Raw genomic sequence first — 72089 nt, 5'->3', positions numbered from 1 at the left:
CTCTGAAACTTCTTGCCGACATCCAGCTGGTGATCACCCACAAGAATTTATCTGTCTTTCTCACGCCATACATCATATCTTGTTTTGTATTATGTCTCTATGGGCTTTCTCACCTCTCTTTCTGGTCATAGGCTCCTTATTGGGTCATTTACATCATCCAAACACCAACTATATTGCTCTGTACTCTATAGCTATTTAGAAATAAGATTAATGTAACAATTAACACATTTTAGTGAGCAGTTCAGTGGAGATATTTAAGATGTGGCTCTGGAGCTATACTGCCTGAATTTGAATCCCAGTTCTGCCCGTCATGGGTTGTGCGACCTTGAGCTATTTAATGCTCTGACCCAGGGTGTCCTCAACTGTAAAATTGGAATAATAAATGTCTTATAAATTTGTTGAAAATTAAAATAAGGTTAAACGTAAAAGTATATTCAGAATAGCACCTGGAACACAGAACACACTCAATAAATATATCATGCCTTGATTTTCAGGAAAATTCAATCATATTAGAAGCAAAGAAAAAATTAATCAAATCTAGTAGTTTGGGGTTTTAGAAAAAAAGTGATAATTTGGATTAACCAATTCTTTCATAGAAATATTATTTGTAAAGGTGTTTCTGGTAATATGGTGGATGATATGTTCAAGGAAACCAATAATGCTAGATACAATCTAAAACACTTTATTTCATGGCTAAGCCAGTACTTTATCAGTACCTTGATAAAATAAATTTATCAAGGTACAGAAAAGAAAAGAAAAGCACACACCTCACAGGGTGGTGGGCTGAGACCAGTATTTTCCCAGGAGGGATCTACTAATGGCTGGCATCCCCAGGCCTGAGTTTTAATGAGCAAAGTATGAAGGGTAGGAGAAAAAGACAATGTGTGAGAATGGCCCAGAGACCATTCCTCCCCCATAATGCCACTTAAAATAGGGACTCTCAAAGGGTGATATTCTCAAGGGCAAACTAGAAAAAAACTACACAAAATGAGAGTGATATGCTCACCTTTCTCAGCTTTAGTTTGAGAGAGAGAGAAAATGTAAAAAAGTCTTCCCTGGTTCTTTTTTTTTAAATTTATTTTTTGAGATAAAATTGACTTATAACATTGTGAAGGTTTAAATTGTTGAACAGATTGATTTCATACATTTGATATTGCAATATGCTTACCATCCTAGCATTAGCTAACACCTCTACCACATTACACAAGTATGTTTCTTCTTTTGAGGTGGGAACAATCAAAGTCTAGCTTATACAGATTTTGAGATGTAATGATGTACATTTGAAAATTATATGTTAGAAGCCAATGTTACCTCAATGAACAAAGATGTAGTCTCTTAGGAACTGTGAAGTTTATAACAGAGTATTGTTGTCTATAATCACTAGGCCGTGCATTGTATCTCTAGGATGTATTTGGTAGTTACAAGTTTGTACCCTTACAGAATGTATCTCCAATTCCCCCACCCCTAGTATCTGGTAACCACCATTCTATTTGCTGTTTTTACAAGTTCAGCTCTTTTAAAATCCGCACATAAGTGATATCATACAGTTTTCTCTTACTCTATCTGACTGATCTCACTTAGGATAATGCCTTTATGTTCCTTCCATGTTCCTGCAAATGGCAGGGTTGCCTTCTTTCTCATGAATCAGTAATATTACATTGTGTGTGTGTGTGTGTGTGTGTGTGTGTGTGTAACATCTTCTTTATCCATTCATGCATTGACGGACACTTAGGGTGTTTGCATATCTTGGCTTTTCTGAATAATGCTGCAATAAACATGAGATATCTGTTGTTTATTTCATTTATATATACCCAGCAGTGCAATTGCTGGATTATAAGGTAGTTCTATTGCTATTTTTTTGAGGAAACTCCATATTTTATTCCACAGTGGCTGAACCAGTTTACATTCCCACAACAATGTGTGATGGTTCCCTTATCTCCACATCCTTGCCTACACTTGTTCTCTCTTGTCTTCTTGATGATAGCCATTCTAACAGGTGTGAGTTGATATATCATCATGGTTTGGATTTGTATTTCCATGATGATTAATGATATTGAGCATCTTTATATGTTCCTTTTGGCTATTGAACGTCTTCTTTAGAAAAGATGTCAATTTAGTTCCACTGCTTATTTTTTAATCAGGTTGCTTGATATTTGTTACGGAGTTGAAAAATTTCTCTAAATGTATTAAATAATAACCTCATATCTGATATATGGATTGCAACTGTTTTCTCTCATTCTGTAGGTTGCCTTTCAGTTTTTCGGTTGTTTCTTTTGCTTTGTAGAAACTTTTTACTTTGACGTAGTCCCACTTGGTGATTTTTGCTTGTGTTGCTTGTCCTTTTGGTGTCAAATCCAAAAAATCATTGCAAGATAGATGTCAAGGAGCTTTTCCTATATTTCTTCTTCTAAGTGTTTTATGGTTTTAGGTCTGATGTTTAAATCTTTAATTCAGTTCAAGTTAAGTTTTCTGAGTAGTGTAAGTAAGGGGTCTCCAGTCTTCTCTGCCTTTGTATGGGGTCATCTGCTCCACTCTTCTTCCTCCCTCTTGTGGCCAAATTCTTAAGATACTGTGTTTTTAGTTGTTACCATTTACCAGGTGGTACTGGAAACTTTTTTTTTGTTTTCCAGAAGGTGGCACTCCGGCTCATGTTTGTGGTTTCTCCCTTGTCCACAAAACAGATCTGTTTTTTTGAGATGACTCAATTTACCAGATTTGCTCTCACAGGAATGTGCACAAAGAGCTAGTTGCAGAGTGTAGGGGGATATGGGTTTAACACTGGGTGGTTGGGGGTTCCAGTGGATCTGGAGGGGAGATCCTTTGCTGAGGTACCCCTTGAGGCTCATGGGTAGACTTCCTGCTGAAATTCTGAGCCCCTGTGCCCCTCTAATTCCCTTTGATATTAGTATCTTCCTCTTACCTGATGTCAGTTCTCCCTCCACTCGTGATCTATCCACCACTGTAGTCGACATACCTCTAGAGAGAACCGGGTTCTCCAGCTGTGTCCAGCCCTGCTGGAGTAGCCTGGGCACTAACTCACTGCTGTTTTTCTCTGGCAGGACAGTTTGCCACTGCTGAGTAGTTCATCTTCTGCAGTGTTGCCTTGAAGCTGGTGGTGCCAGGAAATCTCCTTTGCCTATCTTTACTGTGACCAAACTCACACGTTTTTTCTGCTCCAGTAATGTGCTGGAATCACATCTCCAGAAGACTTGCCTTACACAAATTCTCTCTCATTCACACTTGTCTGCCCAAGTGTGCACTCTCCAGGCTTACCTGACCACGGCCAAGATGGTTTGGGGCAGGTTTGTGGGCTCCTGCTGGCTCTCTAGCCCATACCAAAGTCTGTCTGTTTATTACTGGATGCACAGGTGGGTGAGATTCCTCCTGGATCCCTTTGCATTTGGTGCTGGTTACTACAACTTCCACACAGGCTCTTTTGTTCATGGTTGGACGTCCAATTCTTTATTACTAAAGCAGGACAATAATGGGAGACGTCTTTAGTCACTGTAATGCTGCTATCAGCCCTTGTCTTTATAATTTTTACTCTCATCCATCTAATTATGTAGATTGCAGCCTAAATATTATCACTATTCTGTTGTCAAAAAAACACCAAGTCAGGGGCTGGCCCTGTGGCCGAGTGGTTAAGTTCGCGCGCTCCGCTGCAGGCGGCCCAGTGTTTCGTTGGTTCGAATCCTGGGCGCAGACACGGCACTGCTCATCAAACCACGCTGAGGTGGTATCCCACATGCCACGGCTGGAAGGACCCACAACTAAGAATATACAACTATGTACTGGGGGGCTTTGGGGAGAAAAAAGGAAAAAAAAAATCTTTCAAAAAAAAAAAACAACACCAAGTCAAAATTTTTGTTTCAAGGGATTCTGGATTGATATTTTACCCCTGGAATCTGACAGAAGTGATATAAACCATTTCTGAAGAAACAAATTTTAAACACAAGCATCAATGATTCCTACAGATAAATTTTAAAGAAATATGAACTTAAGATAAAAAATTCACTAAGCCTACTAATAAACAGGGCGCCTTTGGTAAGAGTCAGAAATATCCTCAAACCATGGAATCAGATTTGCAAATATATGTATTTAAATTATTAGATAATAACTTCAATAAGTATGTTGAATACATTTAAATAAAGGATGCTATGGAAAGTATGAAGAAACAACAAGAGACTATCAAAACTGACCATTTGGGAAGAACAAAATGGAAAATCTCAAGAGAAAAAAAATGCGATTGAAATTTGAAATTAATGAGTGAGTTAAATAGCCAATCAGCACAACTTATGATAGAATGAATTTATTGGAAGAAAGATTTGTAAAAATCAAACAGCACAGAGTAGAGCAATACAAATAATGAATGTTTCAGTGATGTAGCGGGTAGAGCAAGTAGATCCAATGGTGTACATCTAATTGGGGTTCCAGAGACATATAATAGAAATGTAGAGGCAATTTTCAGAGGAGTATCTGTGTTTAGTAGACAGCATATGAGGGTTATGGTTACCATGTTGAACGAATGGACATTAGAGGAAGCTGTGAATACACCTGTGAGTACAAAGAGAAGAACAGTACATGCTGTAGCTGCTCAATAAATCATTTTGTTGTCATGATTATGGGTTAGGTTGATGACGAAGAATGCAATTTTCTGCTCTGTTCTCACAAAATTCTCCTTCCATTCAGTTTCCATGTGGACAGAATCACACCTAAGTCTGAGATGGTAAACGCATAGTTTGTCTGCTACCATTTCTCCTTCTGTACTGATGGCAGACTTCTTGACTTTCTTTTCTAATTAATGTCTTCATTCCTTCAGATTTCTTCTCGAAACAGTGCCCCCAGAAGCAATGATTGATCTGATTTTGGGAAATGAACACTTTTACATTGTTTCTCAGGCTATACCTCATGCTTCCATGGTGATTTTGTCTTTCCATTCACTTTTGCAACTAGGAGGCTGGTAAATGGCTGGGAGGGAGGAAGACATTCTGGACGGCTAATGCTATATTTATTTGTAGTTCATACACATAGCTTATTCCATTAATATCATAGCCTTTCTCCAGGGAAGTCTCCAAGACTTCTACTTTTACCTGTATATGGAAAATCCGGGCTACATTTAACATCTCTTTTCTACCTTTCATGGCCCCCATGATTTTATTTCTAGTGTAGTTCATCTGAATAAAAAATGTGTTTGCATTGGGACATGTCCTAACGACCATCTAGAGAGAAGACAGCTGTTTCATGTTGAAGAGGGCATACAGAGCCTAGTGCAAAAATATTGTTTTGCTTATTTACCATTTGGCCTGAAGACTTAGTTCTTGCCTTCCTTGAACTGGCTCCAAAGAGAAAAAGAGAAAGAACTTCCAGAAATCCTGCCTCTGTTTCCTAGTCCCCATGCCCATTGCCTAAGCGTTCTAACCCTTACATGAGTTCAAGTTACTCTACTTCATAGGAGAAGACTCGAACCTAGGAATCAATAATAAAATCCAGGATGATTGAGAATCCAACAAAACCATATGCAAGGTGTTAAGTGGTTGTAATTTGCTGTGTAAAGGTTCCAGAGTTTCCAACAGATTTTTAAAGTATCACTGACTCAAAGATGATCCAGAATCATTGCTCTAGACAGTTTAACTCATAAGTATCTCGGATCTGAGGTAATAAAAATCTGCACCGGCAAGGATGGGCATATAATGACTAGGCTTTTACAACCTGGTCTTGTCTAACTTCTCAGGAGACTTCATAGAGCCATTAAGTTTAAGTCACATCGAGCTCCAAGCTATTTCTTGGTGCATGACTCTTCCTACCATCCCATTGCATTATTCTTATTTCTCTCCAGGCTCTATGAAACCAGAAATGCAGTTATAGAATTGTCTACCCTCTCTGACTGCAGATTAATTGAATATTAGTTCCCAAAGGGATTTTAAAGAGTATCTATTTTACTATCCTCAATTGACCATGAGGTCCAGCATGATTCAGGGGTTTTTTCAAGCACTGAATTAATTTCACAGGCGTGGCTGATCAGAATCATTCTGTTTTACCATATAGAGGGAGGACAGTATTTTCCTAATTTAATCTATTTCCACTTCTCATATATTTGTAAAACCTGAAATGGTAAAACATGAAATTAAGACATTTTAGGAGATAATGTACCAATGATGTTCATTACTGTCTTTTGCCCCAAAGAGAATGACTGTACTTATGAAAGAAAATTTTTCAGTTAAGTTTGGTGATTATACATGGAACAAAAAGATTAACCCAACATTGATGATTTAAGACGTATATCTAGTCAGCTGCATGACTGGAAAGAAATGAAGAGTATTTCTTTGTGCTTTTTGAGAATAAAACCGTTTCCTTCTCTCATCGTTTTCTCAGCAGCTGTCACCGAGCAGGTCCATGGAAGGGGATAGAAATCGTACCTCTGTGGACATGTTTGCTCTCCTGGGACTCTCAGATGAAAAAGGTGTGCAGCCTATCCTCTTTCCAATCTTCCTAGGGATCTACCTTGTGACTCTCATCTGGAACATGGGTCTTATCATCCTAATCAGGATGGACTCCCACCTGTGCACACCTATGTACTTTTTTCTCAGTTTCCTGTCATTTATAGACATCTGCTATTCTTCTTCCACCAGCCCAAGGATGCTTTCAGACTTCTTAAAAGAAGAAAAAACGATTTCATTCATTGCTTGTGCCACCCAGTATTTTGTTGGGTGCTGGATGTGTCTGATGGAGTGCTGTCTCTTGGCTGCCATGGCCTTTGACAGATATGTTGCTATTGGTAGGCCTCTATAGTACTCAGCGGTCATGGCTCCTGGCCTCTGTCAGAAGATGATTGCTGGGGCCTATGGGAGTGGTTTCCTTAGTAGCTTAGCTGAAATAATCCCTTGCTTTCATCTCTACTACTGTGGGCCCAATATCATTCCAAATTTCTTCTGTGACATAACCCACATCATATCCTTGTCTTGTTCCAATCCCTTCATCAGTCAAATGATTCTTTTTCTCATCACTTTTTTTGTTGGATTTGGTTCTTTCCTTGTTATACTCTTATCCTATGGTTTCATTGCAGCTTCCATCCTGAAAATATCCTCTATCAAAGGTAGTGCCAAGGCCTTCAATACCTGTGCCTCTCACCTGTTAGTAGTAACAATCTTCTATGGCACAGGCCTCTCGGTGTACATGCATCCTAGTTCTACTCACTCCAAGAAGCAGAACAAGGTTCTGTCAGTGTTCTATGTTATCCTTATCCCCATGTTAAACCCTCTTATCTATAGTCTGAGGAACAAGGAGATCAAAGAGGCCTTCCAGAGGGTGATAAAGAGGACCACACATTTACTTCAGTAAGAACAATATTTGTGCAGGTGTTATTTTCCCTATAAGGAAAAGAGGGATAAGAATATGTAAATAACATTTTGTATGTCGCAAGAATAGCTAAGTAGAGAGAAGATGTGACAACCTGGCTTCTGGGTTCCTGGTGCCATTATGTTTAGCTGCCACCACCAAGTGATCTGTCTGAGGCAGTGTCATCAGCATTGAACTGCATTTAAAAGGCTTGTTTACATAACTAGGCTCAGGTAGATAAAATCTGATGTTTGGACAACAGAGGTTCTGATAGATATTATATGTAGATAAATGACAAGACCTAGGAAGTCATGCATGGTTCTTCCCTCTACAATTTTTAAAATGTCCTTTATTTATTTTTGGTTGTTAAGCACTTTTTATATTTAAATAGAAATAAAATTACTTATAAAATCACATATGTATAAGTTAACAATAATTTAAAAAAGAATACCTTATCATCTGAGTTCCAAACACAGAGCGAGAAAGTCAGTGTGAGAAAGAGGAACACAGAAAGAGATAGGTAGAAAGAGAAATAGAGAGAGACACAAACACACAGAGGGAAAAGAAAGAGAGAGTGAAAAAGTGAACAGAGAGAAGGGAAGGGGAAGGGAGGAGAGGAGACAAAAGAAGAGGAGAGGGGAAAAGATTGATCTGTCTTTATTCCAAAATAACTTTGTTCCCTCCATCTTACTCCTTGAAACTCCTTATGAAGTGAGTTGTGAAAAACAGATGGGAGAAAGGAATAGTAGAAAGGAGGGGCACTTTTCAGGTTAAGAGTTGGGGAGATTCTCAGAGGCTAGAAAGAAGTCAAAGTCATCAATTTCTGGGCACAGGTGGCCTGAAGCATGCTCCATGGTAGCTTCCCAGGGACAGCGAAAGACTCAGAAACAAAGGCTGTCATGTTATGTCTAGGGACTCACAGTCTGAGTCCCAGAGATGTGAGCCCCCTAGGAATTCCAAGTCCTTAAGTATGATCAGCAAGCAGTAGAAACAGTCTGTATGAGGGTACCATGGAGACTCAAAGTCTAACCAAGAGAATTTAAAGAAAATTTTAAAAAGAGATATTTTTCAGACAAGAGTTTATAGACTAAGCTTCATACATACTACAGTAGTGTATACACAACATACTACACTTCACTAGTTACATTGCATAGATGTGATTTTTGTTCTATTATTATGTGCACTTGGCAAGTGGGAAATTATCCCCATTTTACAGATAGAACTTTTGGGTATATTGTGGTCTGCCTTGTTCTTCCCAGGGTAGCAAGAATCCGTCTTGAAGCTCACTAAGTATCAGATGTGGAACATAAATGGTTTTTACTGATCAGAAACGTCATTTATTGCTTTGCCATGGTGCCCAATTTCTATACCTTAGGTGTTATATATTTAAACTATCTTACGAATCTGTTCGTTGAAAATATTCACAACACAGTTTTTATCAGAGTGAATACATAACTATTAACCAATTGGTAAGAGTTAAATCAAATAATTAACTCATTATCCCATCCATCCCTTTCTCCTTAGAAGTAAGATTAGCTGAAGTAGATCCAACATGAATGGGGACCTTTCTAAAACATCTCTGTATCCCTAGTAATGGCAGGGTAGATGAGCTCCATTAAAAAACCAAAAACCAAAACACTAAAACCAAAAGTTCGTGGGAATGATCTTAAGTAGATATTTTTTTCTTTTGTGAGGAAGATTAGCCCTGAGCTAACATCTGCTGCCAATCCTCCTCTTTTTTGCCAAGGAAGACTGGCCCTGAACTAAATTCATGCCCATCTTCCTCTACTTTATACGTGGGATGCCTGCCACAGCATGGCTTGCCAAGTGGTGCATATGTTCACACCCGGGATCTGAACTGGCGAACCCCAGGCTGCCGAAGTGGAATGTGAGAACTTAACCGCTGCAAAACAGGGCCAGCCCCAGTAGATATTTTTAATGAAGAATTAGTAATGCAGCATAATATATTGGAAAGAACTCCAATTCAGAACACATAAATTTCACCTACTTTTTTTTTTTTTGGTGAAGATTAGCCCTGAGCTAACATCCTCCTCTAATCTTCCTCTTTTTCCCTGAGGAGGATTGGCCCTGAGCTAACATCTGTGTCCATCTTCCTCTATTTTATATGTGGGATGCCTGCCACAGCATGGCTTGATAAACTGTGTGTGTGTCTGCACCCAGGTTCTGGGTCTGCAAACCCCAGGCTGCCAAAGAGGAGCACATGAACTTACCCACTGCAGCACCATGCCAGCCCCTAAATTGCACCTACTTAAAGTGAAGGCATGCTGTTTACTTCACACTCTGATAAGTGCTTCATAAGCATTGTATAATTTGATTTTATGAAGAGCTGCTCCATCAAGTAGCTCATACTATAAGCCCCATTTTTAAGGTGATAATAGTGAGGTTTGAAGAGGTTAATTTGCTCAGGAACACACAGCAAGGATGTGGAAAGCTGGAATTCAACCAATTAGCTGATACCAGTGCCCATGGTATTAACCTCAATGATCTGTGACTCTGTCATGAATTAGTTTCATTGTATTCCTTGTTGCTCCTATATCCTCACTTATGCATAGGAAATCATGCTGTGTCAGCCACCCAGGGCTGCTGTGATAACTGATTCAGGTCAGGGAGTTGAGAAAGTGTGCATATTTAAAATGGAATCAATTTGTGAACAGGGAAGTGTCCAAATATCTAATTTATTGTTTTTAAGCTGTATTGTCAGCCAGTTGTGTCATCTTTGGTAAATGTCTTAGCACCTCTGGCTTCAATCCTCACCTTGAAAATGATGGTATTAAACTAGGTGCTCTCTCGGTCCCTTCCAGCTCAAAGAAATCTAAGTTCATTAAAAGAAAAGCTATAATTACGAGGTCATAATAGGACCATGGGGAAGTGGGGAATTGAGTCAGAAGGGACATGGCAAAGTGGGATGTGAAATTAGCAGGGAAATCATCTTGATGACAACCATGACACCAGAAGGCAGGTACCTGGAGAGTTTTCTCCCTAGAATTGTCTTTTCTCCTTTCACTTCTGCCTTAATAATACATTTAAGAGGATCTCCAGTTGTGGGCATCTCTTTGGCTGTGAGTGGACAACCAATGTCATGGCCAAAAGCGCCCATCCTGGAGTGCAATAGGGCACACCTGAATAATTCTTTTGAAAAGAATAAGGAATTTCAACTTTGTCAAGAACTCTTGTTATCCTGAGGGATCTAGGTCAAGGTGAGAGGGCAAGATTTATAGAAAACAGTGGATTCTGTGTTATCCCAATATCCATGTGATTCTTCCAGTAAGACCAACATGGAGTAAGATTTATGGTCCTCATAAGTTTTATGAGGTTTATGTTATCTCTCATTCTTAACCTCTTCTCATATTTCTTTATCTAGCCTTTTTGTTCTGGTTAAGACTGTCAGTACTATGTTGAATGAGAGTGGTGAGAGTGAGCATCCTTGTCTTGTTCCTGATGTTAGAGGAAAAAGTTTGTTTTTCACATTGAGTATAACATTAGCTGTGGGTTTGTTTTTGATGGCATTTGTTATGTTAAGGTATTGTCTTTCTATTTCTAGTTTTTTTGGGTTTTAATCATGAAAGGATGTTGTATTTTATCCTATGCTTTTTCTGCATCTATGAGATGACCACGTGATTTCTAGCTTTCATTCTAGTAATGTGGTGTGTCACATTTATTGATTTGTGCATGTTGAACTATCCTTCCATCCCAGTTGGTCATAGTATATAATCCTTTTCCTGTGTGGTTGAATTTGATTTGCTAATATTTCCTGACTATTTTTGCATCTATATTTAGGATGGATATTGGCCTATAGTTTTTTTTTTTTTTTCCTGTGGTGTCCTTATCTGGCTTTGGTGTCAGGGTGATATTGACCTCCTAAAATTCCATTAGAAGTATTCCTTCCTGTTTTTGAAAGTGTTTGAGAAGGATTGGCACTAATTATTCTGTAAATGTTTGGTATAATTTGCCAGGGAAGATATCTGCTTCTGTGGGTTTCTGTGTTAGGAGGTTTTTGATTACTGATTCAATCTCCTTATTTGTCTTTGTTCTATTCAAATTTTCTGTGTCTTCCTGATTCATTCTTGGTAGCTTGTATATTTCTAGGAAGTTCTCCATTTCTTCTAGATTATTCAATTTGTTGGCATATGATTGTTCATAGTAGTTCCTTATAATCTTACGTATTTCTGCAGTATTGCTTGTAATGTCTCCTATTTCATTTCTGATTTTGAGACTTTTGACTTTATTTCTTAGTCTAAAGATTTGTCAATTCTTTTTGTCATATGGAAAACTAGCTCTTAACTTCATTGATTGATTCTATTGATTTTTTGGTATGTAACTTATTTACTTCCACTCTGACCTTTGTTATTTCCTTCCTTCTACTCACTTTGGGCTTAGTTTGTTCTTTTTTAGTCCCTGAGACATAATGTTAGGTTGTTGTTAGAGATTCTTCTATATGCTTAATATATGCATTTATCACTATAAAATTCCCTCTCAGAAATGCTTTTGTATCATCCCATTGGTTGTGGTGTATTATGTTTCCATTTCAATTAGTTTCAAGATGTTTTTTGATTTCCTGTTTGATTTCTCATTTGACTCAATGGTTGTTCAGGAGTGTGTTGTTTAGTTTACACATATGTATACATTTTGCAGCTTTCTTCTTCTTTATTTCTAGTTTCATATCAATGTTGTCAGAAGAGATACTTGGTATGATTTCAATCTTAAATTTTGTAAGACATGTTTAGTGTCCTATCATATGATGTATTCTGGAAATATTCTGTGTGAACTTGAGGAGTGAATGTATTCTGCTGCTATTGGATGCAACGTTCTATAAATGTCTTAGGTCCATTTCATCTAATGTGTGTTTTAAGTCCAACATTTCCTTTGTTGATTTTCTGTCTGGATGAACTACCCATTGCTAAAAGATGGGTATTAAAATCCCTATAATTATTGTATGGTGTCTAAATCTCTTTTCAGGTCTGTTCATATTTGATTAATATACTTTATTGCTCTGATTTTGAATGCATATATATTTACATTTATCATCTTGATGACTTGCCCTCTGTATTGTTATATAATGATCTTTTTTGTCTCTTGTTTCTGTGTTTGGCTTAAAGTGTTTTTGTCTGATATGAATGTAGCTATTTCTGCTTCATTTTGCTTTCTCCTTGCATAAAGTGTCTTTTCCATCCCTTCACTGTGAGCCTATGTGTGTCTTAAAGCTGTAGTGAGTCTCTTGTAGGCAGCATATAGTTGGGTCTTGCTTTTTAATCCATCCAGTACTCTGCCTGTTGATTGGTGAATTCAATCCATTACATTTGGAGTGATTATTGATATTTGAGGACTTACTAATGCAATCTTATTCATAGTTTTCTGGTTGGTTTTTATTTTAGTTGTTTCTTTTCCCCTCTGTTTCTGTGTACCATAGTACATTGGTGATTTTCTTGGGTCGTATGCTCTATTTTCTCTTTCTTTGTGTTTTGTGAATCTACTCCAAGTTTTTGCTTTGTGCTTATCATAAGTCTTATATAAACATCTCACAGGGAGGGCAGTCCATTTTTAGCTTATAGTAACTTAACTTAGTCTACAAAAGCCGTACCTGTCTATTCTCCCCTTTTATGTTGTGTATGCCATTATTTCTTTTCACATGTATTGTTTAACAAATCATAGTAGCTACAATTATTTTAACACTCTTCACTTTTAACATTTTAAAGTATAGTTAAGTGGTTTACACACCACCCAAGTACAGAATAAGAATCTTTTTAAGCCTGATAGTGTATTTCCCTTTATTACTGTGTTGTATACTTTCAGATGTTTTAATGTCACTGACTAATGTCTTTTTGTTTCAGCTGAAAAAACTTCTTACAGCATTTTTTCCAAGGCAGGTCTAGTGGTGATGAACAGCCTCAGCTTTTGTGTTTCTAGGAAAGTCTTTATTCATACTCGTATCTGAAGTGTAACTTTGTGGGATAGAGTATTCTTGGCTTTCAGTTTTTCTTTCAGTACTGACTGTGTCATTTTACTCTCTCCTGGCCTGTAGGATGTGTGCTTGAAAACTGCTGATAGCTTAGTGAAGATTCATTTTTAGGTTATAATCTCTCTCTCTTTTTTTTTAAGGATTCTCTCTTTATCTTTGATTTTTGATAGCATTATTATAATGTTTCTTGGAGAAGCTCTTTTTTCATGAGATAATGGAGTTATCTGTTAGCTTTCTGAACTTAGATGTTTAAATCTCTCCCAGGTTTTGGAAGTTCTCAGGATTATTTATTTAAATAAAATTTTTGCCACCTTCTCTGTCTTTTCTAATTTTTAACGTCTATTATTCTAATTTGGTTTTGATGGAATCCCATAGATTACGTAGGCTTTCTTTGTTATTTCTCATTCTTTTTTCTTTGCTCAGCACTGACTGGGTTATTTCAAACTCCCTGTCCTGTAGCTCACTTTTTCATTTTTCATCTGCTCTACTCTACTGCAGATGCTCTCTATTGCATTTTTCATTTCATTCATTGAACGCCTCAGATCCTGAATTCCTGTTTGGTTCCTTTTTATAATTTTTATCTCTTTGGTGAGTATCTCATTTTGTTCATTTTTCCTCCCTTATGTCATTCAATTGTTTTTCCGAGTTTTCTTGTGGTTGTTTTAAACAGCTGTTTTAAAAATCTTTATCAGCCAGGTTGCAAAATTCTGTGCCTTTCAGCTTTGTACTTTGAGAATTATTGTTCTCTTTAGGTGGTGACATATTTTCTTGATAATTCATGTTTCTTGTAGGTTTGTATTGCTGCTTTAGTATTTGAAGTAGCAGACATCTCCTTAAACCTTTACTAATTGCCTCAGATGGGGTATGCCATCTTTTGTGATTTTATAGGTGAGTTTTCCTCTGCCTTTGTATGGGTACACATGTTCCACTCTTCTCGTTCCCTCTTGTTGTAGAATTCTTAAGCTATTGCATTTTCTCTCGTTCTTACCACCTAACCAGTCTGGCTATTGGAAACCTCTATTTAGTTTTCAAGAATGTGGCTCTAGAGCTCCTGTTTGTGGTTTGTCCCTCGCCCAGAGACCCTGATCTCTCTTTCTGAGAGAACTCAGTTTACTAGAGTTGCTCTCACTGCTGCTCTCAAGAATATGCACAAGAAGCTAGTGGCAGGGTGGGGAGAGGCGTGGGTTTAAGACTGGGAGGCTGGGGTTTCTCGTGCATCTGGTCAGGAGATCTTCTGTTGTGGTACTCTTAGTGGCTCATTGGTGGACTTCCTGCTGAAATAGGGAACTATACTTCATTAATACCTTTGATATATGTTTTTTTGATCCCTTTCCTGATCTCCTCTCTCTCTCCAGTCATGGATTACTTGTTCAGTAGTCTAGGTACTTCTAGGGATAAAGAGGTTTCTGAATGCATCTAGCACAACTGTGGTATCCTGGGTACTCAGTGACTGTTCTTTTTCCCCTGCAGGAGAGTTTGCCACAACGAATTGTTTAACTTCTGCAGTGTTGCCTTGGGAAAGGTGGTGCTGAGAAATCTCCTTTCATTGTCTTCACTGTAAACAAATTCGTATTTTTCTTCAGCTCCAATTGTGTGCTGGAATCCTCTCTCAGGAAGTGCGAGCTACTGCAAAGTCTCTCTCATTCATGGGTGGCTGCTCAAATCATCTCTAGCCTTTGCTCAACCCTGACCAAGATGGGTTGGGGCAGGCTCACACTGATCCTGCTGGCTTTGTAGCCCATACTGAAGTCTGTTTGCCTGTTACTGGTTCACAGGTGGGCAGATTCCTCCTGGTCTCTTGGCATTTGGTGCTGGATACTACAACTCCCACAAAGGTACTTTTGTTTGTGGATGACTTCTAATTCATTGTTACTAAAGCAGGAGAAAAAGGAGGAATGTCTTTTCAGTGCTAAGATGCTGATATCACTCCTTTCCCTGATAATTTTTAATCTTATCTATCTACTTATGTAGATATGCAGCCTATTTGATGTGAATATTATAACATCAAAAAACATCAAGTCAAAATTTTTGTTTAAAGGAATTCTGGCTTGGTGTTGTCCCTAAGGTATCTGACAGAAGTAATGTAAATCATTTCTGAGGGAACACATTTTAAACTGAAGCATTAATGTTTCCCACAGATAAATTTTAAGGGAACATTGTTTAAGATAAAAAAATTACTCATCACGCAATTAAACAAGGCACTTGAGCAAGAGTAAGAAACAATATCAAACTATGGAGTGCAATTTGGAAAACTATGTATTTATATTATTAGCTAATAATTATTTCAATAAGTACGTTTTAAAAGTTTAAATAAAGGATATTATTGAAAGTAAGATAAAACAATATGAGACTTTCCAAGCTGACCAAGTGGATAAAGAACAATGTGAAACCTTTAGAGAGAAAACAAAATGTTATGATTGAAATTTGAAATTCAATGGAGGAGTTAAACAGCCCACAAGCACAATTTACGAGAGAACTAATTTACTGGAATAGAGATCTTTAAAAATTAAACAGAGCACAGTAGAGGAATCCAAACAATGGATGTTTCAGTGATGTGGAAAGTAGAGCAAGAAGATTCAAGATACAGCTAACTGGGGTTCCAGAGGCATATAATAGAAATATTAATAGAAATATAGAGACAATGTTAAGAGTATTAGCTTTGTTTAGTAGGAGCACACCAGACTTAGGCTACCATATTGATTGAATGAACATTAGAGGAAGCTGTGAATGTCTCCGTGATTGCAAGAAGAACAGTATATATTGCAGTTGCTCAATAAATCTTTTTGTTGTCATGATTATTGGTCATGATGATGATGGTAACGATAATGAAGAATGTGATTGTCTCCTCTGTTCTCGCAAAATTCTCTCCCCATTCAGTCTTACTGTGGACATAACGACATCTAAGTCTGGGATGAATTACACATATCTGTCTGTTACCATTTCTCCTTCCGTATTGACTACTAATCTTAAATTTCTTCTCTAATTAATAACTTCATTCCTTCAGAATTATTTTTAAAACAGTGCATAAATCAACTGTTTTCAAAACATGTTCAAGGGACTATGAAGCAATGATTAGTCTGATTTTGGGGAATGAAACTGTCCACCTTACTTCTCAGGCTATAGTCTTATGCTTCTATGGGTATTTTCTCTTTTCATTCATTTTTGGAATTAGGAGGCTGAGAAATAGTTGGGGAAAAGAAAGACACTCTGAGTAGCTAATACTGACAAATATTTGTTGTTCACAAACGCAGTTTATTCCATTAATGTCACAGCCTACTTCCAGGGAAATCTCCAAGACTTCTACTTTTAACCATATACAACTCTTAGGCTGTATTTGGCATCTATTTTCTACCTTTCACAGCTTTCTATTATTTTCTTTCTAGTTTGAGTTCATCTAAATAAAAATGGGTTTGTGTTGGTAGTTGTTGTATGACCATCTGGAGAGATGACAACTACAGCATCTTGAAGAGGGCATTCAGTACCTAAGGCAAAAACATTATTTTGGTTATTTACCATTTGGCCTGAGGACTTAGTGCTTACTTTCCCTGGACTGGCTCCAAAGACAAAAGGAGGAAGAACTTCCAGAAATCCTGCCTCAGTTTCCTAATCCCCATATCCACTGCCTAAGCATCCTAACCTTTACATGAGTTAAAGTCAGTTTATTTTGTAGAAGTCTTTAACCTAGGAACCATGAATAGAATGGAGGGTGACTGAGAATCTAACAAAACCATGTGCAAAGGCGGTAAGTAGCTGCAGTTTGCTTGGTAGATGGTCCAGAATTTCCAAAAGAGTTTCAAAAGTATCACTGACTCAAAGAAGATCAGAAATCACTGTCCTAGATAATTTAACTCATAAGTATTTCTATACTGAGGAAAGAAAAAATACGCCTCTGAGGAAAGGAGCATAATGGCTCTTTCAATCTTTCTTACCTAATTTCTCAGTATCTTTCTTAGCATCGTTAATAAGAGTAAGTCACATCCATTTCCAAGCTGCTTCTTGGTGTGTGACTCGTCCCACCATCCCATTGCATTATTCTTATATCTTTCAAGGCTGTATGAGTGCAGAAAGACAGCTATAGAAATGTCCACACTCCCTGATTACAGATTAATTGAACATTAGTTCTCAAGGAGATTTTAAAGAGCATGTATTTCATCATCCTTATTTGATGTATGAGGCTCACAGGATTCAGTGGCTTCTTCAATCACTGAATAAATGTCAGAGCCATGCCTTGGCAGAATCGTTCTGTTTCACCATATAGAGAGATGACAGTGTTTTTCTGGTTTACTATATGTCTAAGTCTCCTATTTTTTTTGAGGAAGATTAGCCCTGAGCTAACTACTGCCAATCCTCCTTTTTTTGCTGAGGAAGACTGGCCCTGAGCTAACATCCATGCCTATCTTCCTCCACTTTATACGTGGGACGCCTACCACAGCATGGCTTTTGCCAAACGCTGCCGTGTCCACACCTGGGATCTGAACCGGCGAACCCTGGGCCGCTGAAGCTGAATGTGCGAACTTAACCGCTGCACCACCGGGCTGACCCCTCCTATATTTTAAAAATCTGGAACAGAAAAACATGAAATCAAGACATTTTAGTAGATAATGTACTAATGGTGCCTGTTTACTGTCTTTTGTCCCCAAAGAGAATGACAATATTTAACTAAGAGAAGTTTTTAGTTAAGTTTCATGATTATACATGAAACACAGATTAACTTGACATTCATGATTGAAGATGTATACACAGTCAGTAGCATCACTGGAAAAAAATAGTGTCTTCTTTTGTTTTTTGAGGATGAAAACATTTCCTTCTCTCATCTTTTTCTCAGCAGATAGTACTGAGCAGGTCCATGAAAGAGGATAGAAATCATACTTCTGTGGCCATGTTTGTTCTCCTGGGACTGTCAGATGAAAAAGAGCTGCAACTTATCCTCTTTCCAATCTTCCTAGGGATCTACCTTCTGACCATAATCTGGAACCTTGGTCTCATCCTCCTTATCAGGATGGACTCCCACCTGCACACACCTATGTACTTTTTTCTCAGTTTCCTGTCATTTATAGACATCTGCTATTCTTCTTCCATCAGCCCAAGGATGCTTTCAGACTTCTTAAAAGATGAAAAAACAATTTCGTTCATTGCTTGTGCCACCCAGTATTTTGTTGGGTCCTGGATGGCTCAGGCTGAGTGCTGCCTGTTGGCCGTAATGGCCTATGACAGATATATTGCTATTGGTAGGCCTCTGCAGTACTCAGCCATCATGGATCCTGACCTCTGTCAGAAGATGGTTGCTGGAGCCTATGGGAGTGGTTTCCTTGGTAGCTTAATTCAAACAGTTTCTTGCTTTCATCTCTACTTTTGTGGGCACAATATCATTCCAAATTTCTTCTGTGACATAACCCAGATTATTTCCTTGTCTTGCTCCAATCCCTTTATGAGCCAAATGATTCTTTTTCTGGAATCTATTTTTGTTGGATTCACTTCCTTCCTTGTCATCCTCTTATCCTATGGTTTTATTGCAACTTCCATCCTGAAAATATCCTCCATAAAAGGTAGTGCCAAGGCCTTCAATACCTGTGCCTCCCACCTGGCTGTTGTGACAATCTTCTATGGCATGGGCTTCTCTGTGTACCTGCATCCTAGCTCTAGCCACTCCAAAAAGCAGAACAACGTTCTGTCAGTGTTCTATGTTATCCTCATCCCAATGTTAAACCCTTTTATCTATAGCCTGAGGAACAAGGAGATCAAAGAGGCCTTGATGAGGGTAGTAAAGAAGGCAACATATTTATCTCAGTAAGAATAATATTTGAGCAAATATTATTTCCTCCATAAGGAAGACAAGGGCAAAAATATGCAAGTGACCTGTTATAGGTTACAAGAAAGCTAGGTAGAGAGAAGAAGTGAAAACTTGGCTTCTCATGTCTTAATGCCATTATGTTTAGCTGCCACCACCAAGTGATCTGCCTAATGCAGTGTCAGCAACATTGAATTCAGTTTAAAAGGTCTTTTTCCATGATTAGACCTAGGCAGGTAAAACAGTGTTTCGAGATTAGAAGTTCCGATTGATATTATATGTAGATAAATGAGAAGACCTAGGAAGCCACTCAAATAGGTCTTTCCTCTACAATTCTTAAAATGTCTTTTATTTATTTTTAACTAGGTATTTATTTATGTTTTGATTACAATAAAACAAAATCATGTATAAAATTATAGATGTGAAAATTAAGAGTAATTTTTAAATGAATACTTTTATAATTTCATCCCAAAGGCAGAGGGTGTGAGAGGGAGGGACACAGAAAAAAGAGAAATGGAAAGAGAGAAAAAGTCAGAGAGAGAAAGAGAGAGAGGAGATGAGAGGAGAGAAGAAGGAGAAAGATAATCTAGCTTTATTCTCAAATAATCTTATTCCCTCTATCCTACTCCTTGAGTGTCCTTGTGAAGTGAATTATGAAAAAAAAATTGGAGAAAGGAATGGTAGATAGAAGGGGCACTTTTCAGGTCAAGAGTTGGGGAGATTCTCAGAGACTAGAAAGAAGTCAAAGTCATCAACTTCTGGGCATAGGTGGCCTGGAGCATACTCCAAGGTAGCTTCCCAGAGACCATATAAGACCTCAGAAATGAAGGCTTTCATCGTGAGTGTGGGCGACAGGGTCTAAGTCCCAGTGCCCTGAGCCTCTCAGAGATTCCCAGGCCTTAAGTTTGACCAGGGAGCAGCAGAGACACCAGACTTGAGGGGACCATGGAAACTCAGAGTCCAACCAAGAGAACTTAAAGAAAATTTAAGAAGAAATATTTTTTTCAGGAAAGAGTTTAAGTACTAATCTTCATACGTATTATATTAGTATTTATACAATACTTTCAACTTCATACGGTTACATTGCATAGAAGTGATTCTTTTCTATTAACACGTGCAGTTGGTTGATGAGGAATTATTCCCCTTTTACAGACAGAACCTTTGGGCATATTGTGGTCTGCCACATTCTTCTCAGTGTAGCAACAATCCATCTTGAATTTCATGAAGTGTCATGTGTGGAGCACAAATGGTTCTTAGTGACATAAAGATGTCCTCCATCGCTTATCCATGGCACCCAAATTCTACACTTTGAGGTTGTATTTTTAAAACCATCTTAAGGGCCTGTTCAATTTAAAAGATTAAATTATTACAGTTCTTACCCGGGGGATATATGACTACTAACCTATTAGCAAGAATTAAATAATTAACTCATTGCCCCACCCACTCCTCTCTCTAGAATTAATGATAGCTGAAGTAGATGAAACAAAGAATGAGACATTCCAAAAACATCTCTGTATCCCTAGTAATGGCAAGGTAGATGAGTTCCATCTAAACAAAAAAATACAAACAAGTTTGTGGGAATGATCTTAAATAGATATTCTTAATGAATGCTTAATAATGCAGCATAATATGTTGAAAGGAATTCCAATTCAGAACACATAAATTAAGCCTATTCTTAATAGAAGACATGCTGTGTACTTCACATTCTGATAAGTGATTTATAAGCATTATCTAATTTGATTCTATAAAAAGCTACTCTGTGAAGTAGCAACTATGATCAGCCCCATTTAATAGGTGATAATGCTGTGGCTTCGAGAGGTTAATTTGCTCAACCAGTAAGTGGAAACCTGGAATTCCACCCAGATTGGCTGATAACAGTGCCCAAGGCATTAATCACAATAAGTCATGACTCTGATACGAATTAGTTTTATCATATTCCTTATTGTCTTGATTTCCTCACCTATGCATAGGAAATCATGCCATATCTGCCTCATGGACCTGCTAAGATGATTGATTCAGGTCAAATATTTGAGAATATGTATGTATGTATCTATCTGAAATCAAAGAGTTTTGTAAACAAGGAAGTGTCCACATACCTAACTTATTATTAGGCTCTATTGCCAGCCAGTTGTGTCACCTTGGACAAATCCTTTAGATAAATTGGCTTCAAATCCTCACCTGGAAATTGATGATATTAGACTATGTTATCACTATGTCCTTTCCTACTCAAATGACTCCTGGGTTGTTAAAAAAAAAAAAAAAAAGCTACGTCAATCTTGAGACCATAAGAGGACCATGGTTAAGTGCTGAATTGAATCTGAAGGGACATGGCAAAGTGGGGCATGAAATTAGCACAGAAAAAACTCCGTGATAACCATAACTCCAGAGAGCAGGTATCTGGAGGGTTTTCTCCCTATAATTGTCTTCTCCTTTCATCTCTCACCTAACAACACATTGAGAGGAACCCCAGTGGTGGGCATCTCTTTGGCTCTGAGTGGACAGCCAATTTCATGGCCCAAATCACTCATCTTTGAATGCAATCTGGTCCGCCTGGAAAATTCCTATGGATAATAAATAAGTGACTTCACCCTTTGGCAAGAACTCTGTCTTCCTGGGAGATCTATGTCAAGATGAGAGGACAAGATTTACAGAAAACAGTGAATTCTGTGCTATTTCAATAGCCGTGTAATAATTCCAGTAGGACATTTGTGGAGCAAGGGTTATGGTCCTCAGTCTCTTTCATTCTCCAATTCTTCCCTCTCCCTCATTTATGCACCCTCCACTTCGGGCCCTTTCTCAGGTTCTCTTTTTCCTTACCCAATTTCCCTGACCCTCAATCAAAATAATAACTTCAAAACAAAAATATTAGGTATTACTCTGGTGAGGAGTGGATGTTCAGTTCTAGTTCTCAAATTCTTAAGTATATGATCTTGAAATCTGTTAATTTCTGTTTGCTACTTATAAATTGGGGACAATAGAATCATCTAGAATCCAATGAGATAATGTCTATAAAGCCTACACACTACAGAAGTTAATAATTGAGCACTCAATCAAAATATTAAATTGTGAATTACAGGGGACTTAACTAAGGTAAAACATATTTGTCTGTTTCCCAACTTTATCTATTCCATGAATCTTTTTAATTTAATTTTCCCTTGGGGATTGTGCTTTTGCATAATTATTAATTTGGTTTCTATTTCAGTATATAACTTTGATTCATAATTTCTGAGTAGCAGCAAAAGCCAAGCTGGTCATTTCATGATGATATGACAAAGTTTTCACGTACAATTCTATTCGTCTTTTGAAATACTCCAAATAACCATCCATTGTCATCTTTGAAGACCCTATGGGTCTGGAGAAACTAGCACTGGTGACCCAGATATTAGAGATGACCCACCAGATGAACAGGTAGTGTTGGTGGGACTGTTTCTTTTATCCTTCTTTACTATGTTGTTCGTCATTCAGCAACATTCCTGGCTTTCTTAACCTGATTTTATATACTGCACAAAATTGCAAATTGTCGTGTCCTTAGTAGATCATATTTAGAAGGAGTTTTGGTTAGCTGTATCCCCACAGTAATATCTCCAACCAAAATTTACATCAATCATCTTTTCTTCTACAAACTGCCTTGGCAGATGGTGAACACACGCAAAAAATTAACCAGAGAGAGTGAGTATATTCAGAATGTTTTTTTTCTTTTCCTCTAGCTTACCAAATTATAAAATCATACACTTTTAGGATCAATTTTCTCATGAACAAGTGAAACAATCCACAACTCCTCACAGTTTTCTGTGAATGATGAGCTACATGGAATACATTTAGTCATGGCTGCCTTTGTTACCAGAATGTTAGTAAGAAAGTGAAGAATTTTAGTACAATTATTTGATCAAAAGTTTGACTTATTTTCACCAAATTGATCAATTATGTTGTTGTTTCAGGGATGTTGTGCATGAGAGTTTATACTTTCAAAATGTTTTCATTGAATGTAATGCATCTGGGATAAATAGCTGATAAATTATATTAGCAACAGTCTATTTAAGAGTAAACAGAAAAATTTTGACACTCATAAAACCATAGCGCAAATGAAACAAAAATCTTTCTCGACATCAAAGCTCATCATAGCTTGATGGTAGTTGTCAACTGACTCAAGTGTACATGAATCAAAGCAAACTAAATAGAAATCATTTATGTGGTTTGTGTCTGCATGGCTCCAGGTGGTTTAGCTTGCCTGCGCACTAGGTCTGAATCTATACCTGACCAGAGGTAATGATGTCCGATTGTCTACAGAGCTGATGATGTCTCAGAAATTTCCCCAAATTAACCCGTACAACTCTATCGCACCTGGCATTCCTATTCACGGATATAGCCATCATTCATGGTTATCTGTAAGCAGTCAATGATAATAACAGCCAACATCTATTGAAAAATTAATGTGTACCAGATTATGTGCTGAACATTGGCACGAATTTCCTAATAAAAGCCTCCCATTAACCTTATAGTTTAGAGGCTCTTGTCGTCCTCACTTTGTTAAAAGTAAATCATACCTAGTGTGTTTAAGTGACTAGGACCAGTTCATAGAGTGAGAGAGTATCAGAACTAAATTTTTTTTCCAGTTTTAGTGAGATGTAATTGATATATAACGTTGCATAAGTTTAAGGTGTACAACACAATGATTTGATATATGTAAATATCGTAAAATGATTACCACAATAAGATTAGTTAACACCCGTCACCCCACATAGTCACAGTATTCTTCCCTGTGATGAGAACTTTTGTCATCTATTCTCTTAGCACTTTCAAATATACAATACAATATTGTTAACCAAGTCATCTTGCTGTATGTTATATTGTCAGAAATTATTTGTCTTATAACTGGAGATATGTACCTTTAGGCCACATTCACTCAATTCCCCCACTTTCTACCCTCTGCGTCTGGCAACCACAAATCTTATCTTTGCTTCTATGAGGTTATTTTTTTTAATACTCCACATTCAAATAGATCATATGGTACTTGTCTTTCTCTGTCTGATTAATCTCAGCACAATTCCTTCAATGTCTATCCAGATTGTTGCAAATGCCAGGATTTCCTTCTTTTTTATGCCTGAATAATATTCTCTTATTATACATATTATTTATGTTACTTATACATAATTATACATACACATGTTGTTTATATTATTTTTACATTTATTATATGATTTCTTTGTCCATTCATCTGTTGATGGACACTTAGAGTGTATCCACGTCCTGGCTATTATAGATAATACTGCATTGAACATGGGAGTTCAGGTATCTTTTTGGGACAGTGATTTCATTTCCGTTGGATATATACCCAGGATGGAATTGCTGGATCATATGATAGGTTTTTTTTTAATTTTTTGAGGAAAATCCACATTATTTTCCACAGTAACTATACTAGTTTACATTCTCACAGCAGTTCATACGGTTCCTTTTTCTCCACATTCTTACCTGTAGTTTTATCTCTTGTCTTTTTTGATGATAGCCACTCTAACAGATGTGAGTTGATATCTTATTGTGGTTTTGATTTCAATTCCTTGATGATTAGTGATGCTGAACACATTTTCACATATCTGTTGTTAGTTTGGATGTCTTCTTCATAAAAATATCTATTCAGGTCCTATACCAAAATTTTAATTGGATTATTTATTTGCTGTTGAATTGTATGAGTTCCTTATGCATTGTGGATATTAACCCCTTATGAGATACGTGATTACAAATATTTTCTCCCATTCTGTAGATTACCTTTTCATTAGCTTATCATTTCTTTTGCTGTGCAGATGTTTTTTTATTTTGATATAATCCTTCTTGATTATTTTTAATTTTTTTGCTTGTGCTTTAGGCGTAATATTGAAAAAAGTCTTTTCCAATACATGATCAGAAGAATTTTCTCTATGTTTTCTTCTAGGAGTTTTATGGTTACTGGTCTGACATTTAAGTCTTTAATTCTTTTTGAGTTTATTTTTGTGAGTGGTGTAAGATTGGTGTCTAGTTTCATTGTGTGCATGTGAATATCCAATTTTCCCAAACCCGTTTATTGAAGAGACTGTATTTTTTCCATTGAGTATTTCATGCTCTCTTTTCAAATGTTAGTTGATCATATACCCACAGTTTTATTTCCGGGCTCTTGATTCTGTTCCATTGGTCTAAGTGTCTGTTTCTATGCTAGTACCATACTGCTTTGATTACTATGGCTTTGTAATATAGTTTGAAATCAGGAAGCGTAATGCCTCTTTGACAGCTTTATTCTTCTTTCTCAGGATTGCTTTGTCTGTTCAGGGCCTTTTGTATTTCAACAAAAATTTTAGGATTGTATGTTCTATTTCTGTGAAAAATGTCACTGGAATCTTGGTAGAGACTGCATTGAATATATCGATGGCTTTGGGTAGTATGGATATTTTAATAATATTAATTCTTCAAATCCATGAACATGGGATACCTTTCCATTACTTGTGTCTTTTTCAATTTCTTTTGTCAATGTCTTATAGTGTTCAGTGAAGAGAACTTTAACCTTCTTGGTTAAATTTATTGCTAAGTATTTTGTTTTTTGATGCTGTCGTGAATGAGATTATCTTATTTATTTCTTTTTCAGACAATTTGTGTTAATATCTAGAATGCTTAGTTTGTATCCTGCAACTTTACTAAATTGATGGATTAGATCTAACAGGTTTTCGGTGAAGTTTTTATGATTTTCTGTAGGTAAAATCATGTCATCTGCTTATAGACACAATTTCAATTCTTTATTTCCAATTCTGATGACTTTTATTATTATTTTTTGACCCAGTTGCACTGGCTCTGACCAAGTACTATCTTGAATAGGAATCTTGAGAATGGCCAACTTTGTCTTCTTCCTGATCTTAGAAAAATGCTTTTGATCATTCACTATTTAGTATGATGTTAGATATTGGCTTGTTGATAGGGCCTTAATTATGTTGCATTTAGTTCCTTGTATACCTAATTTATTGAGAGTTTTTGTCATTTAGTATTTTTTGAGAATTTTGAAATCTGTATTCATCAGGAATATTGGCCTGTAGTTTTCTTTTCTTGCAGTGTCCTTATCTGGCTTTGGTGTCAGTGCTGGTCTTATAAGTGAATTTAGAAGTGGTTCTTCATCTTCAGTTTTTTGGAAGAGTTTGAGAAAGACTGGTCTTAATTCTTCTTTAAATATTTGACAGACTCACCATAAAACCATCTGGTCCTGGGTTTTTCTTTGTTGGGAGGCTGTTGATTAATAATTCAATCTCCTTAATTGTTATTTGTCTGTTCAGATTTTCTGTTTCTTCCTGATTCAGTTTTTCTGGGTTGTATGTTTCTTGTAATTTATCTATGTCTTCTAGGTTGTTTAGCTTGCTGAAGAAACCATAGGACAAGAGAGTATTCTTGGTGTGGCACTGTGCCAGCAGGGTGAGGGGCAATGGAGTCAGAGTACGGCTTCTCCTTTACCCTTTTAATGTGGTTCTTCTTGTTCTCTGTGGTTAGTGGAGGTGCTTCAGCCTCATCCTCATGTTTTAGGATTTTTGCAATGATGTCCTGTCTGTGAATAGTTGGTAATTGTTCTTATGAGGGTTACCAAAGTCAGGAATGACCTATTTTGCCATCTTGATGATGCCACTCAGAACAGAAACTCTAAAGTCTGAACCCTAACCACAGTACTATGCTATTTCCTAAGTTGAAAAATATCCTACATTTGAGACAATATTTGATTGTAATTGTGAGTTTTACTAGCCTCCTTTTAAGACTGGCTCCTATGAAGACTTCCCTAAGAAGACATTTCATAACTTTATTAGCATACATGCTGTACACCAAGAAAATATCAGGATTATAAATTATGATACAATTATCCAGGCCATTTTGAAGATATTATATTAAATATATTGGTAAAAAGGTTTGAGAAGTTATTATAAACAGGATAATTTTTCGTATAGGTGAAAGAAGAAATTTTTAAAAATCTATCTAGATGACTGTCTGGGAAAGAAGAGCTATTACAAGTTTATTCTGGAATGATGCCACTTATGCTTTACTATTATAAAGCCACAATTATATTTTTAATTATTAAAAGTCTTTTAAAAATTGATTTTAGTCAATGATGTCTATCATAGATAATTCACTGAATTTCTATTGCTTTTTAAAAAGTTCTCTATCAACTTTTTAAATATTATTTATTTATTTATTTATTTTTGAGAAAGATTGGCCTTGTGCTAACATCCGTGGCCATCTTCCTCTACTTTATCTGTGGAACACCTGCCACAGCATTGCTTAATAAGCAGTGCACAGGTCCTTGCCTGAGATCTGACCTAGGAAACTCCGAGCCGGTGAAGTGGAGAGTGAAAGCTTAACCACTATGCCACCAGGCCAGCCCCAGATCTCTTCTAATTTTCTTGAGACCTCATGAAGTAATTGAGAACCTGAAACACTGAGAAGGTATTTCTTGACAATTGGAGAAGAAAACTGGGGTCTTTCCACCAGGACAATAAAGTGTTTTCCCTTTTTCAGTGCTCAATGAACGAAAAGAAATGGCATCTATGAGCATTGTAATGCTATTGTTTCGCCTGCGTCTGCAATCCATTCTTTTGTCTCTTTTCTGATTTTAGGAGCACGAAGCCAATGGTTTGGGGAGGAAATATTACAGATATCACCCATTTCATCCTCTTGAGATTCTCGTATTTCTCCAGAATCATAGGAGTGCTCTTTGCTGTATTCCTGTTGATCTACATTATGACTCTGACTTGGAACCCGTGCCTCCTCATCTTAATAAGGATAGATTACCCACATCCACACATCCATGAACTTCTTCCTCAGTTATCTTTCTCTCATTGATATCTGCTATGTGACCTCCACAGTCCCCAAGATGCTCTCCAATTTCTTCCAGGAACAGAAAGGTATCACCTTTGTGGGTTGTATCATTTAGGACTTTGTCTCAACCATGGGACTGAGTGAGTCTTGTCTCATGACAGCCATGTTTTATGACTGATATGTTGCCATTTGTAACCTACTTCTCTAGTCATCCATCATATCACCAACCCTCTGTGTTCAGATAGTGCTTGTGTCCTATATGGTTGGACTCTCTGGTTCTATATCCAAATTATGTGTCATGCTTCAATCCTACTTCTGTGGGCCTGACGTCATCAACCACTTCTCCTGTGACATGCCCCAACTGTTAGTCCTGTTCTGCTCTGACACTTTCTCTGTAGAACTCATGATTGCTATATTTACAATGGTCTTTGGGATAATGTCTTAGTTATTATGATATCCTATGGCTATATTATCACTTTAGCTAAAGGCAAGTTCAAAGGTTTCAACCCCTGTGCTTCTCACTTGACAGCAGTGACCCTCTTGTGTACCTCAGGTAGATTTGTCTACTTGAGTTCCAGTTGTGGCGGTTCCTCCAGCTTTGACAGTTTCACATCAGTCTTCTACACTGTGGTGATTCCCATGTTGAATCCCTTGATTTACAGTCTGAGGAACAAGGAAATCAAAGGTGCCTTGAAGATGTTGCAAAATAAGTTAGAGTATTGCTGAGGTCACAGATTATGAGATTTCTGACCAATTTGTCTTGTCAGAATCACTTTCACCCACAGCAATATGCACACTAATACACTATAACAAAATTCATACTATCTTTGGACAAAGAAGGCTTGTTTGACCCAGATAATACGCCAAAATGAGCCAATAGCTTACTCAATGCCACACAGACACAATATCTTTAAGTCCTGGAGGTTCATTACTTTCACTCTACATGAGGAGTGGCCTTATCATTTATTAATCTATCTGCAAGTATTTGTGAAACATCAGGGTTTAGAAACGTTTTGCTTCTTCTTGCTTCTGAGATTAAGCTCTGTCCAATTGCAAGCTTCTGACCTTAAAGGAGAGATAATTGACAGAGGTCCCCAGGAGTGTACAAACCTTGTCTGCCAAATATTTTGATGTAGCATTATCCAGACATCATGGTGACAAATGCTTGTTCTGTGTTTCTGACCAGAGTGGGAATGAACACAGAGTGGTAATGTGCCTTTGGACAGAAACAAAGCTATGCTATTGGCCTGATTGTGTCTCCTGGGGAGACCAGTCTGAGACAGCTAATGTCTAATGTCTATCTAAGGTCTCTTCAATGCTAATCATCTAATAAATTTTTAGTCACATCCTAGTCTCCATAGTTGTAGCCTAAGGAGGGAAGAGGTGATTTGAATCATATAAAGAATGGAATGAAGTATTGGCTCCCTTCACTGCCATTTATTTATGAGTCTGATGAGTTAATTTCCTGCATCTATTGTCCAGTGGGGATTTCTGATTGGAGATGATATTCAAAATCCATGTCACAGCCAATAGCAGCTTCTGATATTGTGGGACTCAAACATCTCTTTCTCTCCCCCATCAAATCTGGAAAACTTTACCCTTGGTTCACATAGCCAATGGGATGGCACTGCCCAATCATTTCTGGTATTTCAAGCATCTGAACATCTTTTCTGTGAGAAGTCTTCTGTGAGAGTTCATTGTAATAATAGAGTTATTGAATATTCAATACTGCAGGAACAAAGAACAAATATGAAAAGCTGGTATACATTATTTCTTATTGTTCATGTTGAACACATTTTATGTCTTAGAGATTTATGGTTGTTTGGGGTGATATAATAGATGGAATAGAATGGTTTAAATTACTTTAATGCTCATATTTTCCAGGAAACCTCAAGGGCCAGGAAAGGAAATAGATAGTGGAAGAGGCAGGGTTCTCAAGTCTGGCCAGTTTCTCCTGTCTGAAGTAGGACATAAAGTGCAGTCCTTGTGTGCTGGTTAAAAAAAAGAACAAAATGTATAGCAACACTGACTATTGATTTGTGAGATTACTCAGACCAAACTAACTAGTATCAAACAGATGTCTTTACATTTACATATTACCCTTGGAGATTCATTGGATCCCTTTTTTCTTTTTGCTTCTTTATTTTTTATTGAGGTAACATTGATTAATAACATTATAACAGTTTCAGAGGTACATGACTATATTTCGGTTTCTGTGTAAATTACATAATGTTCACCATCCAAAGATTAATTACAATCTGTCCCCATATACACACCCTTTAACTCTTTTCACTATTTCCCTCCATCATAACCCCTCTGATACCCACAAATCTAATCTCTATCTCTCTGTATTTTTTGTTGCTGTTATTGTTTTTATCTTCTACCTATGAATGAAATCATATGATATTTGGCTTTCTCTGTTGGACATACTTAACTTACGTTATACCCTTAAGGTCCACCCATGTTGTCACAAATAACAGGATTTCATTTTTTTTTATGAGTGAGTAGGATTCCATTGTGTGTATATACCACATCTTTTTTATCCATTCATCCATTGATGGGCAGTTGGGTTCTTCTACGTCTTGGCTACTGTGAATAATGCTGTGGTGCACAAAGGGATGCATAAATCTCTTTGAATTGCTGATTTCGAATTCTCTGGATAAATACCCAGTAGTGGAATAGCTGGATCATATGGTATTTCTATTTTTAATTTTTTTGAGAAATCTCAATACTGTTTTCCATAGTTGCTGTAGCAGTTTGCATTCCCATTGACAGTGTATGAGGGTTCCCTTTTCTCCACATCCTCTCCAACACTTGTTATTTATTATCCTGTTAATTGTGGCCATTGTGACAGGTGTGAGGTGATATCTCAGTGAAGTTTTGACTTGCATTTCTCTAAAAATTATTGATGTTGAATATCTTCTCAAGTGCCTGTTGGCCGTATGTATATCTTCTTTGGAAAATTTTTTCCTATCTTCTGCCTATTATTTGATTGGGTTGTTCATTTTTTGTTGTTGAATTGTATGAGTTCTTTTTATATTTTGGAAATTAACCTCTTGGTGGATATATGATCTATAAATCTTTTCGCCAGCTGGTAGGTGGATTTTTTTCCTTTTGTTGGTGGTTTCCTTGGCTTTGCATGAGTTTTTTGGTTTGAAGTAGTCCCATTTGTTTATGTTTTCTTTTGTTTCCCTTGACTGAGAAGACATGATATTCAAGAAGATACTGCTAAGACCAGTGTCAAAAGGTGTACTGCCTATGTTTTAGCCAAAGAGCTTTATGGTTTCAGGTCTTATATTCAAGGCTTTAACCCATTTTGTGTTAATTTTTCTGTAGGGTGTAAGAAGATCTACTTTCATTCTTTTGCACATGGCTATCCAGTTTTCTCTACAGTATTTATTGAAGAGACTTTCTTTTCTCCATTGTATGTTCTTGGCTCCATTTTCAAAGATTAGCTATACATAGATATGTGGTTTAATTTCTAGGCTCTCAATTCAGTTTCATTGATCTGAGTGTCTATTTTTGTGCCATAACCATGCTGTTTTGATTACTATAGCTTTACAGTATATTTTGAATTCAGGGAGTGTGATTTTTCAGCTTTTTTCATTTTTCTCAGGATTGCTTTAGTTATTCAGGGTCTTTTGTTGTTTCATATAAATGTTAAGATTCTTTCTTCTGTTTTTGTGAATAATGTCATTGGGTTCAGATTGAGATTCCATTGAATCTGTAGGTTGGTTTAGGTAATATGGACATTTTAACTACGTCTATTCTTCCACTCCAAGAGCATGGAATATCTTTCCATTTTTTTATATTTTCTTTGATTTCTTTTAATAATGTCTTAGAATGTTTGGCGTATAGCTCTTTCACCTCCTTGGTTAAATTTATTCCAAGATATTTTATTCTTTTTGTTGTGGTCGTAAAAGGTATTGTATTTTTGAGTTCTTATTCTACTAGTTCATTAATGTAGATAAATGAAACTGGTTTTTATAAGTTGATTTTGTACCCTGCAACTGTGCTGTAGTTGTTCCTTATTTCTAATAGTTTTCAGGTGGATTCGTTAGGTTTTCTATAATGGGATCATGCCATCTGCAAACAGAGAGAGTTTCTCTTCTTCTTTTCCTATTTGGATACCTTTTATTTCTTTTTCTTGCCTAATTGCTCTGGCCCAAACCTCCAGTTCTATGTTGAAAAGGAGTGGTGAGAGTGGGCACCCTTGTCTTGTTCCTCTTCTCAAGGGATGGCTTTCAGTTTTTAACCATTAAGTTTGATGTTGGCTGTGGGTTTGTCACATAAGACCTTTATTGTGTTGAGGTACTTTCCTTCTATACCCATTTTATTGAGAATTTGTATTGTAAATGGATGTTGGATTTTGTCAAACGCTTTCTCTGCATTTATTGAGATTATCATGTGACTTTTATTCCTCTTTTTGTTAATATGGTGTGATTGATTTGCAGATGTTGCATCATCCCTGCGTCCCTGGTATAAATCCCACTTGATCCTGGTGTATGACTCTTTTCACGTATTGCTGTATTTGGTCTGGCAATATTTTGTGGAGGATTTTAGAATCTACGTTCATCAGTGATATTGGCCCGTAATTTTCCTTCTTTGTGTTGTCCTTGTCTGATTTTGGTATCAGGGTAATGTTGGCCTCATAGAATGAGTTGGGAAGTGCTCCATCATCTTCAAATATTTGGAATTGTTTGAGAATGGTAGGTATTAAATCTTTGAATATTTGGTAGAATTCTCCAGAGAAGCCATCTGATCCTGGACTTTTGTTTTTTGAGAGGTTTTTGATTACTGTTTCAATCTCTTTACTTGTGATTACTCTATTCAGATTCTCTATTTCTTATTGATCCAGTTTTGGGAGGTTGTATGAGTCTAAGAATTTATTCATTTCTTCTAGATTATCCAATTTGTTGACATATAGTTTTTCATAGTATTCTCCTATAATCCTTTCCATTTCTGTAATATCCATTGTAATTTCTTCTCTTTCATTTCTAATTTTATTTATTTGAGACTTCTCTTTTTTCCTTAATGAGTCTGGCTGAGGGCTTGTCAATTTTGTTTATCTTCTCAAAGAACCAGTTCTTAGTTTTATTGATTCTTTCTACTTTTTTTTTTTTTTTTTGGTCTCTATTTCATCTATTTCTGCTGTAATTTTTGTTTCTTCCCTCCTTCTGTTGACTTTGTACTTTGTTACTGGGATTGTAATCTCCTGTAACTTCAAGTTTGATTTCTAGAGGGTTGTTATTCTCTTTCTCTTCTTCCGTGTTACTTAGTTCTTCATGGTGACTGATTCTTTGCTGGCACATTTGTGGTAGTAACCACATTTCCTATTGGGTATGGGTTTGGTTACTTTGGTTCTGAGTTGCTTTTGTTTGTATTTGATACCCTGCACTTTCCACCCTCTACTACCTCTGCTGGTGGTGTAGTCAGTGCGCTCCTTGTGCTACTTTAGCCTCTGAGGTTGCTAGTGACTTGCTGCTTATGATGTCAGTGCAGTCTCAGGTGTCACCAGTGGGGTCACCAGGCTTCATACACTTCTGCTGCTTCTGGGGTCTCCTGGGTGTCATGCTTCTCCACTGCTTCTCCTTGGGCTCTCCATGGGAGAGGATACTGCTGCATTATATACCATCTACACTGCTGCTCCAAGGTTGTCTAGGGTTACTGTTTGCACCAATGCCTGGGTGCTGGGTTCATGAGTGTCACTGTCACTTCTGGGGCCTCTGGTACTTGAAGATTGTATGCAGCCCCTGCTGCTGGTGGACCTGATATTGGGGGTTCTGCCACTGGGGGCTGGGTAACTAGTTCCATTGTATTTCCTGAAGCCTCTGGTTACAGGTTCCACCTGCCACCACTGGGGGTTTGGAGGGGCTAAGCAGAGAGAGGTTGTTGCTTGTGCAGCCTCTGGTTTCTAGAGCTAGTTGGTTTGTTTTGCAAACTGAGGTTAGGGTCCCCTGCCCTACCTGGGAAAATATGAGTTTTGTATACTGCTCCCAATGTTGGAAAGACCTGTCCAATGCAGGTAGAGGGGGAGGGATCTGCTGAGAGACAGGCAGGGAGCAAGCTGCCCCTGTTTTCTCTGTCCCCCAGTGACCACTTACAGACACGTGGGGCAGATCCACTTGGGGACAGGCGGGGACACCTATTGGTTTTGCTCCTGCCATGACCATTCACAGTTACATGAGCTCCAGTGCCTGCTGTTTCTGTTTCCGTTGTGTCTGCCCAGAGTTATGTAAGTCATGGCACCTACTGTTTCCACTCACATGACAGTAGTGATCTATGGCACCTGCTTTTCTGCTCTTGAAGCAACTGCTTGCAGGCACATACACTGGTGTGAGGATCTACACCCTGGATAACTGCTGTTGGAGGAGGTGGAGGGGGCTGCTCCCCTAGTTCCACTGCACCCTGGGGGTCCATTCCACCCACCTTCAGATATATATGCGTGGATCTCTTATGTGTCTTGTTGTGCACTTTGGCATAAAATGGGGAACTGGAAAACCTTTGAGAACTTTTTTAGTGTTTAAAAGGAGAAAACACAGGCCCAGAGGAAAAGTTGTGGATCATTTTTGAGGGGCCTATACTATCTTATTTGATCCATTCAGAAAGTCATATATGAGCAGTCTACAGAAGGCTCCTGCGTTGAGTGGTTCCCATGTAACTTTGTTGAACATGCCAGGTCTTGAGGAAGTGAGGGGCCACCAGTCAAGAATAATTGTAATACTTGGTCTTCTGAGAGTGATCCTGTCCATATTCTTCCTAATAAACATATCTCTTCAGATTTCGTTCCTTGCCCTATAATTACACTGAACTTTTCCAAAGTCATCTAAGAAAATATAAGGAAGGCTTATACATAAATATCATAAAGAAGAGGGGCATGCCAAAAGGGTTACTTTTTCATTTACTTTTTCCATTTCTTTCTTTTTTTTCACTTTCTAAGCAGGATCAAATGGAGATAAGTATGGGGAGGGAGAGTATCTGATGCCAAGAACGACATCTGAAAAAACCAAAGGAAGGGAGCCCAGATAAACTTTATCCAAAACAAAAGAAGAAAGCTTAGGAGTCCTTGATAAATAAGAAGCAGCTAAAAACAAGGTTGAATTAGAAATGATAGACTCTAGGGTGATTGAGTAAAACCATGTGACAATTAAAGGTGCTCGGGGATTAGAGACAGTATCACTGGTTTAGCATCTTTCTCTGTGTACAGTAGGATCTTCTGGGGTAATTTTGTCTCTTAGGCATCAGCGGGCAAAAGCTTTGCAGTGGTCACCATCCAAACACTGAGATTTCCCTTCCCTCACTTACAACAGCATATATTGCAAAACACTTTAATATCTCCTTATTTCTTCCTCCTAAAAGACGAATTCTCTTCATTTTGTCTCACTTATTTGTCAAGCAATCAGCATTACCTCCTTTCTGTTCAATTCCTGAAAGAGTATGTGAAAAGATGTGGTGATCATGTTATTGACAGCATGTTCAATTACACTGTCATTGCCCTGTCCATTTGTACAATAATGTGTCTGACATGGTCTCTGCCAGTTTAGAGATCTTTTGTGATCTGTTATTGCAAAAAATATGAAGAGGTCTTCCCTAATCTCTAACTTCCTGCCTACATCCAGCTGGTGATCACCCATAAGAATTTATCTCTGCCTTTCTCATACCACATATCATCTCTCGTTTTGTATTATATTTCTATGGGCTCATTTCTCTCTCTTCCAGGCCTATAGGCTCGTTATTGGATAATTTACATCATCCAAAATACCAAGTATAGTACTCTTCACTCTATGGTTTTTTAGAAATAAGATTAATGTAGCAGTGAACACGTTTTAGTGAGCGGTTCAGTGGAGATACTTAAGATACGGCTCTGGAGCTAGACTGCCTGGATTTGAATCTCAGTTCTTCTCTTCATGGTTTGTGTGACCTTATTTCCTCCTCTGATCCAAGTCTCCTTATCTGAAAAATGGGAATGATAAGAGTACATATCTCATGAAGTTGTTAAAAGTTAAAATAAGATGAAACATAAAAGCATGCAGAATAACACCTGGAACATAGTACACACTGAATAAATCTTAGCTACCTAATAAGATGCCTTGATTTTCAGGAAAATTCAATCATATTAGAAGCAAAGACAATTAAGTAAATCAAGTAGCTTGGGGTTTTGGAAAAAATGGCCAGTGAGAAGCCAGAATACCCAATAATGTCTTAGAAATATTGTTTGTAAAGGTGTTTCTAGTAATATCTTGGGCTATATGGTCAAAGAAACCAATAATACTAGATAAAAACTAAAACACTTTTTTCATTGCTGAGCCAGTGAGAAAAGTACAGAAATGACATGAAAAGCACAAACCAAAGAGGGTATTGGGCTGGATCCATCATTTTGCCAGGATGGACCTACAAATCTCTGGTAGGCTCAGTCCTGGGTTTTAATGAGCAAATCTATGTGGGGTAGGAGAAAAAGACAATGTGTGAGATTGTCTTAGAGACGGTACCCCTTCTCTCTAAGGCCACTGAAAACAGGGACTCTCAATGGGTGACATTCTCAGAGGGCACACCAGAAAAAAAAACTACTTCACAAAATGAGACAATTATCCACACACCTTTCTCAGCTTTAGTTTGAGAGAAAGACAAGCAGTAAAAAAAAAGTCTTTCCTGATAAATTTTTTTTTTCCTAAGGAAGATTTGCCCTGAACTAAAATCCATTGCCAATATTCCTCTTTTTGCTTGGGGAAGATTCACCCTGAGCTAACATCTGCACCAGTTTTCCTCTATTTTGTATGTGGGTCACTGCCAAGTATGGCAGCCAATGAGAGGTATAGATCCATGCCCAGGAACTGAACCCCGGCCGCCGAAGCAGAGTGCGCCAAACTTAACAACTAGGCCATGGGGCCGGCCCCTTAAATTTATTTTTATTGGTGTAAATTGACCTTATATTGTGTAAGTTTCAGGTGTTCAGTGTATTGATTTGATACATTTACATTTTGCAGTATGCTTGCTCCCCTAGCATTAGCTAACACCTCTATCATGTCACATAAGTAGATTTCTTTTTTTGTGGTGAGAACAATTAAGTTTTGGCTTATTCAGATTTTGAAATATAATGCTGTATAACTGAAATTGATATACTATTATAAACCAATATTGCTTCAATAAATAAAAGATATCTAGTCTCTTAGGAACTTTGAAGTTTATAATAGAACATTGTTGTCTATAATCACAATGCTGTGCATTAGATCTCTAGGATTTATCTAGTAGTTACAAGTTTGTACCCTTAAATAACATATCTCCAATTCCACCACCCGCCAGTCTCTGGTAACCACCATTCTGTTTGCTGTTTTTATGAGTTTGGCTTTTTTAGAACCCACATATAAGTGATATCATCCAGTTTTCTCATACTGTATCTGACTTATCTCACTTAGTGTAACACCCTCAGGTCTGTCCATGTTGCGGCAAATGGCAGGATTTCATTCTTTCTCATGACTCAGTGATATGCCAGTGTGTGTGTGTGTGTGTGTGTGTGTGTGTGTGTGTGTATAATGTCTACTTTATCCATTCAAGTATTGACAGACTCTTAGGTTGTTTCCATATCTTTGCTATTGTGAATAATGCTGCAATAAGCATGGGCATGAGGATATCTTTTTGATATATATTTTTTCATTTTCTTTGGATATATATCCAGAGGAGGAATTGCTGGATAAAACGGTAGTTCTATTTTTAATTTTTTTAGGAAATTTAATACTTTTTTCCATAGTGGCTGAACCTTTTACATTCCCATGACAGCGTATGAGGGTTCCCATATCTCCACATCCTTGCCAACAGTTTCTCTCTTCTCTTCTTGATAATAAACATTCTGAGAGGTGTGAGATGATATCTCATTGTGGTTTTGATTTGCATTTCCTTGATGATTAACTACATTGAGCATCTTTTTATGTTCCTTTTGGCCATTGAATGTCTTCTTTAGAAAAAATGTCCATTTCGTTCCACTGCCCATTTTTAAATCAGGTTCCTTGATATTTGTTATGAAGTTGCAAGCGTTCATTAAATACATTAGATCATAACTTCTTATCTGATGAATGGATTGGAACTATTTTCTCCCATTCTGCAGGCTTCTTTTCATTTTTTTTAATTGTTTTTTGCTGTATAGAAGCTTTTTACTTTAATGTATTCCCGCTTGTTGATTTTTGTTTCTGTTGCTTGTGCTTGTGGTGTCATATCAAAAAAATCATTGCCAAGATCAGTGTCAAGGAGCTTTGCCTCTATTTTTTCTTCTAAGAGTTTTATGAGTTTAGTTCTTATGTTTAAATCTTTAACTCATTTCGGGTTAAGTTTTGTGAGCAGTGTAAGTAACGGGTCTGGAGTTTTCTCTGCTTTTGTGGCTAGATCTGCTGCACTCTTCTTGCTCCCTCTTGTGGCTGAAATCCTAAACTATTCTGTGTTCTCTGGTTTTTGTCGCTCACCAGGCTGGCTACTGGAAATCTCTTTTTTGTTTTCCAGAAGGTGGCACTACTGCTCACGTTTGTGGTTTCTCCCTTTTCCATAGGCTGTTTCCTTTTTTTCTGAGAGCACTCAGTTTACCAGATTTTCTCTCACTGCTACATTCAGGAGTGTACACAAGGAGCCAGCTGCAGATGAGGAGGAGGTGTGGATTTAACAATGGGAGCTTGTTGGTTCGCATGGATCTGGAGGGGAGATGCTCTGGTGAGATACTCCTAGAGGCTCATGAGTGGGCTTCCTACTGAAATCCTGAGCCCCTGTGCCCCTTTAACTCCCTTTGGTATTTCTCTCTATCTCTTACCTGATTTCCCTTCTCCCTACACTCATGGTCTACCTGGTCAGTAGTCTACATAACCCTAGAGAGAAAGGATTTCCTCATCTGTGTCTTGCACTGCCAGGGTAGCTGGGTGCTCATTCACGGCTCTTTCCCTGTGCAGGAGTGTTTGCCACTGCTGAGTAGTTCAGCCCATGCAGTGTTATCTTGAAGAGGGTGGTGCTGGGGAAGCTCCTTTTAGTGTCTCCACTGTGACCAGCTCACACTTTTTTTCTGCTCCAGTTGTGAACTGGCTTTCCATTTCAGGAAGACTGGGCTTCAACAAAGTCTCTCTCATTCATGGTTGTCATCACACTCTCCAGGCGTTATGTGGCCATAATCAAGATGGTTTTAGGAAGGTTCATTGGCTCCTTCTGGTTCTGCATCCCATACAAAGATCTGTCTGCCTATTACTGGATGCACAGGTGGGTGAGATTCCTCCTGGACCCGTGGCATTTAGTGCTAGATATTACAACTTCCACAAAGGCATTTGTTGGTGGATGGATGTCAAATTCATTGTTACAAAAATGGAACAAAAAGAAGGACAATAACAGGACAATAAATAACAAGTGTTGGATTACTATTGCCACTCCTTCCCCTCATAAATTTTAATCTCATCCATCTACTTATGTGGATTTGCAGCCTACATATTGTCATTATTGTGACTTCAAAAAACACCAAGTCAACATTTTTATCAAAGGAGATTCTGGGTTGGTGTCACCCCCAAAGTGTTTGACAGATGTCATATGAATCATTTCTGAAGCAATACATTTTAAACATAAGAATCATAGATTCCTAGAGATAACTTTTAAAGAAACACGAACTTAAGATGAAAAATATCACTGGGCACACAAATAAACAGGGCGCTTGAATAAGAGGCAGCGATATCATTAAACTATGGAATCAGACTTGCAAAACTATGTATTTGAATTATAGATAATAATAATTTAAATAATATGTTGAATATGTTTAAATAAAGGATGCTATCGAAAGTATGATGAAACAATAAAGGACTAACCAAACTGACTCTTTGGGAAAGGAACAAAATGGAAACTCTTGAGAGAAAATCAAATATTATAATTGAAATTTGAAATTAATGGATGAATTAAACAGCCAATTAGCACAACTTATGATAGAATGAATTTACTAGAAGAGACATCTATTAAAAATTAAACTGAATGCAGTAGAGAAACAAAAATAATGAATGTTTCACTGATGTGGAGATCAGAACAAGAATACATCTAATTGGTATTCCAGAGACATAGAACAGAAATATAGAGGCAATTTTCAGAATGCTATCGTTGTTTAGTACATAACACACAAGGCTTATGGTTACCATATTGAATGAATGGACCTTAGAGGAAGCGGTGAATATGTCCGCAAGTAGAGGGAGAATAACTGTATACACTGAAGCTGCTCAATAAATCTTTTCGTTGTCTTGATTTTTGGTTATGATGAGGAAGAATGCAATTTTCTTCACTGTTCTCACAAGATTATGCCTCCACTCAGTCTCATTGCGGAGAGCCACACCTAGGTCTGAGATGGTGAATGCATAGTCTGTCTGCTACCAGCTCTCCTTCTGGACTGATGGCAGACATCTTGAATTTATTTTCTAATGAATCTCTTCCTTACTTCAGAATTCTTCTCAAAACAGTGCACCATGAAGCAATGAGTGATCAGATTTTGGGAAATGATCCCTTTTAACTTATTTCTCAGACTTACCTTATGCTTCTATGGGAATTTTCTCTTTGCACTCATTTTTGGAACTAGGAGACTGGGAAATGGTTAGAAATAAGGAAAATATTCTTGTCGGCTAATGCTGACAAATATTTATAGTGCATAGACATAGACATAAGTTACTTCATTAATTCCACAGCCCGTTTTAAGGGAAATCTCCAAGACTTCTACATTTACCTGTATACACAACTCTCACACTACATTTGACATCTATTTTCTAGCTTTCACAGCTTCCCATGATTTTCTTTGTAGTTTGAGTTCATCTGAACAAAAATGTGTTTGTGGTGGGAGGTGTTCTAATGACCATCTGGAGAGATGCCAGCTATAGCATCTCGAAGGGGGCAAACAGTGCCCAATGAAAAATATTGGTTTTGTTATTTACCATTTGGCCTGAACACTTAGTGTTTACCTTCCCTAGACTGGCTTCAATGAGAAAACAGAAAGAACTTCCAGAAATCCCGCCTGAGTCTCTTAATCCCCATGTCCATTGCCTAAACATCCAAACTCCTACTTGAGTTCGTCATTTTACTATGTAGGAGAAGCCATGAACCTAGGAACTGTGAATAGAATCAAGGGTGATTGAGAATCTAATAAAACCACACGCGACAGTGGAAGTGGTGGCTGTTTGCAGGGTAGAGGGTCAAGAGTTTCCAATAGATTTTCAAAAGTATCCATGACCCAAAGAATATCAAGAATCATTGTCCTAGACAGTTTGACTCATGAATATCTCTGATTCACAGAAACAAAAATTGGCACTTGCAAGAAAGGGAGCATAATGGCTCTTACAGCGTTGTCGTGTCTAACTTCTCAGAAGCCTTCCTAGAGTCAAAAGTTGGTTAAGTCACATCCATTTCCAACGTGCTTCTTGGTTTGTGTCTATACCCACCAACCCATTGCACTATTCTTATATCTCTCCAAGAGTTATGAAAGCAGAAAGACAGTTATGGAATTGTCCACCTTCCCTAATTATAGATTATTTGAATATTAATTCCCAAGGAAATTTTAAAGAGCATCTACTCCATCATCCTCCTTTGACATATGAGGCCCAGGATGATTCAGGGGCTTCTTGAGGCATTGAGTTAATATTAGAGTGATTCCTGAGCAGAATCATTCTGTTTCACCATATAGAGTGATGACAGTATTTTCTTAATTTAGGCTATTTCCAATTTTCATATACTACTTAAATATGAAATGGAAAAACATGAAATTCAGACATTTTAGGAGACAATGTACAAATGATGTCCATTACTCTCCTTTGAGCCCAAAGAGAGAATGATAGTATTTATCCAAAAGAAGTTTTCTATTAAGGATGGTGATTATACATGGACATATGCAGAGATTACACAAGGTTAGCTCAACTTTATGATTCAAGGTTGTATATCTAGTCACCTGCTTTCCTGGAAAAATGAAGAGTATTTCTTTGTGTTTTTTGAGGATGAAAACATTTCCTTATCTCATCTTTTTCTCAGCAGATGATATCAAGCAAGTCCATGTAAGCAGATAGAAATCACTCATCTGTGGTCATGTTTGTTCTTCTGGGACTCTAAGATGAAAAAGAGGTGCAGCTTGTCCTCTTCCCAATCTTTCTAGGTATCTATCTTGTGACCCTAATCTGGAATCTGGGTGTCATCATCCTAATCAAGATGGACTCACACCTGCACGCACCTATGTACATTTTCTCAGTTTCCTGTCATTTATAGACATTTGCTATTCTTCCACCTACCCAAGGATGTTTTCAGACTTCTTTTTTTTTAATTGCAGTAACATTGGATTATAACATTATATAGCTTTCGGATGTACATAGTAATATATTTTGAATTCTGTGTAGATTACATCATGTTCACCACCCAGAAATTAATTATAGTCCATCCCCTCACATCTGAGCCTAGTCACCCCTTTTGCCCTCCCCCCCTTCCCCATGGTAACTACCAATCTAATCTCCATTGCTATGTGTTTGTCATTGTTTTTATCTTCTACTTATGAGTGAGATCATACGGTATTTGACTTTCTCCCTCTGACTAATTTCACTCAGCATAGTACCCTCAAGGACCATCCATGTTATCACAAATGGCCAGATTTCATCATTTCTTATGGCTGAGTAGTACTCCATTGTGTATAAATACCACATATTCTTTATCCTTTTGCCCCTTGATGGGCACCTAGGTCACTTCCAAGTCTTGGCTATTGTGTATAATGCTGCAATGAACATAGGGGTTCATGTCTCTTCATGCCTTTGTGTTTTCAAGTTCTTTTAAATGTCCAAAATTAAAGATAAAGAGAGAATCCTAAAAGCAGCAAGAGAAAGGCCACAAGTGACATACAAAGGAAAGCCCATAAGGCTGTCTGCAGACTTCTCAGCCGAGACCCTACAGGCGAGAAGAGAAGGGCACGATGTATTTAAATTGCTAAAAGGAAAAAATCTACAGCCAAAAATACTCTATCCATCAAGGTTGTCATTCAGAATGGAAGGAGAGATAAAGAGCTTCCCAGACGAGCATAAATTAAAGGAGTTTATCACCAAGAAACCAGTTCTACAAGAAATGCTAAAGGGACTTATTTAAGTGGGAAAGCGATGACCACAAATAGAGATAAACAAATTATCAAAAAAACAACAAAAAAAAACAAACTTCTTAAAGGTTGGAAAAACAATTTCATTCATTGGCTGTACCACCCAGTATTTTGCTGGGTCCTGGGTGGAAAAGACTGAGTACTGCCTCTTGGCTGCTGTGGCCTATAACATATGTTGCTATTGGTAGGCCTCTGCAGTACCCAGCCATCATGGCTCCTGGTGTCTGTGGGAAGATAGCTGCTGGGGTCTATGGGAGTCATGTCCTTGGTAGCTATTTCAAACAATTACTTGAATTCTTCTCTACTACTGTGGGCCCAATATTATTCCAAATTTCTTCTGTGACACACTCCAGATTATTAACTTGTCTTGCTCCAAACCCTTCATAAGCTAAATGATTCTATTTCTGGTATGTATTTTCATTGAGTTCAATTCTCTCCTACTTATCATCTTATCGTATGGATTCATCGCAGCTTTCATCCTGAAAATATCTTCTATCAGAGGCAGAGCCAGGGCCTTCAAAGCCTGTGCCTCCCACCTGGCAGCTGTGACAATCTATTATGGCACAAGCCTCTCCAAGCTCTAGCCACTTCTAGAAGCTGGACAAGGTGCTGTCAGTGTTCTATGTTACCTTTATCCTCATGTTAAACCCTCTTATTTATAGTATGAGGAACAAGGAAATCAAACAGGTGCTTAAGAGGGTGGTAAAAAGGCTAACACTTTTACCTCAGTATGAACAATATTTGTGCAGGAGTTCTTTTCCCTGTAGGGTGACAAGGAACAGAATATGTATGTGACTTTTTGTAGGTCACAAGATCACTAGGTAGAGAGAAGTGAAAACCTGGCTCCTTGATTCCTGGTGCCATTATGTTTAGCTGTCACCACCAAGTGATCTTTTGGGGCAGTGTCACCAACACTGAATTCACTTTAAATGGCCTTTGTCCTTGATGAGACCAAGATATCTAAAACCCTATGTTTTGAGAATTTAGGTTCTGAAAAATACTATATGTAGAGAAATGACAAGAACCTAGGAAGCCTCACAGATAGTTTTTTCCTCATTGATTTTCTTTATTTCTTTTATTTACTTTTAATTGTGAAGCATTTATTTGTATTTCAGTAAAATAAAATAATCTGTAAAATTTGGTATGTAAAAATTAAAGACAAATTTTTTTGGAAATTATTATATTGCCGGTCATTCTTGCACTGGGGCAACATCCAGGTGTGAATTTTCCTGGCAGGGACAGGTTACCCTCATCCAAGGTTTCAGAGCAGATCACTGGCACACATGCCAGTGCCAGAACCCAGAGGCTGTGGCCCTGCCCCGTAGGAAATCATGCCATGTGTGCCTCACAGGGCTGCTGTGATTATTGATTCTGATCAGGCAGTTGAGAAAATGCGTGTATGCATATATCTAAAATGAAAGTGCTTTGTAAACATTGAAGTGTCCACAAGTCTAATTTATTGTTATCAAGCTATACTACCAGCAAGCTGTGTCATCTTTGGCACATCTCTTAGCTCCTCTGGCTTCAAGTTCCTCACTTGAAAACGATGGCATTGAACTAGAAGATCTCTAGGTCTTTTCCAGCTCAAATGACTCTAAGTTTGTTATAAGAAAAGCTATAATTATGCGGTAGTAATAGGATCATAGGGAAGTGGGGAATTGAATCAGAAGGGACATGGTAAATTGAGGCATGAAATTATCAGGGAAAAAACTCCACGACAACCGTGACACCAGAGAACAAGTATCTGGAGAATTTTCTCCCTCTAATTGTTCTTTCTCCTTTCAGCTCTGCCCGAGTAACACATTTAAGAGGATCCCTAGTTGTGGCCATCTGTCTGGCTGTGAGCAGACAGCCAATTTCATGGCCAAAAGCATCCATCTTGGAGTGCAATAAGAACACTCGGAAAATTCCTTTGAAAAAGAGCTAAGCAATTTCAACCTTTGGCAAGAACTGTTTCTTCCTGGAGGGTCTGGAGGAAGGTGAGAGGGTTTGCTTTATAGAAAACAGTGGTCTGTGCTTTCTCAATATCCATGTAATTCTTCCAATAAGATCTAAGTGGAACAAGGTTTGTGGTCCTCAGTCGCTCTCATTTTTAGCTCCTCCCTCTCTTACTTCTACACCCTTCCTCAGATCCTTTCTCTTTACTCAAATTCTCTAAACTTCAGTGGAAATAATCATCTCTAATCTAAAATGTCAGCATTACTCTGGGGTGAGGGGTGGATCTTGAGTTCTAGCTCTGCAATTTCTTAATGATGTTATCCCCCTGTTAAATTCTGTTTTCACCTGCAAAATTTGGATAATAGGATTATCTAGCATCTAATGCGACAATGTCTATAAAGCCAAACACACTGTAGAAGTTAATAATTGAGCACTGAATAAAAAATAATAATTTGCTCAATTTCGGGGGATTTAACTAAGATCAAAACATGCTTTTCTAAGGATGCTCACTCTAGGCACTTTTATCCAATATAATGTTGGAAGTTTTAACCAGAGCAATTAAGGAAGAAAAGGAAATAAAAGGTATCCAAATTGGAAAGGAAAGAGTAAAACTGTCACCGTTTGCAGTGACATGATTGTACAACAGAAGACCCTAAAGAATCCATCAAAAAAGTATTAGAAATGAAAAACGAGTACAGCGAAGTTGAAGAGTACAAAAGCAACATAAAAATTCAGTTGCATTTCTATACACTAACAATAAACTTGCAGAGAGAAAAATCAAAAATAAAATCTCATTTACAATTGCAACAAAACAAAAACATACCTAGAAATAAATTTAACTGAGGAAGTGGAAGACCTGCACAGTGAAAACTATAAGATATTTTTGAAAGAAATTAATGAAGCCACAAAGAAATGGAAAGCTATTACATGCTCATGGATAACAACTGATTTCTGAATGCTGATTTTATATCCTACAACTTTATTGAATTCATTGATTACTTCCAACAGTGTTTCGGTTGAGTCTTTAGGATTTTTCTATATATAAGTTCGCGCACTCTGCAAATAATGACAATTTTACTTCTTCCTTCCCAATTTGGATGTCTACTATTTCCTTATATTGCTTCATAGTGTTAGTTAAGACTATCAGTTCTACGTTGAATGAGGGTGGTGAGAGTGAGTATCCTTGTCTTGTTCCTGATGTTAGAGGAAAGCTTTCAGTTATTCACCATTGAATATAATGTTAGCCATGGATTTGTTTATGTGGCCTTTATTATGTTGAGGTATGTTCCTTCCACATCCTATTTTTTGGGGTTTCAATCATGAAAGGAACGTTCTATTTTGTCCTATACTTTCTTTTCATCTATTGAAATGATAATATGAATTTAATCTTTCATTCTATTAATATGGTGTATCACATTTACTAATTTGTGCATGTTGAAGCATCCTTCCATCCCAGGGATAAATCCCAGTTGGTCAAGTGGTGTAATCCTTTTACTATGTTGTTGAATTCAGTTTACTAATATTTCATTGGGAATTTTTGCATCTATATTCATGATGGATATTGGTCCATAGTTTTCTTTTCTTGCGGTGTCCTTATCTGGCTTTGGTATCAGAGTTATGCTGGCCTCATAAAATATGATTGGAAGCTTTTCTTCTGGTTCAACTTTTTGGAAGAGTTTGAGAAGGATTGGAACTAATTCTACTTTAAATATTTGGTAGAATTTGCCAGAGAAGTCATCTGGTTCTGGGGTTGTCAGTATTAGGTTTTTCATTACTGATTCAATTTTCTTAATCACTATTGTTGTATTCAGATTTTCTACTTTTTCCTGATTCAGTCTTAGTAGGATGTATCTTTCTAGGAAATTACTTATTTTTTCTAGGCTATTCAATTAGTTGGCATATAATTGTTCATGGTAGTCTCATGATCTTATATATTTCTGTAATATCACATGCAATGTCACTTCTTTCATTTCTGATTGTACATATTTGAGTATTCTGTCTTTTTTTCTTAGTCTCACTAAGGGTTTGTCAACTTTGTTCATCTTTTTGAAAGCCAGCTCTTAACTTTGCTGATTTTTTTCTATTGTTTTTATAGTCTCTTTTTCATATTTCCACTCTAATTTTTGTAATTTATTTTCTTATACTTACTTTAGGCTTATTTTTTTCTTATTTTCTATTTCCTTGAGGTGTAAATTTGGGTTGTTATTGAGAGTCTTCTATTTTCTTAACCCATGCATTTATTGCTATAAACTTCGCTGTCAGAACTGCTTTTGTAGCATCCCACTGATTTTGGTGGGTTATGTTTCCATTTTCATTTATTTCAAGATATTTTTGATTTCTCTTTTGATTTCTCTGTTGATTTCTCATTTGACCCATTTGTTGGTCAGAAGCGTGTTTAGTTTTCACATATTTGTAGATTTTCCAGCTTTCTTCTTGTGAATTTCTAGTTTCACACCAATCTTTTCAGAAAAGATACGTGGTATGATTTCAATCTTAAATTTGCCACCACGTGTTTTGTGTCCTGTCATATGATCTACCCTAGAGATATTCTGTGTGCACTTCAGGAGAATGTGTATTCTGCTGCTATTGAATAATGTGTTCCATAAATGTCTAAGTCCATTTGTTCTAATGTGATTCAAGTCCACTGTTTCCCGGTTTTTGCTGAGGAAGAATCGCCCTGAGCTAAATCTGTTGCCAATCATCCTCTTTTTTTGTATATGGGCTGTCACAACAGATGGCCACTGACAGATGGAGTGGTGTGTAGATCTGTCCATGCCTGGGAACCATAGCCAGGCCACCAAAGCAGAGCACACCAAACAACCACCAGGGCTCACCTCAAACATTTCTTTTTTGATTTTCTGTCTGGATGATCTATTCTTGAAAGTGGAGTACTAAAGCCCTCTACTATTATTGTGTTGTTGTCTATTTCTCCCTTTAGATTTGTATTTGCTTAATATATTTATGTGCTCTCTTTTGGGTGAATATAGGTTTATGTTTATTATGTATTCTTGATGAATTGACCCCTTTATCATTATATAATGACCTTCTTTGTCTCTTGTTTCTATATTTGGCTTTAAGTCTATTTTGTCTGATATAAATATAGCTATTTCTGCTTTCTTTTGGTTTCCCCTTGTGTGGAATATCTTTTTACATCCCTTCACTTTGAGCCTATGTGTGTCTTAAAGCTGTAGTGTTTCTCTTGTTGGCAGCATATAGTTGAATCTTATTCTTTGTTGTTGTTGTTGTTGTTGTTGTTTTCTGCTTTATCTCCCAAAATCCCCCCGGTACATAGTTGTATATCTTAGTTACAGGTCCTTCTAGTTGCGGCATGTGGGACACCACCTCAACGTGGCCTGATGAGCGGTCCCATGTCCACACCCAGGATCCGAACCAGTGAAACCCTGGGCCGCCATAGCAGGGTGCGCAAATTTGACCACTCGGCCACAGGGCTGACCCTGAGTCTTATTCTTTTATCTATCCAGTAGTCTGCCTTTTGATTGGTGAATTCAATCCATTTACATTTAGATAGACTATTGATATGTAAGGACTTACTAATGTCCTATTATTAATTGCTTTCTGGATGTTTTATATTTCCACTGTTTATTTTTCCCCTGTTTCTGCCTACGTTTGTACATTAGTGATTTTTCGTGGTTGTATGCTGTTACTTCTTTCTTTGTCTTTTGTGAATGTACTCTAGGTTTTTGCTTTGTGGTTACCATGAGGCTTATATAAAAATCTCATAGAGAAAGCAGTCCATTTTAAGTTGATGGCAACTTAACTTCGATTGTCTACAAAAGCTGTACCATTTTAATCCCCCCCCTTTTTTTCTCTCTTTTTTTTGAGGAAGATTAGCCCTAAGCTAACTACTGCCAGTCCTCCTCTTTTTGCTGAGGACACCTGGCCCTGAGCTAACATCCGTGCCCATCTTCCTCTACTTTATATGTGGGATGTCTACCACAGCATGGCTTGACAAGCAGTGCCATGTCCACACCTGGGATCCGAACTGGCGAACCCCGGGCCGCCAAGAAGCAGAACGTGCGAACTTAACTGCTGTGCCACCAGGGAGCCCCTTTTATATTATTTAATACCATTGTTTACCTCCTTTTATATTGAGTATTCTTTAAAAATTATAGTAGTTATAATTATTTTTAATACACTTTTAAGCTTTATACTATAGTGAAGTGGTCAACATACCATCCTTTTACAGAATTAGAGTTTTATAATCTGGCTATATATTTATATTATCATTGTTTTGTATACTTTCATATGTTTTTGTGACACTGATTAATGTCTTTTTTATTTCACCTTGAAAAAATCCTTTCAGCGTTTTTTTGCAAGACAGGTGCAATAGTGATGAACAATCTCAGCTTTTTTGTTTCTGGGGAAGTCTTTTTTTCTCTTTCATATCTTAAGTATAACTTTGCTGGATAGAGTATTTTTGGCTGGCAATTTTTTCTTTCAGCTCTGAATATGTCATTCCACTCTCTCCTGGCCAATAGGGTGTCTGCTGAGTAAACTACTGATAGCTTAATGGGGGTTCCTTTGTAGGTTACAATGTTTTTCTCTTATTGTTTTTAGGATTCTCTATGTTTGATTTTTCACAGTTTTATTACAAAGTGTCTTGATGAAGGTCTTTTGACGTGAGATAATAGGTTAACCTGTTAGCTTCATGAACTGGATATCCAGTGTCTCCCCATGTTTTAGAGGTTTTTGGAATTATTTAATTAATTTTCTACCCCCTTCTGTTTCTTTTCTCTTTCTCAACCCCAATTATCCTAATTTTGTTTTGATGGAATCTCATAGATCATGTAGGCTTTCTTTGCACTTTTTCATTCTTTTTTTTTCCTCTGCCCTGACTGGGTTATTTCAAATTTTTGGTCCTCTAGCATAACTTATCTGTCTTCCATTTGCTCCACTCTACCACAAATGCTCACTATTGCAGTTTTCATTTTATTCACTGAATTCTTCAGCTGCAGAATTACTGTTGTGTTCCTTTTTATAATTGCTAACCCTTTGGTAAGTATCTCCTTTTGTTCATTTTTTTCTGATCTCAATAAATTGGTTTTCTGAGTTTTCTTACAGTTCATTGAATTTTTTCAAAAGAGCTATTTAAAATCTTTATCAAATAGGTCTCAAAATTCTGTGCCTTGGAGCTTGATTCTTGGAGAATCATTGTTAACTTTAGTGATGGCATGTTTTCTTTATATTTCATGTTTTTTGTAAGTTTGCACTGCTGCTTAAGCATTTGAGGCAGCAGACATCTCCTTAAAGCTTGCTAGTTAACTTCAGATAGGGTATACTGTCATTGGTAGTGTTATATATGAGGTTTTCTCTCCTTTGTATGGGTAAATCTGCCCCACCCTTCTTCCTCTCTCTCGTAACAAAATTCTTAAGCTAACGTGTCTTTTCTGTTCTTATTACTCACCAGGCTGGCTATCTGAAGTCTCTTTTTTGTTTTCCAGAATGTGACGCTACAGCTGATGTTTTTGGTTTCTCTCTTACGCACAGACTCAAGTCTATTTTTCTGAGAGCAATCAGTTTACCAGATTTACTCTCACTGCTACCCATGGAAATGTGCACAAAAGCCAGTTGTAGAGTAGGGAGAAGTGTGGGTTTAGCACTGGGAGGTTGGGATTTGTGATGGATCCAGTCAGGAGATCCTGCATAAGGTACTCCTGGAGGCTCATATTTAAACTTTCTGCTGAAATCCTGAATGCAATCAGCACAAACTGTGTAACATTATTGCCCTTTAATATTCTTACCTGCTTCTTTCCTGATCTTCCTTCTCCCTCCTGTCATGTACTACCATTCCCAGTAGTCTAGGTGCTTCTGGAGAGAAATGGGTTTCTCCAGCTGCGACTAGCACTACTGGGGTAGCTGGGTACTCCCTCACTGCTATTTTTCACTGTGGAAGTGTTCACCACTGCTAAAGTTTATCTTGCACAGTGTGCCTTGAGAGGGGTGGTGCTGGCACAGCTCCTTTCATTGTCTTCACTGTGACCAAACTCACGTGTTTTTTCTGCTCCATTATGGTGCTGGAATCCCTTCTTCGCAGGGCTGGGCTTCGTTGCTGAGAGACAAAGTCTGTCTCATTCACGGTTGTCTGCCCAAGTCTTCAGCACTCTCCAGGCTTTACCTGACTGTGGCCAAGATAGGTTGGGGCAATTTTGCTGAGTCCTGCTGATTCTGAGGTCTGTCTGCTTAGTATTGGATTTTCAGGTGGGTGAGAGTCCTCCTGTGCCTCTTGGTGCATGGTGCTGGATACTCCAACTCACAAAGGTGCTTTTGTTTGTGGATGGATATCCAATTCATTGTTACAAAAGCAAAACAAAATCAGAGAATGTCTTTCTCTGCTAAAATGCTGATGTCACTCCGTTCTTGGATCATTTTACTCTCATCCATCTACTTATAGAAATACGCCATGTAAATATCATCATGATTATGACCTCAAAAACACCAAGTCAAAATTTTTTGTTTAAAGGGATTCTGGGTTGGTGTTGCCTTCAAAGCATCTGGCAAGTGACATAAATCATTTTTGGAACAACAGACTTTAAACTCAAGCATTATGAATTCCCACAGATAAATTTTAAAGAAACATGTACTTAAGATGCCAGGGGCCGGCCCCATGGCCAAGTGGTTAAGTTCATGCTCTCCACTTCAGCTGCCCAGGGTTTCACTGGTTCTGATCCTGGGCACAGTCATGGCACTACTCATCAAGCAATGCTAAGGCAGTGTCCCACATAGCACAACCAGAGGTGCTCAAAACTAGAATATACAGCTGTGTACTGGGGGTGCTGTGGGGAGAAGAAGAAGACAAAGAAAAAAAGGAAGCTTGGCAACAGATGTTAGCTCAGGTGCCAATCCATAGGGAAAAAAAAGATATAAAAATTACTAAAGATACAAATAAACAGGTCACCTTAACTAAAGTCAGCAATAACATCCAACTATAGAATGATGCATGCAAAACCATGTATTTCTATTATTAGAAAATAATAATTTTAATAAGTAAATTAAAAATGTTTAAATAAAGGATGCTATGGAAAATGTGATGAAAGAGTGAGACTATCAAAGCTGACCATTTGAGTAATGAAGAAAATAGATCCGTTAGAGAGAAAATAAAATATTATGATTGAAATTTGAAGTTCAATGGATGACTTAGGCAATTCGCACAACTTACAATAGAATGAACTTACTGGAAGATAGATCTGTAAAAATTAAACAGAACACAGTAGAGACATACAAATAATGAATGTTTCAGTGATGTGGGAGGTAGAGGAAGAAGTTTCAACACACCTCTAATTGGGGTTCCAGAGGAATATAATACAAATATGGAGGTAATTTTCATTGTACTATCTGCGTTTAGTAGACAGCACGTGAGGCTTAAGATTACCATATTGAATGAGTAGACATTACAGGAAGCTATGAATTTATCCATGAGTAGAAGGAGAAGAACAGCACATATTGTAACTGCTCAATAAATCTTTTTGTCGTCATGACTGTTGGCTAAGATGGTGATGGTGATGATGATGAAGAATACAATTTTTTGCTCTGTCCTCACAAAACTCTCCCTCCATTCAGTCTCTCTGTGGACAGAACCACATCTACGTCTAGGTTGGTAAATACATAGTCTATCTGCTCCCATTTCTTCTTCTATGTTGATGGAAAATATCTTGATTTTCTTTTCTAATTAATCTCTTCATTCCTTCAGAATTTTTCTCAAAACAGTGCACCATGAAACAATGACTGATTTGATCTTAGGAAATTCATACTTCTACATTACTTCTCAGTCTACAGCCTTATGCTTCTATGGGGATTTTTTTTTTCTTTTCAATAATTTTTGGAACTAGGAGGTTAGGAAATGTTTTTGGAGAAGGAAGACATTACGGATGGCTAATGTTGACACATGTTTATAGTTCACAGACATAGCTTATTCCATTAATGTCACAGCCTTTCTCCAGTGAAATCTCCAAGACTTCTAATTTTATCCATGTACACAACTCCCAGGCAATATTTGATATCTATTTTCTACCTTTCACAGCTTCCCATTATTTTCCTTCTAGTTAGAGTTCATCTGAATAAAAATGTGTATGTGTTGGGAGATGTTCTAATAATTATCTGAAGAGATGACTGCTATTGCATCTTGAAGAGGGTATACAGTGCCTGAGGCAAAAATATTTTTTTGGCTGTTTATCATTTGGCCTGAAGACTTAGTGCTTGCCTTCCCTGGACTGGCTCCAATAAGAAAAAGAGAAAGAACTTCCAGAAATCCTGCGTCTGCTTCCTAATCTCCATATCCATTCCTAAACATCTCAACTCTTACATGAGATCAAGTCACTTTTATTTGCAGAAGTCTTTTACCTGGGAATCATGAATAGACTGGAGTGTGATTGAGAATCCAATAAAACCACATGTAAAGGTGGTAAGTAGTTGCAGTGTCCTGGATACTGTGCCTAAAGTTTCCAACATTTTCATAAGTATCACTGACCCGAAGAAGATCAAGAATCACTATCCTACACAGTTTAACTTATAAGTATCTCTGATTTGAGGAAATAAAAATCTTCATCTGCAATGATGGGTGCATAATGACCCTTACAACCTTGTCTTATCTAACTTCTCTGAGCCTTCTTAGCGTCATTAAGAAGTGTAAGTCACATCTATTTCCAAACTGCCTCTTGGTATGTGACTCTTCCCACCATATCATTGCATTATTCTTATGTCTCTTGAGGCATTATGAGAGCAGAAAGGCAGTTACAGAATTGTCCACCTTCCTGATTACATTAATTGAATATTAGTTCCCAAGGAGATTTTAAAGAGCCCCTACTTTGTCATCACTTAACTATAAGGTCCAGCATGATTCAGGGACTTTTTCAAGCACTGAATTAAATTCAGAGCCAGGACTTATCATACTCCTTCTGTTTCACAATATAGAGATCTGGCAGCATTTTCCTACCTTACTCTATTTCTAATTCTCATATATTTGTAAAATTGTAAGGGAAAAACATGAAATTAAGACATTTTAGGAGATAATGTACTAATCATGTTCATTTACTGTGTTTTGCCCCCAAAGAAAATGACTATTTATGCAAGAAAACTTTTAGTTAAGTTTGGTGAATATACATAAAAGACACAGATTAATTCAACACTGATGATTTAAGATGTATATTTAGTGAGCTGTGTGACTGGGAAGAAATGAAAACACTTTTTTTGAGTTTTTTGAAAATGAATCCATTTCCTTCTTTCAACTTTTTCTCAGCAGATCTCAACAAGCAGGACCATGGAAGAAAATAGAAATCACACTTCCGTGGCCGTGTTTGTTCTCCTGGGACTCTCAGATGAAAAAGAGCTGCAACTTATCTTCTTCCCAGTCTTCCTAGGGATCTACCTTGTGACCCTCCTCTGGAACCTGGGTCTCATCATCCTAATCAGGATGGACTCCCACCTGCACACACCTATGTACTTCTTTCTCAGTTTCCTGTCATTTATAGACATCTGCTATTCTTCTTCCACCAGCCCAAGGATGCTTTCAGACTTCCTAAAAGAGGAAAAAATGATTTCATTCATTGCCTGTGCCACCCAGTATTTTGTTGCATCCTGGATGTGTCTGACGGAGTGCTGTCTCTTGGCTGCCATGGCCTATGACAGATATGTTGCTATTCGTAGGCCTCTGCAGTACTCAGCGGTCATGGCTCCTGGCCTCTGTCAGAAGATGGTTGCTGGGGCCTGTGGGAGTGGTTTCCTTAGTAGCTTAGCGGAAACAATCCCTTGCTTTCATCTCTACTACTGTGGGCCCAATATCATTCCAAATTTCTTCTGTGACATAACCCACATCATATCCTTGTCTTGTTCCAATCCCTTCATCAGCCAAATGATTCTTTTTCTGGTAGCTTTTTTTATTGGGTTCGGTTCTTTTCTTGTTATTCTCTTGTCCTATAGTTTCATTGCAGCTTCCATCCTGAAAATATCCTCCGTAAAAGGTAGTGCCAAGGCCTTCAATACCTGTGCCTCCCACTTGGTAGTTGTGACAATCTTCTACGGAACAGGCCTCTCAGTGTACATGCATCCTAACTCTGGTCACTCTGAGAAACAAGACAAGGTTCTGTCAGTGTTCTATGTTATCCTTATCCCCATGTTAAACCCTCTTATCTATAGTCTGAGGAACAAGGAGATCAAAGAGGCCCTCAAGAGAGTGATAAAGAGGGCAAAACATTTACTTCAGTAAGAACATATTTGAGCAGGTGTTACCCTAAGAAGGAAAACAGTGGTAAGAACATTCAAGTAAACTTTTGTAGGTCACAAGACTAAGTATAGAGAAGTGAAAACCTGACTCCTTGATTTCTGTTGCCATTATATTTAGCTTCCACCAGCAAGTGATCTGTCTGAGGCAATGTCATCAACATGGAAATCAGTTTGCTAGACCCAAGTAGATGAAAAGCTTCCTTTTGAGAACACAGCTTCCAATAGCTGTTATCACTATTGCAGACAAATGACAAGACCCTAGGAAGTCATGCACATGATTCTTTCCTCTACAGTTTTTATGATTGCTTTTATTTATTTTCAATTTTTCAGCATTATTTATATTTCTATAAAAAGAAAATAAAATAATGTATAAATTTTTATGTGTGAAAGTTAAAAATAATTTAAAGTGAATACTTTATCATCTTAATTCTAAACAGAGAGAGAGAAAGTCAGCATTAGAGAGAGGGATACAGAAAGAGAAAGCTGGAAAGAGAGAAAGAAACAGAGAGGGACACATACACAGAGAGAAAGAGAGGAGAGAGAAAGGGAAGAGAGGGAAAGAGAGAGGCTGGAAGGTTAAGGCAGGAGAGTAGACAAAAGGAGAGGAGAGGGAGAAGGATTGGTCTGGCTTTATTTCCAAATAATCTTGTTCCATTTATATTACTCTTCGAAATTTCTTGTGAAGTAAATTGTGAAAAACAGTTGGGAGAAAGGAATGGTAGAAAGAAGGGGCTTTTTTTTTTTTTCCTGAAGAAGATTCACCCTGATCTAACATTCATTACCAGCCTTCTTCATTTTTTGCTTGAGGAAGATTAGTCCTGAGCTAACATCTGTGCCAGTCTTTCTCTATTTTGTGTGTGGGCTGCCGCCTCAGAACAGCTGATGAGCGGTATGCCCATGCCCAGGATCCAAACACGTGAACCTGGGCTGCAATGTAGAATGCACAGAACTTAAGCATTATGCCACTGGGCTGGCTCCCAGAAGGGGCAATTTTAAGGTCAAGAGTTGGGGAGAGTCTCAGAGGCTAGAAAGAAGTCAAAGGCATCAATTTCTGGTCATAGGTAGCCTAGAGCAAGCTTCATGGTAGCTTCCAAAGATCATGCAAGACTAAGAAACGAAGGCTGTTATGGTATGTCTAGGGAGGCAGAGCCTGAGTCCCAGAGATGGGAGCTTCACAGGAACTCCAGGGCCTTCAGTATGACCAGGGAGAAGCAGAGCCACCAGCCTTGGAGAGTCCAACTAAGAGAATTTAAAGAAAATTTTAAAGAGAGATTTTTCTTCAGACAAGAGGTTGTAGGCTAAACTTCGTACATGTTACATTATTATTTACACAACTCTTTACACTTAATTAGTTACATTGTATAGATGTGATTTTTTTCTACTACCATGTGCGGTTTGCAGGTGAGAAATTATCTCCATGTCACAGATAGAACCTTTGGGCATATTTTGTTCTGCCACGTTCCTTCCAGGGTAGCAACAATCCATCTTTGAGTTCACAAAGTGTCATGTGTGGAACATAAATGGTTCTTACTGACAGGAAACATGTCCTTCATTGCTTGTCCCTGCGCCCAACTTCTACACTTTTGGTGTTACATATTTAAATCTATCTTAAGAATCTATGCAGGTTAAAACATTAAATTTTTAAAGTTCTTATGAGAGTGAATAAATAACTACTAACCAATTATCGAGTTTTAAATCAAATAATTAAGTCATTAACCCATCAATACCTTTCTCCCTAAAAGTAAGGTTACCTGAAGGACATCAAACCATGAGTGGGAACTTCCTAAAACATCTATGTATCCCTAATAATGGCAGGGTAGATGAGTTCCATTTAAAAAAAAAAACACAAAAAAACAAAAAGCAAAAGTTTGTGAGAATGATCGAAGTGGATATTTTTAATGAAGGATTAGTAATACAGCATAATATGTCAGAAAGAACTCCAATTCAGTGTAAATATATTATACCTATTTTAATAGAAGGCATGCTGTGTGCTTCACTCTCTGATAACTGCCTTATAAGCATTATCTAATTTGATTCTATGAAGAGCTACTCTATGAATAGCTGATACTATGAGCCCATTTTACAGGTGACAATAGTGAGGCTTGAAGAGGTTAATTTGCTCAAGGTCACATAACCAAGAAATAGAAAGGTGGAATTCAACCCAGATTAGCTAATACCAATGCCCATGGTATTAACCATGATAATCTGTGACTCTGTCTTGAGTTACTTTTATCGTATTCCTTATTGCTTCAATTTCCTCACTTACGTGTAGCAAATCATGCCATGTCTGCCTCACATGGCTGCTGTTATTGATTCAAGTCAGGGAGTTGAGAAAATATATGTATCTAAAATGAAAGCGGTTTGTAAACAGGGAAGTGTCCAAACATCTAATTTTTGTTATCAAGTTGTATTGTCAGTCACCTGTGTCATCTTTGGCAAATCTATTAACTGCACTGGCCTCAGGTAGTCACCTTGAAAATGATGGTATTCCACTGGATGATCTCTAGGTCCTTTCCAGCTCAAATGTCTCCATGTTCATTAAAAGGAAAGCTATAATCATGAGCTAATAATAGGACCATGGGGAAGTGTGGAATTGAATCATAAGGGACATGGCAAATTGGGGCATGAAACTAGCATGGAAAAAACTCCATGACATTCATGAGTCCGGAGAGCAAGTATCTGGAGAGTTTTCTCCCTGTAACTGTCTTTTTTCCTTTCACCTCTGCCCTAAGAACACATATGAGAGGATCCCCAGTGGTGGGCATTTCTTTGGCTGTAAGTAGACAGCCAATTTCATGGCCAAAAGTCCCCATCTCGGAGTGCAGTGTGGCCTACCTAAATAATTCTTTTGAAAAGAAATAAGAAATTTCAACTTTGGCAAGAACTCTTTATCCAGGGGGATGTAGGTCAAAGTGAGAGGGCAAGACTTATAGAAAACAGTGGATTCTGTCCTATCTCAACATCCATGTGATTCTTCCAGTAAGACCTAGGTAGAGTAAGATTTATGGTTCTCATAAGTTTCATGAGATTTATGTTATCTGCCATTCTTTAACTCTTCCCTCTCCCTCACTTCCACACCCTCCACTTAGGGTTCTTCTTTGTGTTCTCTTTCTCCTCACCCAAATTCTCTGACCTTCAGTGAAAAGAGGAATCTCTAAACTGAAATATCAGGTATTACTCTGGAGTGAGAGGCGGATGTTGAGTTCTACTTCTGCAATTTCTTAATTATGTGGTCTTGAACTCTGTTGACTTCTGTTTTTCACTTGTAAAATGGGGATAATAGGATTATCTTTAATGTAGTGAGACCATATCTATAAAGCCTAAGACGCTGTAGAAGATAATAGTACAGCACTGAATCAAAAATGACAATTTTCTCAATTTCAGAGAAATTAGCTAATATCAAAACGTTTGTCAAGTATGCTGCTCTCACCACTCTTATTCAAAATAGTATTAGAAGTTCTAACCAGAGCAGTTAAGAAAATGAAACAAAATGTATCCAAATCGTAAAGAAAGCAGTTAACACATCACTATTTGCAGTTGACACAATTATATGTATAAGAAAACCTAAAATTCATGAAAAGACAATTAGAAATAATCAATGAGTAGAGTAAAATTTAGTGAACAAAATCAATGTACAAAAATCAGTTGCTTTTTTATACACTAACAATGAACTAGCAGAAAGAGAAATAAAAAATATAATTTCATTTAAAATAGTAACAATAACAATAAAATACGTAGAAATAAATTTAACCAAGGAAGTGAAAGACTTGTACACAGAAAACTATAACACAGTGTTGAAATAATTCAAGGAAGATAGAAACAAATGGAATGATATTTCGTGCTCGTGGAGCACAACTGAGTTCTGAACAGTGATTTTATATCCCGCAAATTTACTGCATTGGTTGATTACTTCCAACCCTTTTTTGGTTGAGTCTTTAGGATTTTCTACATCCAAGTTTATATCCTCTGAAGATAACGACAATTTTAATTCTTCCTTCTCAATTTGGATGTCTTATATTTCTTTATCTAGCCTGTTTACTCTATTTAAGACTTTTAGTACTAAATTGAATAAGAGTAGTGGGAGCGAGCACCATTGTCTTGTTCCTAACAGAGGAAAAACTTTGTTGTTCACCATTGAGCATAGTGTTAGATGTGTGTTTGTTTTATACGGCCTTCATTATGTTGAGGTATGTTCCTTGTATATCTAATTTTTGAGGGTTTTAATCATGAAAGGATGTGATATTTTGTTCAATGCTTTTTCTGCATCTATTGAGATGATCATATGATTTTTATCTTTCATTCTCTAAATGTGGTGTATCACATTTATTAAATTGGACATCTTGAACCTTCTTCCTCTCCAAGGATAAATCCCACTTGGTCATAGCTTTGGTGTGAGTGTAATAGTGGCCTCCTAAAATGTGATGGGAACTATTCCTTCCTGTTCAATTTTTTGAAAGTGTTCAAGAAGGATTGGCATTAATTTGGCAGAATTTGCCAGAGAAGCCATCTTGTTCTGAGGGTTTCTGTATCAAGAGGTTTTTGATTGCTGATTTCATCTCCTTACTCATCTTTTTTCTGTTCAGATTTTCTATTTCTTCTTGATTCAATCTTGATAACTTGCATATTTCTAGGAAGTTATCCATTTCTTATAGATTATCCAATTTATTGGCATATAGTTGTTCATAGTAGTCTCTTATGATCTTATGTAGTTTTGTAATATCACTTGTAATGTCTCCCCTTTCATTTCTGATTTTATTTCAGTATACTTTTTTCTTAGCCTATCTAAAGATTTGTCAGAATAGTTTATTTTTTGAAAACTACCTCTTAACTTCATTGATTATTCTTATTGTTTTTTGGTCTCTAATTCATTTATTTTCATTCTGATCATTCTTGTTTCCTTCCTTCTACTCACTTTGGTCTTAATTTGTTCTTTTTTTCTCATTCCTTGAGGTGTAATGTTAGGTTTTTATTGAGATTCTTCTATAGTCTTAATATATGAATTTATTGCTATAAACTTCCTTCTCAGAACTGATTTTTTTTATGATGGTATTGGTTTTGGTGTGTTATATTTCTATTTTTATTTGTTTTAAGATAGTTGTTGATTTCTCTTTTGATTTCTTATTTGACTTATTGGTTGTTCAGGGGGTTTTTTTGGTATATTTTCTGTACACGAAAATATTTGTAAAATTTCCAGCTTTCCCTAAGTTGATTTCTAGTTTCATACCAATGTGGTCAGAAAAGATACTTGGTATGATTTCAGGCTTAAGAATTTTAAAATATGTTTGTATCCTGTCATATGATCTATCCTGGAAATGTTCCATGTGCACTTAAGGAGAATATATATTCTGCTGCTATTAGATGAAATGTTGTATAAATGTCTGTTAAGTGCATTTGGTCTAATACGATGCAAGTCGAACATTTCTGTGTTGATTTTTTGCCTGGATGATCTATCCACTGCTGAAAGTGGAATACTAAGTTCTCCCACTATTATTGTGTTGCTCTCTATTTCCTTCTTCAGATCTGTTAGTATTTGCTTAATATACTTAGGTGCTCTGATTTGGGATGCATGTATATTTACATTTATTATGTTTTCTTGATGAATTGGCCCCTTTACTGTTATATAGTTACCTTCTTTGTTTCCATATTTGGCTTAAAATTTATTTTGTCTGATATAGATAGCTGTTCCTGCTTTCTTTTGGTTTCCACTTGCATGAAATATCTTTTTCCATTCCTTCACTTTGAGCCTGTGGCTGTCCTTAAAGCTGTAGTGAATCTCTTGTAGGCAGCATATAGTTGGGTCTTGTTTTTATCTATCCAGGACTCTGCCTTTTGATTGGTGAATTCAATCCATTTACATGTAGAGTTACTTTTGATATATAAGCACTTACTAATGCCATCTTATTCATTGTTTTCTGATTGTTTTGTATTTCCATTGTCTCTTTTTTCCTTGTGTGTGCCTGACTTTGTATCTTTGGTGGTATGCTGTGTTTCCTCTTGTCTTTTTGTGAATCTACTCTAGGCCTTTTCTTTGTGATTACCATGTGCGTTACATAAACATCTTATAAAGAAAACACTGCATTTTAAACTGATAGCAACTTAAATTTTCTACAAAAGCTGTACCCCTTTACTCCTCTCTTTTATATTTTTATGTCGTTATTTACCTTTTTTTACATCAAGTATTCTTTAACAAATTATTCTAGCTATAAACATTTTAATACTCATCATTTTTAAACTTTATACTAGAATTAAGTGGTTAACACACCATCCTATTACAGAATCAGAGTTTTTTGTGCCTGCCTATATACCTACCTTTATGCTATGCTACTTGCTTTTGTATGTTTTCATGTTGCTGGTTGGTGTCTTTTTATTTCAACGTGAAAAACTTTTTTAAGGCAGGATTAGTGGTGATGAATAATCTCAGCTTTTGTTTCATGGGAAAGTCTTTATTTCTCCATCGTATCTGAAGTATAACTTTGTGGGATAGAGTATTCTTGGCTGGCAGTTTTTCTTTCAACACTGAATATACCGTTCCCCTCTGTCCTGGCCTATAGGATGTCTGTTGAGAAAACTGCTGATAGCTAATGAGATTCCCTTGAAGGTACAATCTTTTCTTCCCTTGTTGCTTTTAGGATTCTCTCTTTGTCTTTGATCTTTAACAGTTTTATTTTGATTTGTCTTGGAGAACGTCTTTTGAAATGAGAACATAGGGTGATCTGTGATTGTGAGCTTACCTGTCTAAGTCTCTCCAGGTTTTGGAAGTCTGTAGTATTATTCCCTAAATTAATTTTCTGCCCCCTTCTCCCTCTTTGTTCCTTTTGAACCTCAATTCTTCTAATTTTGTTTTGATGAAATCCCATAGATCACGTAGGCTTTCTTTGCTCTTTTTCCTTCTGTTTTGTTTCCTTGGCTTTGACTGCGTTAATTCAAATGTCTTGCCCTCTAGCTCACTTTCCTGTCTTCCGTGTTCTCTACTCTACTGAAGATGCTCTCTATTGTATTTTTCGTTTCATTCATTGAATTATTCATCTCCAGAATTTGTTTGTTCTTTTTTATAATTTTTATTTCCTTGTTATATATCTCATTTTGTGTCTTTATTTCCTTATCTTATTATCTTCTTTTGCCTTTTATTTTCTTTCATTGAGATTCTTCGAAAAGCTATTTTGAATTCTTTATTCGCTTAGTCACAAAATTCTGTGCTTCTAAAATTCTGTTGTTGGCGATTTTTGTGAACTTTACATGATGACATGTTCCCTTGATATTTCATGTTTCTTATAGCTTCTGGTTGCTGCTTTTGCACTTGAAATAGAAAACACCTCTTCAAATCTTTGCTAGTTGCCTTCAGATGGGGTATCCTGTTATTGGTGGTGTTATATCTGAGGTTTTCTCTGCCTTTATATGGGTAAATGTGCTCCACTCTTATTGCTCTCACTTGTGGCAGAATTCTTAAGCTATTGTGTCTTCCCTGGTTGTTGCCAATCGCCAATTTGGCTACTGGAAGACTCTTTTTTTGTTTTCTAGAAGCTGGCACTACCGTTCATGTATGTCTTTTTTCCCTTGCCCACATACTCAAGTTTATTTTTCCTAGATCACTCAGTTTACCAGATTTGTTGTTGCTGCTGCCCTTGGAAATATACAAAAGAAGTCAGTTGCAGAGTGGGGAGAAGTGTGGGTTTAGCACTGGCAACTTAGGGGTTCCCACCGACCTGGTGGGGAGATTCTTGAGTGAGGTACTCCTGGAGCCTCATGGGTGGACTTTCTGTTGAAATCCTGAGTCAGGAGGAAGAAACTATGCCACTTTAAAGCTCTTTAATATTCTCAACTGTTTCTTTCCTGCTCTTCCCTCTTCCTCCAATCACTGACTACCTGTCTCAGTACACTAGGTACTTCTGGGAAGACTTAGGTTTCTCCAGATGCTTCCAGCACTACAATGGTAGCTGGGCACTCACTTGTGGCTCTTTTTCCCTGTGGGATAGTTCACCACTGCTGAAATCTTCAGTCTGTACGTTGTTGCCTTGAGCAGGTGGTGCTGGGAATGCTCCTCTCACCTTCTCCGCTGTGACCAACTCATATTTTTTTTCTCCTCCAATAATGTGCTATAGTCCCCTCTCAGGAAGGCTAGGCTTCCATAAAGTCTCTCTCTTTCATGGGTGTCAGCCAAAGTCAGCACTTTCCAGGCTTAACCAATCATAACCCAGGTGGCTTGGGTTAAGTTCACTGTCTCCTGCTGGCCCTGTAGCCCATTCTGATGTCTGTCTGCCTGTTACCAGATACACAGGTGGGCAAGATTCCTCCTGGCTCCCTTGGTTTTTGGTCCTGGATGCCACAACTCCCACAAGGTGTTTTTGTTCATGGATGAACGTCCAATTCACTGTTACAAAAGTGGGACATAAAGGAAGACTGTCTTTTACAGCTAAGATGCTAACGTTCCTCCTTCCCCTGATAATTTTTAGTCTCATACTTTGACTTACATAGATATGCAGCCTGAATCTTTCACTGTTCTGACACCAAAAGACACAAAGTCAAAATTCTTGTTTAAAGGGAGTCTGTGTTGGTGTTGCCCTCAAGGTATCTTCCAGAAATAATATAAATCATTTCTGAAAGAACATATTTTAAACACAAGCATCAAAGATTCCCACAGACAAATTTTTAAAAAACATGAACTTAAAAAAAATTCACTAAGCACAGAAATATACAAGGCATCTTGACTAAGAGTCAGCTATGACATCTAACTATAGAATCAGATTTGCAAAACTATATATTTAAATCATTAGTTATTAATGAGAAGTAAATATGTTTAATATGTTTAAATACCAGATGCTTGGAGAGTATGATGAAAGAATAAGAGGCTGTCAAAGGTGACCATTTGGGAAAAGAACTAAATGGGAACTCCAGAGAGAAAATAAAATATTATGATGGAAATTCGAAATTAAGTGGATAAGTTAAACAGCCAGTTAGCACAATTCATGTTAGAATAAATTTGTTGGAAAAGAGGTCTGTAAAAATTATACGGAAGACAATAGAGAAATACAAATAACGGATGTTTTAGTGATGTGGATGATAGAGCAAGGAGATTCAGTGACATACATTTAATTGGGGTTCCAGAGGCATATAATAAAAATATGTGGGCAATTTTCAGAGTATTATTTGTGTTTGGTAGACAGCACATGAGGCTTAAGGTTACCATATTGAACAACTAGGCATTACAGGAAGCTGTGAATATGTCCATGAGTAGAGGAAGAACAGTATAAGTTGTAGCTCCACAATAAATCTTTTTGCTGTCCTGATTGTTAGTTATGATGATGATGGTAACAGTGATGAAGAATGTAATTTTCTGCTCTGTTGTCACAAAATTCTCCCTCCATTCAGTTTCACTATGGACAGAACCACATTCAAGTCTGGGAATGTTAATACATTCATGCATCACTTAATTACAAGGATACATTTATACATGCCTTGTTAGGCTATTTTGTCTTTGTCTAAACATCATAGAGTGTACCTAGACAAACATACATGTTATGCCTACAGCACACCTATGTTATATGGCACTAATATTATGGGATCAATGTTGTATCTGTGATCTTTCATTGACCAAAATGTTGTTACATGGTGCATGACTGTGCAGCATGTCTGCTACCATTTCTCCTTCCATATTGATGGCAAGTCTTGTATTTCTTTTCTAATTAATAACTTCATTTCTTCAGAATACTCTTCAAAGCAGTGCAACACGGAGCAATGACTGATCTGATTTTGAGAAATGAATGCTTCTACTTTACTTCTCAGGCTGTAGCCTTATGCGTCTATGGGGATTTTCTATTTGCATTCATTTTTGGAACTAGAAGGCTTGGAAATGATTGTAGAAAAGGAAGACATTCAGGAAGTCTAATGCTGACAAATATTTGTAGTTGATAGACATAGGTTATTCCATTAAGGTCACAGCCTTTCTCCAGGGAAATTTCCAAGACATCTACTTTTACCCATATACAACTCCCAGGCCATCTCTGACATACATTTTCTACCTTTCATACCTTCCCATGATTTTCTTTCTAGTTTGAGTCATATTAATTTAAATAGCTTTGTTGGGAGATGTTCTAATGACCATCTGGAGAGATAACAGCTATTTCATCTTGATGAGGGCATATAGTATCTGATGCAGAAATAATCTTTGGCTTATTTACTGTTTGGACTGAAGACTTAGTGCTTCTTTCTCTGGACTAGCTCCAAAGAGGAAAACAGAAAGAATCTCCAGAAATTCTGCCTTAGTTTGATAATAAGAATGTCCATTAACTAAACATCTTAACCTTTACTTGAGTTCAAGTCACTCTACTTTGTAGGAGAAGTCTTGAAGCTAGGAACCATGAATAAACTCCAGGATGATTTAAGAATCTAATAGAACCATATGCAAAGGTGACAAGTGGTTGCAGTTTGCTGGGTAGAGGTTCTAGAGTTTCCAACAGATTTTCAAAAGTATCATTGATGGAAAGAACATCAAGAATCACTGTCTTAGATAACTTAACTTATAATACCCCTGATTTGAGGAAAGGAAAATGCTGCAACTGTAAGGAAAGGAACATAATGGCTCTTTCAACCTTGTCTTATCTAACTTCTCAGGAGCCTTCCTAGAGTCATGAGGTTGGTTAAGTCACACCCATTTCCAATCTATATCTTGGTGTGTGACTCTTTCCATCATTTAATTACGTTACTTTTATATCTCTGAAGGCTGTATAAAAGTAGAAAGGCAGTTACGAAATCGTCCACCCTCCCTGATGGCAGATTAATTGAACGTTGGTTCCAAAGGAGATTTTACAGAGCACCTACTCCAGCATCCTTATTTGACAGATGACACCCAGCATGGTTCAGGGTCTTCTGAAAGGACTGATTAATAGTGGATCCAACCGAGCAGAATCTTTGTTTCCCCATATTGAGAGACGACAGTTTTTATAATTTGGTCTAGTTCCAATTCTCATATATTTGTAAACTCTGGAATGTTAAGACATGAAATTAAGATTTTAGAGGATAATGTAAAAATAATGTCCATTTACTCCCTTTTGTCCCCTAAGAAAATGACAATATCCAAGGGAATTTTTCAGTTAAGGCTTGTAATTTCACATCTAAGACTATATTAACTCAACATTGAGGATTTAAGATTGATATTTAGTCAGCTGTGTGAACAGAAAAAAATGTTTGTTTTTATTTTTTGAGAATGAATTTATTTCCATTTCTAATCATTTTCTCAGCAGATGGCACCAAGCATGTCCATGGAAGGGGATAGAAATTACACTTCTGCGTCCATGTTTATTCTCCTGGGACTCTCAGATGAAAAAGAGTGGCAGCTTGTCCTCTTCCCAATCTTCCTAGGGATCTACCTTATGACCCTAGTCTGGAATCTGGGTCTTATCATCCTAATCAGGGTGGACTCCCACCTGCACACACCTATGTACTTTTTTCTCAGTTTCCTGTCATTTTTAGACATCTGCTATTCTTCTTCCACCAGCCCAAGGATGCTTTCAGACTTCTTAAAAGATGAAAAAACAATTTCCTTCACTGCCTGTGCCGCCCAATATTTTGTTGGGTGCTGGATGGGTCAGGCTGAGTGCTGTCTCTTGGCTGCCATGGCCTATGACAGATATGTTGCTATTGGTAGGCCTCTGCAGTACTCAGCCATCATGGCTCCTGGCCTCTGTCAGAAGATGGTTGCTGGGGCCTATGGGAGTGGTTTCCTTGTAGTTCAGTTCAAACAGTCCCTAGTTTTCATCTCCACTTTTGTGGGCCCAATATCATTCTAAATTTCTTCTGTGACATAATCCAGATTATTTCCTTGTCTTGCACCAATCCCTTTATCATCCACATGATTATTTTTCTGGTAGCATTTTTTACTGGATTCGGGTCTTTTCTTTTTATCCTCTTATCTTATGGTTTTATTGCAGTTTCTATTCTGAAACTATCCTCTGCCAAAGGTAGTGCCAAGGCATTCAATACTTGTGCCTCCCACCTGGCAGTTGTGACAATCTTCTATGGTACAGGCCTCTTTATGTACCTGAATCCTAGCTCTAGCCACTCCAAGAATCAGAACAAGGTGCTTTCAGTGTTCTATGTTATCCTTATCCCCATGTTAAATCCTCTTATCTATAGTTTGAGGAACAAGGAAATCAAAGAGGCCCTCAAAAGGGTGGTAAAGAGGACAACACATTTATCTCACTAAGAGCAATATTTATGCAGGTGCTATTTCTCCTATAATGAAGACAAAGTTTAGAATATGTATTTGACTTTTTGTAGGTCACAGGTCTTCTTTCTAGGTAGAAAGAAGAAGTGAAAGCATTGCTCTTTGATTCCTCCTGTCATTATTCTTAGCTACCACCACCAGGTGATCTGTTCGAGACAGTGTCACCAACATTGAATTTGCTTTATAAACCTGATTCTATGATTAGACCCAGGTACATAAAACCCTACGTTTTGAGAACAGAGAATCTAATAGATATTTTATGTACAGAAATGTCAAGACCCTAGGAAGCCACATAGACTGTTTTTTCCTCTACGATTTTTAATACGTCTTTTGTTTATTTTCAACCATTAAGCATTTGTATATTTCAATAAATATAATATAAAATAATGTATAAAATTAAATATGTGAAAATTAAAAATAATTTACAAATATGTGAAAATTAAAAATAATTTACAAATGCACACTTTATCATCTTATTCATGGACAGAGAGAGAGAAAGAAAAAGAAGGATAGAGAGAGAGAATGATAGTGAGAAAGGAAACAGAGGGAAGGAGAAGGGAGGAGAGGAGACAACAGGAGAGGAGAGGGAGAAAGACTGGTCTGGCGTATTCCCAAATAATGTTTCTATCCCCTCCATCTTACTCCTGGAGAACTTCTTGTGTAGTGGCTTGTGAAAAAGAGGTGGGAGAGAGGAATGGTAGGAAGAAAGGGCCCTTTTATGGTCAAGAGTTGGGGAAATCCTCAGAGGCTAGAAAGAAGTCAAAGTTATCAATTTATGGACGTAGTTCACCTGAAGCATGCTCCATGGTTGCTTCCCAGAGTCAAAGCAAGACTTCAGAAATTAAGGCTGTTGTGATGTGTCTTGGGAGACAGCGTCAAAGTCCCAGAGATATGAACCTCCCAGGGATTCCAGGGCCTTAAGTTTGATCAGGGAGCAGCAGAGCCAGCTGACTTAGAGACTCAGATTCCAATCAAGAGAATTTAAAGAAAATTTAAATAGATATTTTTTTTCAGACAAGTTTGTGTACTATACGTCATACATATTACATTAGTATTTACACAACACTTTATACTTCATATGGTTACATTGTACAGATGTGATTTATTTCTATTGCCATGTGAGTTGGCAGATGAGCAGTTATTCCCATTTCACAGATTGAAACTTTGGGCATATTGAGGTCTGCCACATTCTTCCCAGGGTGGCAACAATCCACGGCGAGTCTCGCAAATTTTCATGTGTGGATTATAAGTGGTTCCTATAGGCCAGAAGCACGTCTTCCAATGCTTAGCCTTGGAACCCAAATTCTATACTTTTGGTGTTATATCTTTAAACTATCTTAAGAATCTATTCAGTTTAAAAGATTAAATTAGTATAGTTCTTATCAGAGGGAATATGTAACTGCTAACCAATTAGTGAATGTTCAAAGAAATAATTTATTTCCCCATCCATCCTTTTCTCCCTAAAAGTAAGATTAGCTGAACTAGGTCAAACCAAGAAGGAGACCTTCTGAAAATATCTCTGTATTCCTAGGAATTGCAGGATAGGTGAGCTCCATTTTTCAAAAACAAAACACAAAAGTTTATGGGGATTATCTTAAGTAGATATTTTTAATGAAGGATTAGTAATGCAGCATAATATGTTGGAAAGAACTCCAATTCAGAACACATGAATTACACCTTCTGATAATAGAAGTCATTGTTTGTACTACATACTGTGGTAAGTGCTGGATAAGTGTTAACTAATTTGATTCTTTCTATGAAAATTTACTCTGAGATGTATCTACTATTATCAGCCCCATTTTATAGGTGATAGTACTGAGGTTTGGAGAGGTTAATTTGCTCAAGTTCATACAACCTACAAGTGGAAAGCTGGTATTCATCCCAGACTGGCTGATACCAATGCCCATGGTTGTAACCATGGTAACTCATCCCCCTGTCACGAATTAGTTTTATTTCTTCCCTATTTCCTTGATTTCCTCACTTATGTTTAGGAAATCATGCCATGTCTGCTTCAAAGGGCTGCTTTGATTACTGACTCAGGTCAGGTATTTGAGAAAATGTATGTATGTACATATCTGAAATGAAAGTACTTTGTAAACTGGTAAGTGCCCACATATCTAATTTATTGTTGTCAGTCTATATTGCCAACCAGCTGTGTCATCTTGGGCAAATCTCTTAGCTCCACTGGCTTCAGGTCCTCACCTGGAAATTGATGGCATTTGACTAGATGGTTTCTAGGTCCTTTCCAGCTCAAATGACTCCAAGTTCATTAAAAGAAAAACTATAATCATGAGACCATAATAGGACCGTGATGAAGTGAGGAATTGAATCAGAAGGGACATGGCAAAGTAGGGTGTGAAATTAGCATGGAAAAAACTCCATGACAACCATGACTCCAGAGAGCAAGTACCTGGAGAGTTTTCTCCCTGATTGTCTTTTCTCCTTTCACCTCTGACCTAATAACTCATTTAAGAGGATCTCTAGTTGTGGGCATCTCTCTGGGGGTGAGTGGAAAGCCAATCACATGGCCAAAAGTGCACATCTTGGAGTGCAAGGGCCCACCTGAAAAATTCCTTTGGAAAAGAAATAAGCAATTTCAATCTTTAGCAAGAACTCCGTCTTCATGTGGGATCTAGGCCAAGCTCATAAGGGAAGATTTATAGAGAACAGTGGATTCTGTGTATCTCTATATCTATGTTACTCTTCCTTTAGGACCTACACAGCACAACGGTTATGGTTCTCAGTCTCTCCTAGACTTTAACTTTTCCCTCTCTCTCACTTCTACACCCTTCGCTTAGGGGTCTTCCTTAGGTTCTCTTTCCCCTTACTCAAATTCTTTGAACTTCAGTGAAAAGAATATTTTCTAAACTGAAATTTCAGGTATTACTCTGTGGTGAGGCATAGATGTCTAATTCTAGTTCCCAATTTCTTAAGTATATGATCTTGAAGTCTGTTAATTTCTGTTTTTATTTTGTAAATTGGGGATAATAGAATCATCTAGAATCTAATGAGACAAAACATATAAAGCCTAATAGATTGTAGAAATTAATAATTGTGCTCTGAATCAAAAATAATAATTTGTTGAATTTCAGGGGAATTAACTAAGGTAAAACCGACTTGCCTGTGCTTCCCAACTTCAGCCATTCCACGACTCTTTTAATTTAATTTTTCCCTTGAGAATTCCGCTTTCATATAATAATAATTAATTTGATTTCCATTTCAGTATACACCTTTTATTCATTATTTCTGAGCAGCAAAGCCAAGCTGGTCATTTCATAATTATATAATAAAGTACTCATGTACAAATCTATTGATCTTTTGAAATAATCCATATAGTTGTGCATTGTCATCTTTGAAAACCCTGGTGGTCCGGAGCACAGGTGACACAGACATCAGAGATGCCTCGCTGCAAGTACAGGCAGTGTTGATCTAACTGTTCCTTTTATCCTTCTTTTACTGTGCTGTTATTCATTCAGCAACATTCCTGGCTTCCTCAACCTGATTGATTTCTTAACCTGATTTTCTACCCTGCACAAACTTGCAAATGGCCATGTCCTTAGAAGATGAGATTGGAAAAGGTTTTGATTAACTGTATCTCCACATCAATATCGTCAACCAATATTTCCCTCAGTTATCTTTTCCTCTACAAACTGTCTTGGGAGATGGCAAACACATGCAAAAAATAATCAAAGAGAGTAAGTATATTCAGATTTTATTTTGTTTTTCTTCTGGCTTATCAAATTTTAAAAACATACATTTTTAGGATAACTTTTCTCATGAACAAGTTAAACAATCCACGACTCATCACATTTTTTCTGGGAATGATGAGGTACATGGAATACATTTAGTTACGGCTGACTCTGTTAACAGAATGTAACAAAAAAGTGAATTTTAGTGTAACCAATTGATCAAAAGCTTGATTCATTTTCATTGAATTGATCAATTATTTTGTTGTTTCAGGGATGTTGTGCGTGAATTTATATTTTCAAAATATTTTCATTGAATTGAATTCATCTTGGATAAAACATGTGATGAATTATATAGACAGCACTCTATTCTAAGAGTAAACAGAAAGATTTCAACATTCACAAAACCATAATTGAAATGAAACGAAAATCATATATTTTCAGTTTCTCCTCCAAAGCTGGGTGAAAGAACCGTTCACGAACATCTTCAGCATATATTTACTGAGTTATATAAATGTTAGTATATGAGATGCTTATCACTAAATAGGAAAACATCTCCACTAGCCCATATACTGTTATAATAGAGTATCATCAATTCAAGAGGACCTGGTGGTGGTGGAACATGAAAAATAGCACCATGTGTTTACAATCCTGCTGACTGGAAGATAACGGAATAATACAAGATAGAGATAAATGTAATCATATAACCGATATTCTTGAATCTTAGCTTAGAGAGCATCTAATTTAGCAAAGAATTTTATGAAGAGCTCCTTGATGCTATAGTATTAGTTCTGCCTTATTTTTCTTTCACAGAAAGGAATGATAATTGCTAACATTTATTGAGCCCTTACTATTTTAAACCCTTTGTGTCATTCAGTTCCTGAAACAACCATATGAAGTGGTAAATATTATTATCCCCATTTATAGATGACTCCACTGAGACACAGAAAGGTTAATAACTTGCTTAGGATCACACAGGCAGTGAGTAAATG

The 72089-nt window shown here is 37.3% G+C and overlaps 2 protein-coding genes across 2 annotated transcripts; both read left to right on the top strand.

The window, feature by feature from the left end:
• Window positions 1-18158: 18158 nt before the first annotated feature.
• On the top strand, window positions 18159-19103 carry LOC138916851 (olfactory receptor 5AN6-like). The gene has a single exon (XM_070230455.1). It carries the CDS (start codon window positions 18159-18161, stop codon window positions 19101-19103), a length of 945 nt encoding a protein of 314 aa, XP_070086556.1.
• A 35114-nt stretch (window positions 19104-54217) lies between these two features.
• Window positions 54218-55174, top strand: LOC138916850 (olfactory receptor 5AN6-like). The gene has a single exon (XM_070230454.1). It carries the CDS (start codon window positions 54230-54232, stop codon window positions 55172-55174), a length of 945 nt encoding a protein of 314 aa, XP_070086555.1. The 5' UTR covers window positions 54218-54229.
• Window positions 55175-72089: the final 16915 nt, after the last annotated feature.

Source organism: Equus caballus, chromosome 12 (genome assembly GCF_041296265.1).
Source record: "Equus caballus isolate H_3958 breed thoroughbred chromosome 12, TB-T2T, whole genome shotgun sequence".
NCBI classification, from domain to species: Eukaryota; Metazoa; Chordata; class Mammalia; order Perissodactyla; family Equidae; genus Equus; species Equus caballus.
This window is presented reverse-complemented; position numbering and strand designations above follow the sequence as displayed.

Bases quoted from the DNA above. Each gene is read 5' to 3' on its own strand.
- LOC138916850 (XM_070230454.1), top strand. From the start codon at position 54,230: ATGGAAGAAAATAGAAATCACACTTCCGTGGCCGTGTTTGTTCTCCTG.
- LOC138916851 (XM_070230455.1), top strand. From the start codon at position 18,159: ATGAAAGAGGATAGAAATCATACTTCTGTGGCCATGTTTGTTCTCCTG.